The sequence below is a fragment of the Anopheles marshallii genome, chromosome 3 (assembly GCF_943734725.1).
Source record: "Anopheles marshallii chromosome 3, idAnoMarsDA_429_01, whole genome shotgun sequence".
Lineage (NCBI taxonomy): Eukaryota > Metazoa > Arthropoda > Insecta > Diptera > Culicidae > Anopheles > Anopheles marshallii.
This window is the reverse complement of record NC_071327.1, coordinates 39,584,348-39,656,436: the sequence shown is the minus strand read 5'-3', so window position 1 is coordinate 39,656,436 and position 72,089 is coordinate 39,584,348. Positions and strand designations below refer to the sequence as shown.

Sequence of the window (72,089 nt, the reverse complement as noted above, 5' to 3'; positions counted from 1 at the left end):
CGCGCTTGTGGCAGCGGTTCTGTACAATCTTTGCATTCGCACCCGAATGCCAAGAATTCCCACAAGTCTTTCCTGCTTGCGCACACACCTCAGTTCGGGGGCACTTTTCATCTCAATCGAACGACGACCGTAAAGCGACGGGGCTGCAACATACAAGTAGGTTTTCCGCGTTTATTTCAGTACGTAGGAAATCATCCAACATCTTCCAAAAAGGTAAGGGATGATGATGAGGTGGTGAGTTAGAACTTTCCCCTTCCTCGAGACTGACACATTATCCAGCGTATGAAACTCACTTCACAACTCAGGCCACTGTGCCTCTGTGCAGGAACGAAAACGGCAAAGACCTCAAAAACTAGCAAAATTCCTTCGTTACGCTCTCTTTTCTCCGTAAATCGTCTTTCGCCGTTTTTCTTTTTGACCTTCGTCGACTGTGCCCGGGGGTCTTTTGCCAGAGGTATCAAAAGGAAATGAAAAATTCCAAACAAGAGGACTGACGTTTTCTTATTTCCTTTTTTTTTTTGCTAATTTATGCTTGGGAAAATTTCACACCAACCGTTTCCCCCTTTCTTTTAAGGGGTCGTCCGACCGACGGTCGTTTTCTTTGGGTTGAGCATTTTTCCAAAGCAAACCAAATAAACTCGGGACGGGCATTTAATCAAACTGTACTATTGATAATCCCTTCTTCTCGGACGGTTCTTCTCCAGCCTGTGGGAAAGGCTGGAAATTATTCAATCCTAGTGAAAACCATTGTTATTGGCAACCAACTTTCTCATCACCGGTGAGGAGACTTTTCCCAAAATGGGAATCATAGTTGGTCAGTGACTAAGCTGCTGTTAATAAATATTGCTACTCTTGCATCTTTTTTCCTAGCTTAATTTGAACGATGAGAACATTCTTTCCTCAAATGGGACAAATTATTACGTTGTATGGTGTACGACACAAGCCGCTTGCTGCCTCTCAAGCATACCATGAGAATTCACCTTCCGTTCGTGTTCTTTTCAAATTAATGTAAAATTATTATCAAAAGTTGCACCAAATTCCCTTTTCCGGTGGCGTTCATTCACCTCTGCTGTGTCTACGACGCTCCTCTTTGGATGTGGACACTTTTTTTTTTTTGGTGCTCATCGATTGACAAAAGCTAGACCCCTTGGTCCGGAAAGAGGACGATTATGACCGTTCTGCTCAGCGGACCGAAACCGTTGATCCCACCGTTAAGAGCTGCCGGAAAAGTGTGTGCAGAAAACATACGCGCACGTCACCGGCACTGCAGATGGTACGGTGCGCGCTGCGTGTGATGGTGGCTGGTGGGAAAATACTACACCGTACTTCCTTGCCCTGTGTGTGCATCCGCGTGTTCGCCCCTGTTGGGGTGCCTCTGATGACACTCTACACTTATAATGGGTCCGTAATCGGTGCAATATTGGAACACGAGAGCGACAAACAGCAGAACCGGACGGTGACCATAAAACCGTGTTGATCGCTATGCTTCCCGGAGCATACGGCACCTATTTCCGCCATCATGTAATTTGTGTTCTTCATTTTGTTGTTCTCAAAAAATCTCAACTATCGACCACAACACGACACATTACATATGCAGTGATGCCTAGAGATACGAGTTTAAGTCGTTCAACCAATGTTACGTGCTCGTATCTCAAAGCAATATTTTTCAATAAAATTAAATGTAATTAAATGTAATCATTCATCCGTCCCAACCTCCCAAAACGCAAAGTTCAGTACATTTTGCCAGGTGTTTTTGAAAAAGAAAAATAGAATTATTTTGAGCTTCTACCATTTCTTTGAGCCTGCCATTTCTGGCTTTCTTTGCGTACGGAGGTTTGGTCCGGATGGGATTTTGTACCGGGTGAAGATCGGTGCCGCTAGCAATAGACCACTGGGCCGGGCCCCATTCGAAAATTTATACTGATGATACAAGTATGCGAAAGTGAGTTTGACAAGATGCGTTGAGAATAGCCTCCTACACTTGTAGAATAACTTGTAGAATAACCTCCTCCAACTCTGATTCCTGCTGGAAACTAATTTGTCTCCTCGGTTGTCAGTTCCTAGACAAGTTCACTCATATTTGCCTCATTCACCAGCGGACTTCAACAATCTCCCCTACCACTAACACTTCGTGATTCTATCTCAAATCTTCCTAGTGTCTTGAAGCAAAATATTACTCTTTTGATGACTCGTATCTCAAAACATTCGTATTTTAGAGCATTTACAGGTCGCAGTACAGGACTGTTTGGTTGTGGCATTCAATTGTTGAATAAAAACAGCTCCATTTAGTTCATGCAGTTTACAATAATAAAACTAAAGCTGTATAATATTTCATGACTAAGCTCTTGTTTTACAAAATAAAAAGGAGTGTAGTTTTATATTACAAAAAAATATAATAAAAACCTTGAAGCTAAGAAGCTGCAATGAGTTTAATTCAAAAACTTTACTTTCACACTCCGACAGAAGCGGAATTCGCAAGCAGCGCTAGAACACGTTCCGCTCATTGGTGCTGTATAACAACATTAAATCATGCACGTGTCTGTGTGTCGTAGGAGAATATCCGGCTTAGCTTCGGTGGGGAACAAAAGAAGAAATGAGGGAGGAGCGCACGAGCGGGTGCGCGAGCGTACGTCTCAGATTAGATGCAGCCCGGAAGACATCCACACAGCATCCGGGAGACCGGTAATAAGCCGAAGCCAATGCAGTTATTGGTTCTTGCTCGCTTTGCAAAACCCACCTTGGCTACGGTGGAACAATACGTGAAAACTAATACTTCTCGTGCTCGGGGCATATTGCACTGGTAATGCCCGGGAACGTGGTTCATGGAAGTATTTTCTTATAAGCCGGCGCTACGCGACCCGACCATACCGTGTGCCGATGAACTGCCATCACACGACTTCCCTCCCAAAACCAACCGCGACTGGGAACGCATAATTTTCACACATTTTATGAACGGAACCACGACCACCACCGCCGCCACCACCAACAAGCGTCGTTATTCGATTTCCATATTCGTCTCGCGCTCGTTAGAAATCTAATCTCGACTCGTTTAGGAACCGCGCCCGTGTAGGAAGCGTGGAAAATAGGGACGCCCTGTTTTTTTTTTTTTGCTTTTCCAAACAGTTTCCCTCCTACCGCCTGTTAGCAGCAGCTCTGGATTGATGCAGTACTTTTTATGTCAACTAAAAAAAGGAAATTAAAACACTTCCGCACGACCGCACGATGGTACCTTCAAGTGGCAAGCCCTTCAAATCTTTTCCCCTTCAAAACCAAATGTGGAACAATTTCGGGCGCCTGAACGCTACGGAAAGGGATCTGTGCTAACACACAAACAGTTTCATAAATTACGAACGAATTAATATCCGTCATTTAAACGATCTATAAGATAGGAAACATTTCTAACGTAGTGAGAAGAAATCCATTCCAGCTGGGTGGAAAATTTAGCTGCCTGTGAAAAGCAGCAAAAAATGCACAAGGAAATGCTCTGAATCGACCAACCAGCAACAGCAAAAAACATATGTGTGGTATACGGATAGCGGTAGAGTTCCGCTTTTCCATCCATCCAGCAGGACAGAGAGAGAGAGAGAGAGAGAGAGAGAGCGAGAGAGAAAGCGCAATCGAGCAGGCGAGCGAGGGATGCAGTTTTCCATCATCAAACAAAATAAATAAGCGTGGGAACTGCGTATGGAAAAAAGGGGGTAAAATGGGAACCGGGAAACCGGCGGAAGATATCGGGTTCGAGTCGATCGTGCGTTATTTTCATGGCCAGCTAATTATTGTAATTGAATAAATGTGTGCGAGATGAGTGAAAATGGGAAAGCAATAAAGAAAAACCACGCAGTCCATGTGGGTGTGCGCGGTGGTGAGTGGATGTGGCGCTTGAGGTCGTCCGTACAATAGAAATAAATCATTATAATTTTTTTAAAATTTTTTGAAACATAAATGAAGTACTTAAAGGCAAAAGAAAAGAATATACTAAAAACATTTTCGTAGAATATTACAGAAATTCACTTTTTTTTTTGTTTAAAATCTTCCAATCTTCCATCGAAATTTATTTTCCATATTTCCTGTGTCTCGTACGCACTTGTCTCATAGCTTCGCTACTCAATATGTGTCTCGGCTTCTCACTGGCAAATGAAGCAAATAGAAATTTAATGCATCTCTTCCCACGCGACCCCTTCTCAATCAATCAATCACTGGGTCTCGCCCGCCGTTTAGCTCAGCGTCGCCGTTGTTAGCAAATGCAGCAACATCTTCCAACCCTTATACCACGTCCGACATCGGACTGTTCAATATTTCGTTCATTCACCTCGAGCCAACTGGAGCTGTATCAATTGGTTTTGTCCAGTAGCGATAGGGAGGCAACGATGTTGGTGCCAATGCAACGCAAAAAGTGCATCGATACACAACCGATTCACGGTGACGTGGTGATGGTGATATTCATTCACATCGCAGGCGAATCTCGCTCGACCGCGTTCAGAGATGATCCTATTCTTTGTGGTATGAATTACTACTGACATGAAGTTAAGGCGACAGAAACGAAGCGATACTGCTTGGATATGGCGTTTTTTATAGAGACTTTGACCCGGACACCGGGCTACAAGTGATAGCTCCGCTGGTTGGCTATCCGGTGTAAATTACATTACGATAGACGTTTCTGACACCAACAGTGAAGGCATTTTTAATTGCTATTACACTAATAAAACCTGACACGACCTTTCCCATTTTTCCTGTAGGAGAATTGCACATTCTTCGTTACCTCACTTAAAAATTCACTTCTTATCTGAGCTAAAACAACTCTATCGAGAAGATTTGAAGTCGAGGAACGTTAGGGCTATACAATCGCCCAAGCGGGTGGAGAGCTTAAAATGGTTTATGTCTAATAGTTCTGGAGCTTCAATATTCGATCAGGCCACATAGAAATGTCAGATTTTCGTGCCACCAGATTTTATTAATGAGTTCCCAAATAAATTTGGTCTTCGATAATGGTTTTCAAATTGGGATACCCTAGTGATTGAGGGGTAGCGGCGTCGGTTTTCATGCAACAAAACTGATACTAAACCCAATGCCCAGCTTCTCTGCTATGGGTTTCAATAAATAAGAAGACCCAGAAGAAGGCCTATAAATGACATCCAGCCTGAACTAGTAGTGTCAAAATCGGAAGGACAAGTATTCCCCCTAAAATGTAACAAACCAGCAGAGTAAAAGATATATATTTACCAAAAAAAAAATATCGAATTCGCTATTGGATTGATCAGAATTCCATGCTGGTAAATAGGAAATTTGCACCAACCCACAGCAGGTGGATGCTCAACTGATTTTGGGTCGAACTAACTGTAAAATAGCAAATAATCTCCATCATTCGCATTCCGTTCTCACAACACGATAAAATAAGAGGTTTTAGGAAATTTTTTATTACAAATTATTGACTGGGATCCAATTCCAGCCTCTCATTAACAATAACAAAAAATAGTTCTGGCAAACCTTGAACGCAGAGCTTGCAATACTTAAAAAATATGTTGAACATAATTAATCCACTGGACCTGATTCTTTTTTCATGCGTTATACATCTTCATTTTCCCTATTTCCTGTGGTCCACATTACGTTCGACAATACGCTCAGTAGCGCATCATACCACGCTCAGCCCACACACGGCCAGGTGAATGCGATGAGTCACTACACCGTCAACCCGTGGAGTAGTTGTCTTGAATTCGAATTGACTAGATTCCCTACAACGCGCACGATGAATCATCCCTACCCGTTTCGACCGATTCGACGCTCCGTATCCCACCGTTGTGCACTGATGAACTATCAACATTCCAGCATTCCGATGGGCAGTGGGTATCACTTATTAGAGTTAAACCATTTTGAAGTGTTGCGCCACCGAACCACAGGCTTAACGCACCCACCACGAAACAAATTTGTAATTCTGCGCCACTTTATCTATCACGGCACACGATGTTGGTCGTGGTTCATAGGTTCACGCAGGGGTACGAGATGCTAGACCAGCAAATCACCCTCAGCTCCAACCACTTATGCTTCCGATCACTGTTAATTGTGTTAATTAAGTACTGTTGCAGTGTAATGGCACGCCGGAATAGCCCGTTCCCCAATCCCCGGAACGTAGTGGATTTTCTTTTCGCTCTTAAATACCACCAATCAGTCAGTGATAGCACGCTGTGGCATTCGCGTGGAACCCGATAATTAATTCAATTTTGCCAAGGACAGTTTCATAAGTCAACTGTGAGCGCGTCGGCAAATGGAGGTGATGTTCGCACCCTTTTCTCAGCATCTCCCCATTATGTTCTCTATTCGATTAGTAACTAACTGTGGCCAACGCTGTTGCTGCTATAGGGTGTAAACCATTTCAATTATTAAAAGTGATTTAATAAAGCTTGTTTGGGATTTGCAGTCAAAAATAGCAACCGATAACAGTCCATTTAGCCGCTCAATTTACGCTTTAATTTAGTATCGCTTGATAAGGATATGAAATAGAAATAGATTAAAAAATGTCTATTTAGAATTGAAAATGTCGATAGATTATAGTTGATGTCACATTAATGTTAACCCCATTTTGAGTCTTTGTAGTTATTATATATTTAAAAGTTACGTTAAATATAGCGTAACTATAATATGGTTTCAATAAGTTAACGTATCAACCCTTTAAATCACACGGTACTCTGAGGCAAACTCAGAATTTCCAAAGTTGTTTGGAAAATGCACAAAGATAGACAACCTCTACGGACCATATAAGCAATAAAACCACCCGACACAACCAACGATCGAGTGGCACAATAACTGAAACCTAAATGAACCGTTTTCCACCTCTTTCAAGGCCTTTGACCGATGTACATGATCGAACCATAACTATGCGGTTCGTGCACACGTACAAATCAGGGCGGAACAGTTATTTTTCCTTCGAAACTAGTCCGCAGTTATTTCAGTGTAGAGCGGTGCTTTTTTGCCCTCAGTTTAGATCATTTTGTGAACAACCGTGTGGATGGGATGTATAACCACAAAAGCTGCAAACAAACCCGAAAGCAGTATGGACATTAGAAATGGCAGCGAGAAGATGTGTTTCACCAGCCATTCGGTGTCAGCTGCTCCTGTTCAGTGTGTCTCTAGGCAAGCCTGTTGTACTCCTTTTTACAATTCATTCTACTATCCTTCGCGGACCGTGTGGTTCCTTCAATGCGTGAGCAGATGTTACAGGCACGCGAGAGATGCTTTTTCATCTGTCTGCTTGTTAACATCGTTTCCTTTGGGTTCTTCGTACTATTACTGTGTGTTCTTCAACCTTCATAAGATTCAAGAGTTTCCTTAACTTTTTCTAAAGCTTACAAATTGAACATCAGTAAATCGTTAAACTTTCAATCACCCTTTAGTAACACAAATTAAACATTTCTAACCGATTATCGTACTCACTCCAACTCAAAATTGTGTAATTGCATTAGCGCATTCCAGAACTCCGATTTCAAGATAATAAAAACCAGAGCACGAATGTGAAGCGAGATTCATGAATAGCTCATTCCGGTCCCATCCGGCAGGATGTTTGCACCATTCATTACAATATCCGCCGCCCGGTTTTTCGAAGAAGATCACTTTCTCTGAGCAATATCAATGGCAAAAATCCCTCGCACGGTAGGAAAATCTTCCAACCGTAACTGTTGTCAACACACACCCTTGAATGTATGGAAATGGCATCCGTTTTAGCTTGGATTTCTCGTACAATTCCAGACGGTCTCCTCAACAGGTGTTACCATAGCGTGATGAAGGCTTTGCTCTTATGCATCTCTACACGTGCTTTTTGGATTTTGCCTTGGATTTTGTTTACTTTTGTTTTCAGAAGGTGCTTCATGAGCACCTCTTGCGGTATTCCCGGGAACGTTTAGACAATTGTGCAATGCGATCTGTCATTATAAAGCGTAAACACACGCCAAAGAAGCTGAATTAAAGAAATTATACAAACAAATCGACATCAATGTATAGTTAGTCAAAACAAGGCAGGAAACGGTAAAAAACTAGTCTACCAAGTTACCACAAATACCTTTACAATTTCTAGTCTTGCTTTCCACAATTTACATGTTCCCCGTTTGCCAAATGTTTAACTCGATTGTTAACTGCAAGCGTGATTCACTGTTTGGCTGAAATTCGCTGAGAATTGCGCAGTGTAAAAAGCTTTGAACACTAACCACCATCCATCGACAACCAAACGCGCGGGAAAGGGTTTTGTGTGCAAAAATGAAGTCATACACAAATCCAAGAAAGCAACAAAAAGCGAAATATCATCGAACCAAGTGATGGAAAGTCCGTTTCTTGCGTGGCAACTTGTTTTGCAGTGCAAGCAAAGAAACAACAACACTACAAGAGCCAACAACGGCCAGAAGGCGGCTCGACCGACGTTGGGAAGAAAGAGAGACCGAGCTTGATTGAGCCTGGCGTTCCGTGACTTGAGCTAACTGCTTGTCGAAAGATATAAACAGGCATGGTCAAACTGGTTTTTTGCCCACTACCTTGTCGGAGACAACCAGCATTCCTGTGTGTTGCGCGTTGGATCAACACATTTTATACCGCGGTGTGGTATGCAGTGAAGAGATGCAGAGGGACGTCTCGAGAGTTGATAAAGTGGGCAGACCCAGGTGAGGTGTTGTACACCCGTTCAAGCTGGCGATCCATTCAAGTGCGATTCGATGATCATCCGACAAAGTCGATATTGGGGTGTATTGCTCACAAATAAAGCGGTTTGCAGATTTTCCAACCTTCACAACCACTATCATATACCAGAGATTGACCAATACCACTAGCTTCTGACACACCAAATTGTTCTGTGTCCACACTTTCGAGCAACATTGTTGCAACAGGAATGCATATTGCAGGAAATTGTAAATGCATTGACCAAGCCCAAAATACGCGTCAACTGTCTGTTACCCACTTAGCGCCTCATCGAGAATAGGGAACTCTCGAAGCTCGCCTCACTACCGAACTAGCGATCAACGGATCACTAACTTGCACCGACAACGGAACTTCCAGTTCACGCAACGCATTCCTTTAGACTAAAGAATACCTCCCGCTATTCCGATACATGGAAGCTTCAAAAAATGTGCCTCAATTTGGTACCACCCTACCCGGTCTGCTATTACGTTTAATACGTTTATTATTCCACACGGGTCAGTCGGAATGGAACAACAAAATATATAGTTTACTCCTGCAGGTTCCGACACATAAAAAGAAGGCAATTGCCTTAGTACGCGCATTGCGCATTCGAGCAACAGTGTATATCACAAGTTGGCCAAAGGAGATGCCCCCTCATATTCTGTAACTTGTTCAACCATCAAATTGGCACCTCGTGTCCACCTCATCTAAAACCGGGCTTATCAGTGCAAACAAGCGCAAAATAGATAATGCAAACGTGTAGACGATGGAGTGATGCTGCTGCTGATGGTACGATCTCTGTTGTGGCAACCATGTTATCATTCATGTCCACCGTGCGCGAACCGATATAAGGTCACGTTATAAACAACGCAATCAAGTCCAACCGGAGCCGCAAACGTGCCGGAGATGAATTTCTGTTTGCACCATGGGGAAGACCACCCATTTTCGTAAACAATCACTTGTTCTTGTTTGCACAATACGTTGGTAAGATTTTAATGACACTTACAAACTCGCGAAGACGAGTGAACTGAGCGGCCATTTTACCAGCAGATAATTCAATTACAGGTAGGAAAATTACCGTACCGTACCCTTTTTTTCTGTACCCGGCTGTCGGGAACCTCGGGTAAACTGATAAGATTCGTACAGGTTGTTCACAGCATCATCCGGCACATCCCTAAGGGATTCATTCACCTGTGCTACACACGCATCTCACAGGGATTATGGAAGATAAATACGGTGCGAAAAACAATTTGCCTTCCACTACTAAGCAACCGCAAACACGTCTGCCGGATAAACAGCATCGAAATGGAATCGCACACAAAGCGGACGTGTCCTCGGCCGATGCTCGCTGCCATTATAGGTCCTTGTAATGAAGTGTAAGACCTGTGATAGATTATCGCATTTCGGGAGTTTATTTCCATCCCGGACATGCACGTCCAAGGTTACAAAACCGCAAAAATCTAATCTACCCGTAAATGGACAGTAGGGGTTTGTGGGTTCAACAGCTCCTACTTGTGAGACAAATCGTCTTACGAAGGATATAAATACGTTGGGCGAATGGAAAAAAACTACTAAAAAAAAAACTATTTAAAAAGGGATTCGTTGAACAAGACTCACAGGTAAATTGGTAGCAGAGCAACTACAACTTTGTGGTGTACTTTTAGTCGTCTTTCTGTCAAATTTCGAAATACTTGTTACAAAATCGTCTAGATCTTTGGAAGCAATCCAAGAATTGAGCCATTTTTCTATCTATTCATACATCCGACCATGTCTCATCTGGAGAATACAGAAGCAAGGTTAGAATTCCCCTCTTATCGTTATCATATAGGTTTTTACCGTGTTGACATAAAAAAAGTGAGCTTTATCATACTTTTTCTAGTAATGGGGCAGAAGAGACCATAAGTTAGAAAGCTTAAGCATTTAGCCTGTGTATATCAAATAATCCAGGTACTGGGCTTTATCATTATGTACAGATTCGTAAAGGACAGAGCATTTTAACATAAAGAATAACTCAAGGGAAATGCGAAATTACAATTTGAGAAAAATCGATTAAAGTTTAGAAATTTTACTTTTAATTCAACATTCATTTGAAACAATATATATATCTGATTATTAAAATATTCCTTTTTTAGTTGGTTTCGTCATAAAAATTGTTTACATTTTTCGCACACGGGAAATACGGCCATGTCTGATTCCGACCAGCTAGCAAATTTTATGTTTGACATTTTTCGAGCCTGCGTTAGCTGCTTTCATCAGGAAAACAATCTAATCCTTCTCTCCTAGGTTTAACTCGGCTTGCCATTTGTATGGGGAACTGTAAGCTGATAAGCCTGGAAACGTCAAAACGCATATAAAAAACTGGAAAACTAATTAATCTAACTACAGGCAGTCCCCGAAATACGCAATTACTCTTATACGCGGATTCGGAGATACGCGGTTTTTTTTAAAAAATTTGCCAGCTGAGTTAGTTTATAGCACAAAATTTAAGCAAAAAGGTGAAAAATTGGTCAAAAATAGCTTCTTTTGTCATATAAAACATTTGATTTTAATTTATTTTAATGTATTCTATATAAAAAGTAGGATGGTTTGATGAATTAATTAAGTGCAAAGAGGAAAGTCAACTATCTAACTTTGAAGTATAAACGATTTTACTCCCGGATTCGACGTATGGGGAAATTCGAGATACGCGGATTTTTCCGGATTATAGCGGTCCGCTATAATAGCGTATTTCGGGAACTGCCTGTAATTTGTTTAAATACCTTTCAACCGCGTTGGCTTCGTCCGATTTCAACAGCTCATAGTAGTTGATATCGATTTGGTCCCACCAACCTTCGTTTGTTTTTAGCCTTGCTGCATGAAGACTGCGGGTAACGTCGAAATTGTCGTGTATAAAGTGACGGAACCACCTCTTCTAGAGATCTCATCTCATTTCATCTCTTCATACATTTACCAGTTGTTGATAAGCATGACATACCATATTGCTCACTTTAAAATCTCAATGTAAGACTTCCCGTAAGTGACGATTATTAGCTACGAAATCACTAATATATTGAGATGCCCATAAGTATATGTAGCAATAATCAGATAGCAGATGCCTTAACGCAGTTCGTTTCAAATGTGATCTTCCTTAGTTTATAATGTTTTGGATAAATCCAAATCGGGCGCCAATTCCTGTTGAATCAATCGATTGAAAAACGGTTACGTTACTTAATTGCGAATACAATACTTGAATCATACTGCTACAAGAGTTAGTACAAAAACAAAATAACCATCCGATCGTACCTTCTGGATTGCAAAAATGGAATTTTTATCCCAGGCTAAGATTGCATTGAGGTACCATCCTAAAACCAGTGAAATAGTTTACACAGAACACGTTTAAAAGGCAAAAAGGCCTCGATCGAAAGGCGGGCTCAATCTCATCACACACATAGCGCTACGCGCTCTTGGACAAGCGTTGTAGCACAAGAGCAATACGTCAGCATCCATGGCCCTGGAAAGGCGTTGGAAAGGCAACGATGTGTACGTAAAGGAAGAAAACATCGCTGGAACCGGTTTGGGTAGCGAACAATGCATCTCGCCGTCCGAAGAAAACCTGCTCCAGCGATGGTAGAAAGAAGGTGATTCTACCACACGGTTTCATGGCCGACGATCACGAGTTCTCAGGAATGGGGATGTGATATTCTTCCTTCGAAGCACTGTGTTTAGCTAGCATATTGATGATGTGGTTCCAAAGATCGTCCGGTGTGTAGGTTCGAATGCAAATGAATGAGTCGGTCGTACTTGTTTAACTAAGCGCCTGGGAGCTAGCGGCTCAATTCCAGGTTAGGATCAATTCCAGGTTTCATACCAGGAAACGGCTAATTGGCCGGAAGTGGTAAGTGTTTGGAGTACGTCTGCACGAAAGCATGGAACTAAAAACTCTCGGGCCGAATTAGGCGAAATGTTCCACATTCTCCCAACATTCCGTGCCATTTTTCGTGCGTGTGCGTGTGTGTTGATCGACATCTTCCGACAATTCCGTAACAAGCCACAGATCTTACGGCGGGGCATCGAACCTTTTTGCAACAGGTTTTTTTCGTTACCTACGTTGACGTGTGCTGCGTGTGTGTTCCACCACTCATAAACTTTTTCTCATTCTCCTTGAAACTGACATAATTTTCTTCTTCTACTCGAACCGATGATGATGAGCTTTTTTACCTTTGCATTTGCAAGAGCTTCCCGGTTGCTACAGCGACCTTAAACAGGGAGATACTTCGGTAATTAGTGCCACAGCAGCACCAACACCAAGCTGTTATTCGCAATGATGGTATTCCACGTATCACGAATTTGGTGCACAAACGAATGCCTCACCAGTGAGATGATTTCTTTTCTTTCGCACAAAAGGCACGCACTTTCGTTTCCACTGTTATTGCAACTGTATGACGATGAGATCGGTTTTACCACAGAAGCATCGGTGTACATAATTGATGGTAGCTTCTCAATTCTTTTCAGTATAGCAGACAGATGCCAACTCAAAATTTTACACTTTCATTGATCGCACGACTACAAACTACGAAGGGACAGTTGTGAGGCTCACTGGGAAGAAAATTCATCGCTTGGCTGAATGCTAGCTTAACAATGCACCATCCCGATACAAAACTAAAGTGGCTACAATCGATATTTGGCGGATAATACACATGCGTCAGCAAGAATCCACGACAGCGGTCACAATCACACCGCACCAAAACACACGTTGGAGGCGATGACAAGCGCAGACCTCCGCGGCAGAGAAAGACACGGCTCCGTACGCGTTGCTCCGAACTACCTCAAACAAAAACTATTCCATTGAACAGACGGCCACTTCGAGCGACGCTATCCGTAACGGTCGAACTTGAACCGTTCTGCTGCACCACACCAACACTACCATGCCAAGCGTCCAACGCAACGAACAACACACACCGAAACGCGTTCGATATCAACCCGCTTACGCACACTGTCAGTTATCCTCGCGAAAAAAAGAGAGCGATGCTATCACATTTCTCTCGATCCTATTATTAAAAAATGAAAGAAACCATATGATGAATCGTTTGATTTTATCGATTAAGTAAAAATTATCCAGACGACATACAAGAAAACATGCATACCATTATAAGGCGCCGAAATTCATCACATAAGCGCTGTAAGTACCATTTTCAAACATCGCGGAAGAGAGACAAACAATACTCTGAACGTTGCTCGAAATCATTCACAGTGAGACAAGAATAAGAAAAGCGACTCACTCGACTAAGCACACTGCATGCGTAATTGAATTTATTAGTTCAAATTGTATATTTTTTTTTATAAGAATAATTTTAAAAAAAATTTTGATCAATCAGTCTAAATGTTTTCTTTTGAAGCGTCGTAATGTAATGTTGTTTGCAGTTATCCAGTATCCTTTAGTAGTTTAGTTTATACTTTAGTATTACCATATTTTTAGTATAATCATGTATTATCAAATTTGAATAAGAAATAACGTGAAAAGGTTATCTTAGTTAGCCGAGCACAGTAATACAATGTTTAAAAATGAATCCAACAAGTAGGTGTAGCAAATGAAAGAAAAAAAGTTGCGGAATATATTAACAGAAAACTTATTTTTTCTTGTTTGATTATCAAGCTTTACCACAGTGAATGAGCTTCCAACTGTGAGTTTCGAGCAGTTTTCTCACTGCGGTTGTTAACGCACACTTTCAAAACTGCACACTGAACTTTCATCGATCACAAATGTATGAACAAAGAAATTCAATAATAAAATTAAATTGTTATTCAGGTAATCCAGAAGATCATGTGTTAAATTTGACGTGGAAAGTTATATTAAAAAAATAAAATACATATATTAGATCGTAGTTACATCGCTCTCTTTCTCTCGTTTTGCTCACTAACGGTGTGCGTAAGCGGGTTGATATCGAACGCGTTTCGGTGTGCGTTGTTCCTTCGACGCTTGGCATGGTAGTGTTGGTGTGGTGCAGCAGAACGGTTCAAGTTCGATCGTTGCAGACAGCGTCGCTCGAAGTGGCCGTCTGTTCAATGAAATAGTTTTTGTTTGAGGTAGTTCGGAGTAACGCGTACGGAGCCGTGTCTTTCTCTGCCGCGGAGGTCTGCGCTTGTCATCTTTTGCAACGAGCGTCTAGTGAAATTGACCGTGAATTGTTGCGGATGAGTGTGTTTTATTCTTCAAAGAACGATTTAAACCATTTGTTTGTTTACAATGCATTACTGTTTTCAGAATGGTTACGTTACTTTTAGACAAAGCAAGGATAGACTCTTTTTGGTCTTATTGATTTGCATGATGATGAAGTTCATATTTTTATTACAATGACTTTTTTTCATGTACATGGTAAATACTGGAGTCATAATCGGACTCTATGGTGTCGGAATAGTATTTCCTGAATCAAAATTAAAGGTACTTACTGGGAGAGATTCGGTGGCATGGTGGTAGAGGCGCCGGTCTTCACACAAACGGACCGGAATAAAATCTCATCCGGACCGATCCCCATTAGCAAGCACTGACTATCCGGCTACGTGGTAAAATAAGTTTAGTAAGCCAACAATGGCGGCAGGCGGCATGACCTAGTAGATCGTTGCGTCAAGAAGAGGGAGCACCCTGCATGTACGTTTTCAACAACTTTGAATCTGTATGATCTTCCGAACCTCCAATAGCACAGTCATATTTAAAAAATAAATAAATAAATGTTTAATAAAACATTTTTGCGGTCCAGTTATTTGGGGATCTGACCGAAGAACAAAGCAAGGGAATAGCTGTTATTGAAAGAAATTGTGGTAATCGTGCATTCCATATATCACAGATGAGTTAAACTTAGCTACTCCCTAAAACTACTATACTACTAAGTTACTCACTACTAGGTACTAAATTCCTAGCTCAGACCATCCTTTGACGTGCCGTCAGTATTGGAGAAATATTAGTACCGTTCTTTCACAAGCAATAACAATCCTGGTACGGTGCGGATGGAATTTAGATCCATTACCCCGTAATAGTATTATTCTCAATGCTTCTTTTGAGAAGAGTCATTTATATGAATCTTTAGCGAGGAGTCATTCAAATCCGGAATCGTTTTTGAGATACGAGATACGAATAGTACGCGTAGTATTCATTGATCAAAGTCAAAGAAATCCAGAATTGGCAGTCCCAGATACGATATGGAGATATGCGCATGAAAGTAAAAAAACCTCATTATCATAAGCAAATAGAATTAGCATTAACTTTTTGTTGGTGTAATGAGTAAAGTAAATACAATAAAGGAACTTTACAATTACTCGAGATTTAATCAATAATTCATTTTCTCTACAATTTAGGCTTTCTCAACAAAGTTGTGACTCATTCTAAATTCCATCGAAGTTGTAATGAAACTGCATTGCAATCACGTATAATATTAGATAAAAAGAAAAAACGTGCGTGGTAAGTTTGTGTTTGCTTTTTTCATACACATGGTATGACTCACAATCTCTTAAGATAAGATACAACAGATAATAACGCTTAAGTTGGACGAAAAAATAACCTTTATGGAATGATACACAAAATCAATAAACCAACAGTCTCGGGTTTTTTTGTGGTTCTGTTACCCATAAAGTAGATAAAAGAAATTTTTTATTTATATAATAAAGCATTATTTGATGACAGTAGGAATAGTATGTTTCAGTCCTATTATTTTTGTCATACTTGATGTAGTGAAACTTACTGCTACATGGATGATATTTCGTAGCAGACAGTCGTCCAGTAGGAGTCTATCCAAGGACTCGTTGTAGCAAGGATTATCATTCCAACTTCTTGCTAAAATTCAGACTAGCAAACCACAAATGCCAAGCACAAACAAGTGTGGGTCGAATCTCATCTGGACTGGACAGGGTGGTAGGCCTCACTATGACGAAGTGTAACTAACCGACTACAAGATAAAAGTAAGCCTAGTAATTCTTTGTGGTCTATTTTAGTAATGGATATAAGTCCTTCTTTATTATCGCTACAAAAACCTTAAGAGGTCTAGAGAGGCCCTACCATGTGTGGCTTTCTTTGCCTGTATTTTATAAAAAATAGCTGGTAATGCATGTTTTCAAGACATAATTATTCCTAACACGGAAATCTTAAGCTTGGTCTTTTCGTCATGGGCTAGTAGGGAGTTGTCCCAAATAACATGCATGCCGTAAAAGTTAATGTTGTTTTATATTAAGGCAAGAATTAAGGCCGTAATAGCAAGAATCCAAACTAATATTTGAAACGGTGGTGCAAACAAACGGAAGAAATAAGAAATCTATACTATTAAAAGTGAAGTGACCCGAGCGAGGGTGAGTGTTCGCTTAGTTCGTTACGCACTTTTGAGCACCGTTCCACATTCACCGATGGTTGCTAAATTCGATAGTGCACCGGCCTCGGATGCGTTTGCTTTGAGTTACAATTATACATTTTCTTCCAGTCCGTTGCACACCGTATCATCTAACAGGAAAGGAGGTGTACTGTGCACGAAAAGTGTAGGACATAAACATTTAATGTTTGTCGCTGTGTGGGAGCAAACGTTGCCAAAAGCCTCCCACATGCATTGGGAAGCAGCGTCATGGCAGTAACATTACAATAGAACAGGGTGCGACAATGTCGAACCGGTGATGTTGGCAAAGAGATCGTCTTGCCATTCACCTCATGTGCTGTAACATTTGTCCGCCTTACACGAGTTTACCCTTTTTATTGCTCAATGTAAACATGCTCCACCGCCAATGAAACAAATATTCTACGTGTGACTTGGATAGTGTTGTGAATGAAAACTATCACTAGAATGAAGTCCGTAGCATTCGTAGAACTGCAAACTAAATTAATTGTAATCTCCCGGCGTTTTTGGAAACTTTTAAAGTCGGGTGTGTTTCACCATTTAGTGCTGCAGCCAATTGCAACAACCGCTCACGTACTTTTCAATCGAAACCCATTCCTTTTTCGATGGCACGAATGATGACGATGGCTATGATGGAAGATGTAAACGGAATGGTGCAGCAAAAGCCACCCATGCCACATTGCCACTGTAATGGTCGCCAAGCAAAACGAGGTCAACTAGATTACACAATTTGCACGACACTGCAACTCCAAACTTCAAATTGATGTGGAATAGCGTAGGAAACCCCGATTACTGCAATCGCATCCAGCCATAAAAGGCATCCATTGCCTGCTGACATCCACGCGGAGGTAATGTTATCGCTCAAACACCTGACTTACTTTGGTTTTATTTATTTTTTTTGAGGTATGGCGAATTCATCACTTATACAGAATTTTAAAAGAAGCCCAGTAGCAAATGGCTGTAGAACGATAATGGCGAGAATGTGCTTATCGTTCCATGGCTTGAGAGATCTATCGTCAGCATACTTCAAGCTGCTCATCGATAAAAGAAGCATTTCTGCAGTTACATAACATTTGCGGCCAACAGAAGCCCTCGCGAGAATGGTTTGTTTCCGAACGATTACTGAGGGATTATCTTCCCCGACGACTCCACGGTGAATTCGTAACATTTCACGCTCTTTCTGATGTATATGGATGTTTTAAGCGGTAATCTGGGGTGTATCATTTCATAGTTACACAAATTCATATACAAAAGTATACGATACTTACCGCTGGCTTCCTCGTGAAGTGATGCTTCCCCAGCGACGCTATCTATCTTGATGCGGTGCGGCTGTCTGCAACGTGGAATCGATTCAGCGATAATGGTTAAAACACGAGCACTGGCACAGAACACGGTGCATCACCGCTCGAACGCCAGCAGGTGCGAGATTTCGAAATCGTGCGATACGAACCAATCGTTGTGACTGATTACGACCACTTTTCGAGGTTGTGTTACGTGCTGCTATGAACGGGAATAGTCAACAGCGGCACAACTATTACAATGCACTTATGCAGACGATTTTTCCCATGCCCGTTTATCACGCGCTTCTCACGAGCCTTTCGCCTTGCTCCATTCGGAGCACCTGTTGTGGGGCAAGATTACTGCATGGAGTAGGAAAGTGTAGCATATCTTGCCGGAGTTGACTTATTGTGTGGTGCCAATTAAAAATTCGAGTTTCACTTTTGCACTCCTAGCCAATCAATTCCGACACTTTTCTTGCCTTTACCATTCCTTTTACAGTTTCACGGAACGAACTGAAACAAAAGAAAATTTTCCAACACTCCAAACACCCGATTTCGATTCATCGGATGTACGATTTTCTCTCACATTCAACCCGCCGGAGATCATTGAGCTGGGAGTTTTGTTGTTTTTCACGTAGTTGGAAGTTTCCCGCAAACACACACACACACACATCCATGCACGGACATTACACACTTTTGCACTGACACACTTGTACACCATGCGGGCTTTTCCGGTGGTGGAAATTCACGACTCAAACAGCTCGACGAATCTTCTGCGATGCCTACTGCTCGTTAAGATTCACCGCCTCACAACGATTATCGGCGAATTGATGTCGAAAAACGCCGATGGGACCATAGAACACGGTTATCCCTCAACTATTCGCCCCATCTGTTTGTGTGTGTATGCAGAAAATTTTCATTTCGGGCTTGACGTGACGGAAAACCACCCACCTTACCGCATCGAAATGAGTGAGAATTTAATCGATACAGTGCTTGCGGGGGATGGTTCTATGCTGCTGGCCATCACAATTCACCAAACATTTGCTTATCCGCTCCCGGCTGAGGCTCAGCAAAGTGTACGCTACTCCGTGTCACTGGCTTACTTCAACCGAAATGCGTTCGTGGTGCTTTTGTGCGAAAGAACTGGTGAGCAGAACGCGAAACATGAGCGATACAACGCGTACACACACTTTGCCCTCCCCCAAATTGTGAAGCTATTTTCCTTACGTTTCCATGCCAGCGAACACAAGCAGGCATGGAAATGGGAGCCGACGTACTTTCCACCACGGCACGTACGATTTCGCGAGCCAACGCCGTGAGGAGTGGGTTTAAACTGAAAGAAAATCGCATCCCCACGATATGTGCGTGCGCGCTGACTCCATGGAGCGCTCCGCGAGAGATCCGAGCGTGGCACAGTGGTTGTCGGTTGTTTAAGTCGCTGGACAAATTTGGAAAAAAAATTCTGCTAGCACATACTTGCATTGGCAGGAATTATGCTTAGCACTTTTTTAGTGTCGATTGAAAATGTTGACATCATAATGTCATTAGGAAGACTTAATAACGAACTGAGTGTCTATGCTAGTGGAGAGTGTGATTGTTTATCCAAAAAAGTGATTCCCAAATTATCAAACCTGCGTGAATATGCCGTCAGTTCCATTAATCTTTTCGCAGTGTTTAAAATCACACCTTTTTATCGCCCAGAAATTAATACCAGTATTCGTCACATGTGTTTGTTTATTATACTAATTCTCGTTTTCAAAGCAATCTAACTTTATCATCAAACACCAATTTTACTTCAGCTTGTATTTCGCAGATAATTTGTCAGATTTGACTTATAGTGAGGTTCTAGCATAGTTCACCCAGTAGTGAAGCAGTAGTTAATGCATTTTCATAATTCCTTCTTATGCTATATCGTGTGTGTGGCACGAAATTCTTTCAGATCCTATCATATGTCGCACATGCGCTTACACTTCTATGGCTGCACGAAAGAACTGTTTTTATTTACATCCTTTTCCGATAGATGAACAGCACCACTACTCATGGGCCACGGCCGCATACCCTCGCCCGTGTGCTACAAACGAGGGTTGGAGGGTTTTTTTTTTATGTGGTTTCTGTTTTGCCGTAAACCGCCGATTTCTTCGCACTGGCGCTAACTGGCAGGGTTGTTAACCTTGCCGCGATTGAATTGCGTAACATTTTCTGTTTTCCTTTGCTGTTTTTTGCTTACTTATTAGCAGCGTTATGTGCTTGCTAATTAACAATTATCAAGCGGAAGCAGAATTTACTGAACCACTTCGAACTTCATGCGTATCTCGGTATCCTTCAGCACATACATCAATTCTTCGTCCTTTTGCGAGCGCAGTTCGTCGATCGTAACCTCCTTAAATCCGGCGTCCTTCGCTGGATCGTCTGGCACAATGGCACTGTTTACTAGTGGCAGCTGGGGTATTTGCGTACTAAAGCTGTGTCCAATGCGTTCCGAATTGCTAGGCGTAACACCGATGCGTGCCCAAGAGTCGGCCCCGAACGGTATGGTAAGGGGAGACGAATGATCGAAAGTGGCCGCGCGAAAGGGATTTGAAGGACTTCCGAAACCTAAATGGTTCATCGTGTCTCTGGCAAGCTTCGAAAGGGAAGAGTTTTTCGAGGAATAGTATACCAAAGCGGCACCGAGCGTGTGTGCGATGGAGCGCAAACATCGGCAGACATGTTTGCGCACTTCCGAGTCCAAATTTTGGTAAACGTCGTACTTACCACCGACGATAACGATTGGAAATGGAAACAGCTCTAGTGTGCCTAGATCGGGATGCTCTTTACCGATCCGTTGGGAGGTCAGTGACTTCATTTCCTCAATCTGGCCAGCAGCGGCGTGTTTACCAGTCGCTTGCCGCAAACCATTCAGCACACTTTCGAGATCGGTCCACAGCCGGTCCGGTTGGGAAAGATCCAGCATAATGATGCTAGAGAACGTCTGCAGCCCATGTGAACGGATGGGCATTTCAATTAGCTGGCTGGAGTTAGCTAAACTACCCAGTTCCCAAACGTTGCATATATTCTTTTGGGCTCCCTGTCCCGACGCAGTTTTGCGGCCGAACGAATATTCTAACGCCAGTGTTGGGCGCGGTACATCATCCCGATCGAGGAATCTATTGATGAGCGTCGATTTCCCCTGAAAGAAAATCATGTTTCATTCATTAGACTTGCTAATTAGGCCAGCTAGAAGACCAATGGCTTACAACTCCTTTGCTTCCGAGCACGAAAACCGTACGCTCAGTTGGTGCTGTAGCGAGCCGGGATTCATTTTTCAGTTGCTCTGTCACCAACTTGACGGCAATGTCCTGTATTGTTTCCGTAGTATCAACCTCCATCGAGTTTAGTTCACTCATGTTTTATCTCTTTTGATAAAAATACGACGGCTTCACACGACGAACAAAAAAGGCGAAAAAACGCTCTGATAAAATATTACAGCCAACCGACCACAAACCGTGATGTCAGTTGGCAATGGAACTGGAGTGACATTTTACGTTGCTAAGAACAACGAATTGTTTGGTAAGCAGGAATGGCTCGCCATAGTAACGCAAAAGTAGGTAGGTGCATACCATTCCCTATCGCATTCTTGTTGGCTTGTTGCAACGAGTATTTGCACATTTGCCAACTTCATTTTTGGGCCATATTTACTGCCCATAAATATTATCCACATCCGTGTTTATGCGAGATAAATGAAGATGTGCAATAAAATAAAGTAAGAGTAAACTAAATATCATTGTAACAAAGATGCATTCTGATAAGACCGTCCCAGAAAACCCAAACGATAAAAAAGAAAAAATAAATAAGTTAAACAAAACATTTCTACGAATGACGATAATAAAACATTAAAATTCAAGATTTAAATTCTTCTATTTTGGATCTTTAGAAGCAATAAGATCAATGCAAATTACGGAACAGCACAAGATTTTGTTGATGTACACGTGTATTTATTTCCAAAATATGGTTTTATACTAAATTGTAAAACTGCTTAAAAAGTGGCTAGCTTCAGTTGTTTGTCTTAACGAGCATGTACACCCCTTTTTATCTATCTTCCACACACCACAGCTTCTAATTCCTTCCTTTACGCTATCTCTGTATATCGATTACCATTAGTTTCTCTTTTTTGTGTGGGTGTATTCATCTAATGTTATCTACAACAAACACTTCTTCCAGTACTTTCAACGAAAATTAATAAGAAAAAACAAATAAACGGTTGTTTGCAGCGTTTCGTGTCGCCCTTCCACCCTTGACCTCGTGTGTAACATTTTGTGTGTTTGATGTTGGTATGTCTTTCAATTGCATTGATGATTGCATAGTTAGCAGCAGTTCTGTGTGATCGCACTTGATCACGCTTATTCTCTAAAAATCAACTAAACTCTGCTCTCTCCGGGTGATGTGCTTTAGTAGTGTTTAATGCATTCTTAATCGATCCGTAGGCTAAACTAAACTTCCGTATGTTGTTGTTTTTTTTTTTGTTTGTCTTAATTTTTGTTTCTTTTACCTATTATAGACTATTGATGGAAAACGTATTTCGACCACATTGCACTTCACATTACATCACTATTTCCAACAAATATCAGCATTAATAGTACTTTTTAACGGAAAACTTACACAGCTCCAGCTATAAAATATCGGTTAACAAATAAAATCCTGTACGGAACAAAATATCGATGGGAGAACCTTCGATGAAAAGAAAAGTGTACAGATAGATCGTCTGCTGCAGTAACGGTTATGAAACCTTTTTATAACGCACTAGAGTTCGTAGACATTCAGTTCCCTTTGATAAATGTATTGATGTTTTCTGCACGATATGTGTTGCAACAGGGATTACATTCTTAGCTGTGACATCCACACTTATCATTATTTGGCCTCTGATTTGTCCGATTTGACACCGGACGAGGTGGTTTTCTTCTGTAAACTACGATATTCCTCAAAAAGATGCTTCATATCAGCCAAGGCGCGACAAATTTCTTGCGCGAATCTTTCTGAGCTCTAAAATTTAAAAGAAAGCAAGAGTGATCATTAGTTTTATGTGTGTGTGAAATCGAATCATGTGCGCTGCGTTCATTACCGTTGTTCCACATGATTTTTTAGACGATATGTGGAAGAAGATGAGGTCCTCACCGGCCACGATATACGACACACCATACCCATCGTCGGCAACGGGGCCAAACCCGCCACCAGCGCTGATGCAATTTGGATGCTTCTTCAGGTCCATTTTGGACGTTTGCCCGTGTGGCGTTTGACTAGTGGATAATCTCCAAGGCTCACTCAACACTTCCTGCAGGAAGGGCGAGTCGATCTCCAGATACTTGGAAACGACATACAGACAGAAAAGGTGTCGATCGATTCCTTTGCCACACATTGCGTCCTGGTAGCCCAGCTGGTGTCTTTCACAGGCCGCATTCAACAGACGAACACGTTCCTGAACCTATTTCGGGAGGATAAATTGTGGGAACAATCAATATCATGCCAAATATCTGTAGCGGGTTGCTTTTGAAATTACTTACCGCAACATCCTTATCAAGCATTGCTTTGACCCACGCGGCCGATTCAATCGTGCACGGACGAACGGTTTCCGTACGACCTTCGCGGAATAGCCGAGTCATAGATGCTTCGTACGTCAGGGAGAACTTTCCAGCATCACGATAGTACGCCAGCTGGAGCGCCATTTGGATGAAGGCGTCCGGGGAAAGGCGGCAAGTCTTCATCAGTCCCTTACCGTACGCATCATGTACCAGAATCCGCAAATCCACATCCTATCACGTCCGAAAAAAGTAAATTAATTACAATTCATGCACATGCTGGCGTAACAAACAATCTTACATTCAACAACTTTTGGGCAGAAATGTGCGCCTCATCAATAGCGTCCAGCGCTACTCTATCGTTCAGGTCCCACGTCAAACGTTTGGGAGTCGGTGGTTCGAACTCAGGAATGCCAGCAGTGTTACCATTTTCATCATATCTATTCCATCCAACGTTTGTGATCGATGTGCACGAAAATTGTAAAAGAAATAGATTAGTTAGGAGAATGTGGAGATAATAAGGATCATTTCGGGTGTTAGTTCGCTTTGTGCAAATTAGCATACAACGGTAACTACTGGTGTAGCAAACTACTGTTAGAAGCTCATCTAAAACCAAATTAATATGCATTGCAATATTCAAAAAGAAAGCAATCACTAGCTCAGCTATGTGTATTTTAGTAAAAAATAATTGTTTCAAGTGCATGGAGTGTAACTTTGTTTAGAATTATTTCGTAACCGATAAATAATCATCAAGGGCATTCTACTATTGTCTCGCTGATAAATATGTTTCATTCGACTTTTTATAGTCCTACGTAAAGTGGGTCAACATTATTGTGCTCGAACAAGTTCCATTCGTTTACTAATGCAACTAAAAACGTAAAAAAAGATTAATTTAATGAACATTTTGAAGCAGTTGTGCCCAGATGCAATTTGTTTGACTAAATACGAAAATTACAACTTGCTTTGTAGAATGCTTCTCCGCTCCATACAGCAATTTTGATGGAATGTTAGGGAGATTAGTTGGGTTAGAACACATGCTTCATTCATTCTACACGTAATATTGTAGAACGTTTAGGAGTAAGTTTTACAGTCGTCAATGTGTTTGAGGTTTGGACAGGAAGGTCCTTATATTAAAACCGTTACCGTTTAGTGGTTGCCTCTTCAGCGACAATATATTCCCAAACATGTGCCATAACAGGTGCATCAGCCCTGGTGAAAAACAGAAGTCAGTAGAATAGTAGTAATAGTCACACGTAAAGTTTGAAAGAAGTTATCATTGTAAATGATTTTGGTGTCTGAATGAATTATTTATCGATCGATGAAGAGAGAATGCAGTGTGTACAGAAACGTGGGATAGAAATGTTGTCATATTATGTACAATTTGGAGTATTTCAATGGATCCTTTGGGGAAAATAGTCTCCATGAAAGCGATAAAGCAGTCCAACGGTATATCTTTCCCAGTTGTTTGTTTGTCCATGAAAGAGAAAAAGCTTGATGCACCATCACCTGTCGGTTTAACAGCTCAATACACCACTGATTATCCATCCTAACATTCTTTTTGCAGAGTAGAGCATTACGGAACCAAATGAAGAAACTAAAGCATAATGTGAATCTATTTACAACGACCAAGTGAGTTTAATCCATTATTATCACTATCTTCAACCGAAAAAGTAGCTATCACCATTTTCATTCTGAGCAGTACACGTGCGAATGTTCCGCTGGGAACACATATCCGAATAGTGGTCTCTTTAAGCAAGACCGCTGTGTAATAACTATGTACATAAGCAAAACAGAAAGCAAACGTTTTAATAAAAAGGCGTTGAACACTTTACCGCTGCTCAGTTTCTCCCATGATCAACATTTCCCAAATGTGCGACATAACGGCTGCATCCGCCCTGTGTAAGTGTACGATGACGAAACGACGTACGACCGGGATTCATATGAAGGGGAATATTGATGAGGTAACGGACCGAATCGTATAACATATAGATGTTCAAAATGGTTTGAAAAAATTCGGCACGAATTACATTGGTGTATTGAGATTATGATGACCCCAAAAAAGCATTTGGTTGGTGAATGGTATATTCGATGCGGACGTTGTACGGCGGTTTGGTAAATCATTGTTGATGTAGTTTTTTTTACAAAAATGAAATTTGAAAGAAGAATTAAAAAAATGCATGAAACAATTTGCTGCATATTTGGATGTTGTACGGCCGCTGCAAAATGAAAATGGAAAAACCATCACGATATTCTGCTCTATTTTGCACTGTTGTCGAAGGACACCTCGAGGATCATAGAACGAATCCAACGATGAAATAACAATGACTCATCTTATTGATTCGTTGGCATCAATTACAATCGATATCCAATAGTTGTTTTTTTTTTGTAAGGTCGGCCAGGCCGTATTGCTCGATATCCAATAGTGATTATCTGTTAAATTAAATGATTCTGACAAGAGAAGATCAGTCAACAGTCCAACTTACCAAGTATGTTCCGCATTAAATCCAATCTATATGTACAATAGAAAAACGTTAACCGTGCGTTATTGAAAAATATGGAATAGTTTTTTTTTTACTTTTCAGAATATGCTTACCCTTCCGTTACTACCAACACACACGGTAAAGCTCTTGTCGAACCAACGATCGTGTCCATTGCCGTGCAACAAATACCGTCCGAACTGATCCAACTTTTCCGGATGAGCTAAATCAAATTCGAAAGGTTTTTCATCAAGCGACAGCACGAACGCAGCACTTTCGACGGTATGCAGTGACGTGCGGTTCACTCCCTTTGCAAACACCGTTTGCCTAATCTGGGCCCATTTTGTGCGATCTCCGGCCGTCAGCGAAGCCAACAACTCTTCGCCCGGTTGTGGTTTTTCCGCACCCTGCTGCAAGATGTGTTCGATCTGAATTTGCAACTCACACGGGCGCAAAATTCGACCATTATGATAGATGATAACTTTGTAATAACAGCTGCGGTACAGTACGACGATGTGGTTCGAGTCTTGATAGTGAATGATCTTATCACTCTCTATTCCGGGTGCACGTACGGTGTTGAAGATACGCTCGTACTGCCATGAACACAGAGGCACCAAACCTTGCACTAGAATCTGCAAACATATTCGAACCCAATGTGTTAAGCTAAGGAATAATTTCCTGCAAATTCTTCGCATTCTTACCGGCTCTAGTTCCTGACGTTCAACCGTACGGCGGAACTGTAGCAACAAGTTTACCACACTGGCGGCACGTGCACTCTGTACCTTGGTCGGGTGCATGAAAATGGCATCGATACCGTAAAAGTTGCTGTTTACCATCAGTGCTCCACGGCCTCGCAGATAGACGTACTCTTCCCACCAATCGGATACGTAGTTAGTGGACCACCAGCTCTTAAGGAACAGATATCGTTGCAATTTTGTCGAGATGCCAAGCTGGAATTCTTTTGCAAGCCGTTCCATGCGGTTGTAGTTGGAATCATCCAACAGTGGGCGAACGGAGCGAAGGTAACGGGACATTGTATCTTGCACGCTTGGCAACGGTAGCCTCGGGAGCGATCCTTGAAAGCTGTACAATCCTGGCTTGTTCCAGGTGGCAAGAACTTTCACAAACAATCCCCACAGTCTTGTCTGGCGGTGAAACACATAGAATGAAATGAAACACATTAGCAATGGCATAATGAACTTTACCTACGCTACAATCAGTTGGTGCCGGTTTGGTACAATACCTGTAAGGAAACTCTGCTACCAGGAGCTCGTTTTTCATACATCCACCCTTTGTACATCAGCAACAGTTTTAATGAATAGCGCATTGTGTAGCAAATCGATAGCCATACTACCAACCCGGCTAATGAGCATGCCGTCAACTGCCATTGGAGTGAATTGCTAGAATGATAGAAAAATAATGATAATAATGTCATCTGATGCGTCTGCCCTGTTTTGCCGTAAAATTAGCTTACCCAGGTAAAATTGATAACCATTTGGCCACCAGATCGAATGGAACGTGTCGTTGTGTAAAATGAAGTCCTATCGCGATCGCTATCACCAACCACAAGCTTTGTAGATGAGCCGGATAAACACCGTTGCGTACTCCAGTCTGCGAAATGATGGGAATGAGTAATGAAGAATAGAACTCTATTCGCATTTCGATCGCTATTCGATCACATACCCGGAATCGAGCCAATCGTTTCTTCCACGAACGGACACCTGACTGCCAGACAAGATCCAAGACTTCACGATCGTAATTGATGTCCCATCCTTCATGGGTGATTGAGAATGAGAATGCAACAGCTGAATGTGCTTCAGCCATTGCACCGGCCTATACGTTACCGGTACAAATACAGCAATATTCGCTCACACTTCACAACTTTGAGCAACTTTCGTCTATAACTCAACCTTCCAGTGCAGTCAGGATACGATTCGTGATAGTTGCTCCCACACTGTTCAATCACAACCGTTCACAACCCGTTGCACAGTTCAACGATCGCGGTGATATAGTAAAGCTGATAAAAATATTCGAAACTCACTGTAACAGACCATAAGATAAAGAGCACAATAAATAACAATGCGAAAGGAATAATGCATCACATATCAAAATAGGTCACCACCGGACACACCGATTAGGGTTCGGACCACTCACAACAGGTTCGTCGCTTCCTAAAAATACACAAAACGCTGTCTATGCTGATAACTTTCAGCTCGAGAACTGACAAACGTTATCAGTGGGTTAAGAAAGCATGTCGCGGTGGCGGTACTGACAACCGGTTCCAGATAAATGGCATGATGGAAAACGTGCAGTCACGCTGCTGTTGACCATATTTTCTGATTGCGGCAAAGATTGAAGGTTAATATTGTTTCACACTCATTGTAGTAACAGGTGTAGGGCCCGTGTGGGAGTGCAACAACTATTATAATTGTCTAGGACAGCATTCAGTGGAGCGGGTTTCCCTCCACACCACTAGAGTGACTTGTTGCTTAGATAATGCTTAGCTTGCTCATGAGAGTAAAGTGATTTGTGCTGTTCTACATATGATACATGTATATTATGTCTTAAATCAAAAATATTAACAACGTACTGAACTGTATCCCTCGATAGATTTCGTTTGTGTCACGGGTAGTTAATTTTAAGCTCTTGTGTTTATCTCCACAAAAACTTGAAACGATGTTTCTTATGTTTTGAAACAATCGTGACCTTTTAGATTTATCAACTCTCACTGATCCTCTGGCGACGCATAACACCACAGATAACGAACACACTCAAAGATTTCTACACGCGGTTGCAGCCGCATCAATGACGGTAGTACAGATTTTCACGTGATTATATTTTAAACTTGAATCTGAAGTACAGTCGTGAGCAGCACGTTTGTTATCGTTGTTGTGTAAGCATTTGGAAGGTGCTTTACACTTACAAAAAAAAACACTCTTTTAATAAGGAAACAGAAAAATAAAACAAACATTCAACAAAAACAGTTCTTCCTGCAATACATTTACTGCGTTTACAACAATGACCTTAAAAAAAAACACTATATAACAACAATGGATGTGACTTTTATCTACATTATATTACGTCGACGATTCAACCGTACGCCATCTGGTGAGCATCGAAATCTGGCCGTACTGCGTCTCTCAGGTTGGTAAAACTTTCGATTCGATTGCAAAATCATCACTTCCATTGACCTTGAGAGCTTAAAGGCTACCCCTCTCGAAATGCCTTCCATTGGTGAACTTAGGCGAACATAGGCGAACGAATGTACAAACGTACGAACCATCCAATGCCAACGGTGGTTGCGGTTACGAAATGACGATATGGGTTTAAAGAAACCGGTGCCACAGACTTAACGGCGATATTTATTTGCGTTTGACATTGAAAAGCCCACCATTCGGAATCCGAGTTTCTGCTAAAATTTACACCATGTGCAACGTATTTTGGACGGTGGAAAAGCTTCAATTGGTGGCCGGCGTGTCTGGAGAAAACTGTTCACTCCAACACGATGCCCGATCGGGGCTGATATGGTGGTTGTTTCCACGTGTAGCAGCAACCAAACATAACGCTCACCCATCGTCGGCAACAATTCATTGTGTCGGAGCGGGGTGATTTTCTCGAACTGCAGAGAACTACTATGCCATATGCACGCCACCTACCTGGGCTAGGCTAAGCAAAGTTTACAGTAAACTTTCCACTTTCCATTCGCCTGAAACCTAACCACTCGGTTCGCCCAGGTCTGACACACGGAAGAGGTCGTTGTGGCAAGTGCGAAGGTGAGCGCCATTTATTTCCATTTCTTTATTAGAGCATACCTATTCGATGAATCTAAATCCACTGCTCACAATGGCCTTAACGCGTAGCGGCATGCAAACGGGTCAAGCATCAAGTTCTAATGAGGAAGTAATGCATTCCTTCATTTGCGCGATGTTCACACCATACCGAGCACTGTTCCTGCTACATTTAAGCGATCGCCGTTAGTGGCCGGCCTGCACAAACACTGTTGTTAAGTGTGGCGACGTGAGGGCGCGTATAGCCCTTAAGGTCGTCTAGTTTCGTTACAGGTAGACACCACCGTAAACTCCACCTTTCACCAGAAATCGCTAACAAATCAGTACGGTTTCAAAGTATTTCCAATTTCGGTAGGTATCGATCGCGATCGTAAAGATCGCCTTGGTGATGTATACTCGATTTTAAAAGCTATGCTGATGAAACGACCCTTCTCTTAACGGCTGTGTGGTGATGGTGATGGCTCTGTACCTTTACTATATTTCGAAACGTAAAGTTGCTTAAGCCAAAGATCGAATACCAAAAGGGCTGGTCTGTAACCATCCCGATCGATCGAAGGTACGGCCGAAGTTTTCTGTAGCTGATCACAGCGGACACAAACACAAAGAGACAAGATCGTTTAAGTCCAGCTGATGTTGGTCTCAGAGACTCAGAGGTTAATTTCCCCACCATGTAAGATGCAGTCACAGCACTCGGAAGCCCTTTGCTCTGACGTGGTATGCACGCTTTACGTAAAAATCTGCTGAAAAGCTTCACACAGCACTTCGGATACCGTATAACCTCTTTTAAAGATGGTTCGGTTATTAGAATAATAAGATCTTTAAACTATTTCTAACCACATTAGCCAACACTACAAGTACGTGAAGTCACAGAATGAATCGAATAAATGGGTAAGGGGTCCCACACTACCGTTATCAGCTGCAGCCTTATATGGAGGAAGCATCAAACACGTCTTTCCGCTTGTCACTACTTCACATGGAAGCTGCTAGTGCGTGATAATAATGATATGGACGACGCACGTCAGCAGAACAATCACGAACCGCGCGCAATGACTAGTGACCGTCGACTAACGCTCGGTGCCGTCGACGATGTTGTCGTGAACCGAGGTTCACCCAAACCGATGGAGGGCGTGGGGTAAAGGGAGATGCGTCCAGCACGCATGTTCTACGTCACGCACCTTTGTGTTTTGGCGTGTTGGTTGGCGTCTTCGCAGCAGTGGTAGTGTGGCGTGGCTTTTGCTGGCGGGATGTGACTTTTTCTTGACATTGTGTGCGGACGACTGCTGATCCCTCTGTGCCTCATTTTTGCCTTACGCCTTTTGTTTCGTTTCGGTAAAGCTTAAGAAACAGTAATACTGGAAAGATATGATCTTCAGTCGAACGGTGTATCTTCGAGGGGCAGTTTCTGTCAACAACGTACCCCGTAACGAAATGTTGTAGCATTCCTTGATATTTGCAAGCATTTCGACCTTTGCTTATTAGTCAGCGTATTTTGATTTAGTCGCGTCTAGTGATCCCTGTTAATCCTCGATTAATGAATGCTAAGCCGTGGACACCTGATGACACATGTGCCCATATTGAATGTGTGATTGATTTAAAAAAACATCCTCCTGTAACACGCGAAAAGCCTCAGAGGTATGGGTTCAATGTTCCATTTAGCACCCGTAAAGCTTCACCTTTGGACCGGAAAGTTGTCAACCGTACAACAAGATGTTTGATTCTCGCTCTCTCTCTCTCTCTCTGCTTCCCGGCCAAAAAAAAAACATGATTCTTGTAGTATTTTTGTGTCCAAGCATCAAACACATAAAAATCAACCAAAAGCATACTCAACACGCCCCGAAAACCGAATTCGCGATAGTGACGTAAATGTGAAGCGAACCAGTACAAAGTCCATCACTCTGGCAATAGCGTTGCGCCGTAGGTCGCCGATAGTGAAGCACGCGCAGCCTTAGCGAGTTCCGGCAAAACACAACGTCATGTATGTGTACGGTTCGCGACGATTGTCTCGAGAGCCGATTGGATTATGATGATTACATATAGACGCGGCTTCGGGATACTTCAACCAACCCAAATAGAACGCTTCTCGTAGCGCTGAGCACACGCCGGCTGATGCTGAATGTACGAAAATTTTCGCTACTTGAGTACGATTGTTGTGAAAAATAGCATAATGAGTATTCTGGCTTGAGAGTGCATATCGTTATTGCGATCGTATCGCTCGTTCGTCATAGAGAGTTTTACATCAAATGTGTGCCGATTTTTAGCAAATTCACTGCACGGATATCGCCAGCGTCGCAGTAATGCGAGGTGTGTCCGACACTGCGAAAGGAATAATCTTTTCATAAACCTATTAGCTTCAGATCCGGAACGAACCGGTTACTAAATCCTGCACTGGAACGAGGAAGTGATAAGTGTCAGTGATTATGCGCAAAAAATGGCAAACTTATCGGTGGAATGGTGGATATATCAGTATATAGACACGTAACCATCAACATATACAATAGAGTGGCGGACGGAGAAGCGTTAAGACATATATAAATGTGCTCAACTTGTGTGGAAGCATTTAATTAGGATTTTTATAACATATATAGTTGCCATTGACCTTAAACTTCTTCTCCATATTTAACAGTTTACTTATGACAGCTGATCACATTATCAACTGCATTTCAATTGTTGCTATTAATTAATTATAATGAGTGGCTTTATTCGATAAAACTAATGGGCAAAATACGTGAAATATTGAAACTCCCATTCATTTGGAAACTTTTTATGCAACAAACAACGCCAAGTTCGCCTCTAGTTTTAGAGAAATCGGTGATCTGTGAAGGAAAAAAGATATATTTTTAATCAGCATAAACGTTCGTTGTTAGTGTTGTTATGTCCTTGATGGGATGGGCCAACACAGCCATAGAACTACCACACCGTAGATATAGCTTGACCCTTTTCCCTTTTTTCGTTAGAACGGCCAGGCCTTATCGACTTATTTTTATTACGTAGCCGGATAGTTTGTCCTAGCTACCGGATCGGGTTTTCCGCGGTCCTGTCGTGTGAACCACCTACCTACCGGACCCCTGTGCTCTTCCTTCTAATCACATTCATTTCTGGAGTTAAACCAAGGGTCGGTAAAAAGCGGCCAGCGGTCCAAATCCGGCTGAACAATAGATTTTATCCGATCTGATAGAAAATTGTGCAAGTCCTCACACACAACACAAGATCTTTTCAACACGACACAATGTATATATGTGAAACATCATTATGGTCAAATGGGTCATATTTGCCCACATTTTTTCAATAAATGTTCTTTCCCCGACCAATTAATTATCGGTCGTTCCGAAAACTTACTAAAGTGGCTTAAACATAATCATGGACGCAGAAATTGAAACCTATTGTCCCTAATGTAACCATCGATACCTTTATATCGATACCATATGACAGGAATTGAGGATGACAGAGTATGGTAAAGGATATCAAAATCCGACTGTGCTTTTTTCACATTCTGCAGGTATTTCAACCATTTAGAGCAAAGTAACATATTAACAAAAAGCAAAAAAAAAAAAAGAAAAGTACAAAACATTAAAAAAGCACTGCCTACAGTTGGCAATTTAAATTTTGAAAAATCGTATGTGTCCCAGCAGAACTAACACTTATTGGATAATTTATAAATTCATTTCTACAATGTTTTATGGTATCACCTATTTCATGTGTCTGAGCTTGTGATGGGAAAAATGAAATTTTAGCCGGAATCAATTTTGACTAGCTCCGAAATTTTCTAGAATCGAATCCGAAGAATAGCCCCGGAACCAGTCCGAATCTACTAGGTTAGTTCCGGTCCTGTTGTGAATTGATTGGACCTAGGTTCGTAACAAATCATAAAATCGGATTTTGCACCTACATGTTGCACTTTTTTTAACGAACTGAGGACATTTTCGTCTTTCTTTCCCATGGGTGACGGCGGTTGGTGTGCCACGATATTGTTGTGTAAGTGAGAAGATTAGATTCTCAGAAAGATAACTAGAAGACTAGTCACTAGAAAATAGTTTATTGTGTAAAATATTTTAACAAATTACGTTTATAAAACATAACCACGGTCGTTAGCGTCTGTAGTTGCGATCGTTTCGAATAATACTTCGTTTAATATACATCTTATTTTCGACATTTTTTTTTAATGTCACACGATCACACACACGATCTTGACAATGATATGTCATTTTTTTACTTTTTCAATTTGCTTGTATAAATTTCATCTTCTGTTTTATGATTTTTTCAAAAATCTTTAAAAAAGTAGAAAAATTCACTGTAACACATTTACATCGAAGATTTTTTGTAACTCGAAAGCTGTAAATGACGTCAAGCTGTCATACTAATATACTTAATGGCGGCAATGAATATGTAAAAATCATATAATATAAGATTATTTTAATTTTGCCGTGAAAGAATGTTCACGGTAAAAGTAAAAAAAAGTGATTCCGTTCCGTTTCCGAAAAAATGGAGCATTCCTATCAATACTTCAGAATTCTTTCTACTATCTCAAACTATTCGTGAAAGGTATGCCGATCCCTGAGTTAAACCAATCTACGGATTGTGAGCCATCCTAGAGAACTTCAAATGGTTCGATGACATTCTTATTAGTGGTTACAATCATAGTGGTTAATATAATTCAGAGTATGAATGAATATTTGAATTGAGTGAAAGAATCAGCATCTCTATTTCAAATATTCATGAATCTTCTAAGATGTACGAATTGAACAAGATTTGTTTGTTATTCTAATCTAGTACTAACCCTAAAACATATAACTTCGTTCTTCAAACATAAAAAAACGCTTGATAATTCGGCTTAACTATTTTCATCGAAAATGATAAAATGTCTTTTGGATTATTTCTTCATGCGTGACTAATTCTTAATCCGACTTACGTTCGACCTTGCATAATATTTCAAATATTTATCGGTCGAACGCAATTTACCCTTGGACATTTTGTCTACACACCATTATGGGAAATACATGAACTGCTCGCAAATAATCCTTCTCTAGGTCACGAGTACGGAAAACCTTCTCCAAAACATTACTAGCAGATAGCTGACTAACTGATAAGTAAGGAATACGCTGTAGCACGGCGTCAAATAAGTTAAAAATATGTAAGAAAAAAAGGATAAGCAAAGTTCGGTTTCATTTATCGTGGCAAATCCCACGGTAAGCCTGTCCAGCGATGTTAACTCCCCTAAAAGAAGTTCCAACTGATCATTGACAATCGATCCCAACTGATACGCCAGAGAGCGAAGCTTGCACAGTGACTGTTCCGTTCGTTGTTGTTGTTTATTGTTTTTATAGAGACTTTGAGCTGGGCAGCTTCATTCGCTGCTTTCCGTTCGGTTCGAGATACAGCTTAAGCTTGGACGATAAGTTGTGCTTGTGAGTTTCATTAGTTGGCACGGTAATGGCAAGCGAGCCGGCTTTGCTACATTGACATGATCATTTTTGATTCACACTACTGTGTGTTCTAAACGAACGGTGAAATGAACGTACGACCTTTGGAATTGCGGGATGTGTGAAGCAGTATATCTGTTCTCGCGTCGATTGAGCAAAATAAATTACAACAGTCAACACAGCATCGAGAGCGTCTCGATAGCTTGCACATTTGCAAACAACTACTGGAGCATTAAAACGAACACAATTGTACTGGCGGTGGATACACAAGGCAATAATCCTAAAACCAGTTTCCTACATCTCTCGCCCACATAGGAAAAAAAATCGCCATCACGCACAGAATGATTATAGAATGGCGTTGGTCAGGTGACTTCTTTTTGTTACAGACAAACAATGTACAGTAACTTGAACATTTCATGCTGGCTAGTTGCAGCTTCGTAACTGGACAATTAAAAGACGACACAATCTTCTATTCCCCAAAGCATTCGATGTGGTACAAAACCACTAGCTCCTGCTCCAAAGATGGTGGGCATTCCATCAGCTGCGACCGATCGGTTGTAACGACTGCGGCGTTATTTTGGATCTGTGTGCGAGAGTGTCTGTTGGAAGCAAGTGAGTTCATTCATCAAACGCGTACACACACGAATGCGGTTTGTCGCTGTAAAGGACTTTGACCGCTGAGAAACGCGGCTTGTTGTCGCAGGTTTAGTTTTTCGTTTGCGTTGTATGATTGCATAATTTGATTTCATTTTTCGGTTCTCTTCTTTTCAAATAAGGTGCGATTTACCTTTTGTGTAAGTGAGAGAGCGCCCTGAGTTTGGAGATCGTTCGCTTTGGATAAAAACAAAACGAAAAGAGCTTCAAGGTCAGCCAAGGGAAAGCTGTTTTGTTACCCAGAAAAGAATGTTTACGTTTGGAAGCTAAAGTTATAGTTTTTATTCGACGAAGTTGGATTTTTTCATATGGTTGTATCTATGAGTAATTTGCAACTTAACAATATAATATAAAAAATACTATTCAAAATAAGTGATCAAGAGTAAGAAAATTTGAAGATTTTTTGCTTCATCATAGAGATACTAATGCAAAAAATACATTACTAATTATGTAAGACGAGTAGTTAAGTTCGTTTTCAGACGATGTTCAGGCACTGATCCAACATCCAACAAATAATTTCTCCATGTTAACCTTTTATGTTGCAAGTCGTTAAGTGTAGAAGATTTCTATTTCTTTGCCGTACTTCGATACTCGAAGCTCACGATAAAGCCAATGATTTGATTAGCACATTACTACGGAGAACACATCCTGTTTGTAATGTCAATTCCCGTCATGTGAAACTGCTTTATGCTTCGAAATAGCAGCACTTGAACATCATTAGGAATGTATATTATTATTGTTTACCCGTAACAGACTAGTTGGCTTTAATGGGAATTATCAATTAGTTGAACTAGCAATCAATGTATCGTTGAAGAATCGTTGATAATGTAAAAAAAAACATTTTAGCTAAAATTAACAACCGAACACATGTACAGTACTCCGTACATGTTTACCATGTTTACTGCCACGCAACGTCACAGATGTATGTGTGCGTTTAGGAGAATACGCATACATGCACGTTGTGCGAGGGTGCACGAAATACAAAAGTAGGTCAGTGGAAAAACGAAACCAAACAAACGGGAATGCCGACTGGCAAGGACGAACGGGAACATCATGTTTATATGTTTTTACACTCGCACATGATGTTTTTTTTTTTGCGATTTGAGAATTTTGTTTAATACCTTCTTGATCAACTGATTATAATCATAGGAATTTCATATTCTCCCCGAAGTTTATCATGTGCTCCAGGCAAAGAGACCTTGCGACAGAAAGGTGTCCAAAACCATTCAACAGAAAAGATTATGGACAACTTGCGCCTGGCATAAAAAATGCACATCCTCGATCTGTTGCATCGGAATCTTCGTCACAAGTAGTGGCGACGTTCAAAGTTCTTTCTATTTTTAATCACACTTACTTCGGCACCACCCAACCGCGCTATTGCTCGGTACTTCTTGATACGCGACACGGAATATGCCTTTGCACGTTTTCAACCTATTTCCACTGACCGTGATGATAGGATGGTTGTAAAAATATGTTCACAGCATAAAAACACTTTTCCTAATACGCGTGATGCTTTTAATTCAATTACCACTATACACTGATTACGCAAAACGAACACGACATAAAACAGAGAAAACGGGACTCCAACTACGAGGAACCGACCGCATTCAAGTTTTGATATTTTGCTCTGCGATACGGCAGGCCAGTCCATACAATCGGCTGACACTGACAGCTGTGTCAATTGACATAAGAAGACGATATTTATCGCCCTTGCGCCTTTGTGTATAATAATTTAGGATTTGATGCATTTTCAGAACAGCCTATCGATATTTAATGTAAACGTGTGATTTCTCGAACGTGGAAATATTCGAGATTTAAACGAATAAATATGTTTTATGAAAAAATAAAAATAATCGCCGAACTGCCACGCAGTAGTACAGTGTATTATCGCAAGAGGGCAGCAGTAGTCGTGATGGATGACGTGCGTCAAACTAGTTTCCGGTTAATTTCTCCCTGTCTCTCTCTTTTCGGGTTGTCGCTAACGTCAACAACACGCACGTTACCGAGGCGGAGTGAATTTTATTCGTTTTTCACCGCAATTTTGCTTACAAGTAATAGAATTTTTGATCCACAGAACGTTTGTGAGTTGTACTAACGGGGTTGTCTGTTATTTTCGATTACAGAATGCCGCAGGAAATCAAGGAAGTGAAAGACTTCCTCATCAAGGCCCGCAGGAAGGATGCGCGTGCGGTCAAGATAAAGAAGAACGAGACCAACACCAAGTTCAAGATCCGCTGCTCCCGGTACCTGTACACGCTAGTGGTTAAGGACATGGAGAAGGCAGAGAAGCTAAAGCAGTCGCTGCCCCCCGGCCTGCAGGTGAAGGAAGTGAAGTGATTTGGTGGTGATGCTTTGAAGCTGCTGCCGCTGCGTCTGTTGTGAAATGGACGGGGCGGATTCCGGTTTGACGTTTGACCGGTAATTGTTCCGCACAGCCTCTCGTAAAGTAATGTGGTGTTTCGTTCGTGTACTCTGTGTTTGCGGCTGCACAGGATGTGTTGCGAGAAGAAGCTGAACAACAGTTTCACATGCATGGTGGCGGTGAATAAAGAGTATGTGAGACGAATCGATAAAACGAATGTTGTTTACTGCTGTTTGCTGCGGGGCAAAGTGTTGATCAAACGGTTGTATAATCTTGCAAATCAAACGTAAACTATTTCACAACATCCCTCTTCGTGATTATTAATTTAGTATATCAACCAATTTAGGACGGCAGTCAGTTGATTGGAAGTTTCGCGTATTGAAAAATTTATCCTCGGAGCATACGGAATCCGGCAATATTATTGAAACTTTTAACCACAAGACCCTCTGTTGCCACCGCGGCAAACGACTCTTGTCACCCGAAATTTAAATTAACGAAAGACGATTTATTCGGAGTATTCTAACAAACTTTCTTTATTAAGCGAAGCTAAAAATCACGTCGATGGTCTCGGGTTCATTGGTATAGTGCCGTTTGCCGACAAGTCCTTTCCATCAAGGCAACTCGGTCAGCTGTCGTAAAATTGATCGTGGATTTATCAATACCGTCCTTCCAGCTTTTTTCATTATATTACAGTAATTATTTGGATTTTTTTCATAAACGACATGCTAAAAATTTAAACTTATTTGAAATCTATGTCTGTGATATGTTCTCAGTGCGATATGCTAGCTAATGATCTTCCTACTAGCGATGAATTTTGGAGCATACACACGATTCCGATTCGGATGCCATCGGAACCGGGGAAGAGGAATCATCTGTTTCTATTGGAATCGTCGAAAAATCCGAAAGTCCGAAATCGTTTAAACTCTCTGGAAACCTTTGTTGGCAGCAGTGGGTATAGACTTCAACATTTTGCATCTGTGTCGTTTTGCGATGGTCACACACTTCGACTTGGTCTGTTGGACTTGCCATGCATGCAAATTCTTTCGTAGACGCTTAGTTGTATTAATATATCTCTTACACGGAAGAACGCACAGATTATTGGGCGAATTTCTTATTTTTAACTCTTCCTTATTATAATGCACCTTCTAAGAAGTATAATATAGCCTTGTAGTAAATATCGTCAAAATTGAACTGTCGTACAGTGGATTGAACTCGCCAGGTTCTGGTGGGCTGGCCATGTCATGACAATGACTCCGAACGACTCAGCCCGTATAGTCTTTTTAGGTCGTCCTTAGGTGAAAAAGAGGCTAGAGGGCAGATGACAGAGGAGGCGTGGTGGACCCAAAGTGTGATAGCGTGATGGCATTGATGCATTCGTCAGAAAGGTCGTATAATGGCTTGGCTGATGACGGCGCTCGATCGTGAGCGGTTTAGAGGACACCTGAAGCAGGCAAGCAGTTTTAGCGCTGGATAAGTCAATTCATATCGTTGACGTCATGGCCACTAGAGTATTCGACCCGGAGGGAGATATTTAGAATTGTAGGCACGCTTACCAAATGGGCAAATCGAAAGACCCAGACAAATGAATTAAAAAAAGTTAGAAGGAATATCTTCTGATACCGATATCCGACAGCCTGTTTCGGGCAGTCCCAGGCGGTTCCGAAGGTTTCGGACGACTTCAACCTTTTCGATCGCACCTACCTTCCAGAACTGGTTTGAAGTTTTAGGTACTTTCTTTTTTTTGTCAAATTTACCCAACTCTAATTATCAGTGTTCCGTTTGCCATTTTATAAAACACCTATACGAAGTGGCGATTTTACTTTACGAACGATTCCGGCATTTACTCACGTAAGTCGTTACCGCCGTTTACTCACGATCAAAAGCCGGACGCATTTGAGTGACGAAAATGGTTACCCAATGGTTAGGCTGACTAAACGAAGTTGATGAAAAAAACGAGACATATAGGAAAACACGGCACAAGGGGCATTTTTTAAGAAGACAAAAATCAAATAACATTATCCTTTAGTTTTCAAAATGTAACAATGCAATTGCACGAATACATTGTTACTCGATGTTGAAGGTTTATATTCTACGCTAATGTCGAGTTTAGCTGAACTAGAAACTTTCGTAGTAAAGAGTAAATGTTTAAAATTTTCTCATAGAACTTTTCGCATTCATTATTGAAATCATTGCTTTCATTGCACACATATCCACCATGAGACGCGACGTATCTTTTGCCCACATAATTTTCATTGTCGAAAATATTCTTTCAACTGGAGCAGTACTGCCAGGAAGACATATAATAAAATAACGATATTAATGAAATCAAGGTACTCTAGCGATTTGTTTTCCAATTCCATAAACAAGCGCACCCAACGATCCGTAATTGAAGCTAATTCCTTTTTCCAATCCTTAATCTCCTTAACAATAATTTCTTTAATTAGTGTCCATTGGTCAAATAAAGCTTTTTCCACAAACTTACTATTTATGAGTAACTCATCGCTAATGTTCTGTAGCTGAAACCACTCTGGTATAGATTTTAGTGATGCCCATCTGAACCTCTGTGCTTCTTCTAAACTTTTTATTAATTTTTTCAATTTACTCTAATGCCATGTTGTAGAAATTTCCGACAATTTTCGTAAAGTTTTATTCTTCAATCTCCCCGGAATCAACGAAATTTTAGAGAAAGTGCGAACTTCACTTGTTAAAAACATTTCGTTCGAGTTTTTTTTCGAGAAATTACACAAAATCTTCTAATTGAGCAGCAATTTCAATAGCTGAAATTTTGTCACGCTCAACAAGGCTGATGTATGTTTGGAAAGTTGCCAGTTGACCCCTAGTCAAAAGTAGCCACAATTTAAGGGTAGAGTTTTCAAACAAATCGCGATAAATAACAGATCATTTATCTAGAAAGAGAAAATTCGAACCTAATCCGTCTAACATACTCAAAATCTTTTCAAATCGAAGGACCAAGAGATACAAAACCAGAGAAAGAAGCTCGAGCAGTTTGGCGTAATGTTCCCCGATAATTTCACAAAACCCTTTCAGCACTTCTCGGTCTCAATCCAGACCTGCTCGAGAAAAGAAAAGAGATCTCTAATCTCTCTTAAAACAAAATTCACGCATACATCCCTAAGTACAGTGACTGCCAGTCCCGTCAGCAAGATGGTAGGGAGAGGCAGACCTAGGGGCAAGAGGGCCAGAAACGCACCGCCTAACACGTATTCGTATACGCTTCGGACGATTTTACAAACCGATCTGACCGGCCGGAAAATAGCTAAGCTTTACTCAATGACTGCGAAGAAGACATAACCATACCCAAGGACAATACCACCAGAAAAACGACAATCAAAAATAGTATCAATACGAAGACTACTAACAAAGTGCCTCCAATAGCGGTAGAAACAATGCCGTTGGCATGCCAATACAAAGAATGAACCATCCTACTTTCTAAAGCAACATGTAGCAACGGTAGTAGTCGATACGTTTCTTAAACCATTTTAAACTAAGCCAATCCCAAATTGGAAAGTATATAGAGTTGATATAGTAACTGGGCCAAAGGGGGGAGTTCTTATACTAGTCGAGCAAAATCTTAAACACCAATTATCAAAACATTAAATTTTCGTGTTTAGAAACCATAGGAGTAAAAATATTTTCCGAACAAGGAATATTTAACCTGATTGCTGATTATAATCCCGGAATAAATACAGACTTGGTAAAATTTAAACAGGATATCCAGAGAACCAAAGCAAGTAAGGACAGCTATTTTATTTGTGGCGATTTTAACGCTCGTCACAAGTCATGCAACTATCTCTCAGCAAATTCTGCAGGAAAACTTCTTTTTGACGAATCATAAAAAGGACAATTTTCTATCCATTATCCTAGTTAAACAACATACCAACGGTCCCCGCTAAGAACCCTAAGAACCCATTCCTCGATTTAACACTTTCAAATAATCTGCGAACGTTCTCCCATCTACAAACAATCACTGCTCGCACATCCGATCACTTACCTATATTATTCAATTTAACAAACACTATTACAAATTTTGGCCCTGATAAAAGCATACCGAGTTACAGTAAAGCTGAGTGGATCACATTTAATATAATTATAAACGACTCCATCGATTTAACCACCACACACTTACATGACATAAAAACACCAACACAAATCGATGATATGTTCCTTTTTTTTTCGTTGGAACGATTACGGCCAGGCCTTAATCGGATAGTTAATCCTTGCTATGGGGGTTTGGTCCGGATGGGATTTTGGTTCGGTCTGTTCGTGTGAAGACCGGCGCCGCTACCATCATACCACTGGGACGTCCCTGAAGGCGCATGCAGTTTAGAAAATTATAAATGTAAGAAGGAGAAGAGGCCGAAGGCAGGAGAGTAAGAGAGAAAGAACGGAGAGGAGTTAATAGGTTAGGTAAGAACAAAAATTGAAATTGTTATCAGTAGCGATTTGAACTTCAATAAAGAAACAAATCTCTCTCCTTACATTTGGGGGCTCGTCCGGGATATGTCCCGCTCGTGACTTTAAAGAAGGGAGCCGATTAAGTGTGAATATCGCTGAGTGTGATATTACAGTGTGATATTATAATGCTGTGTGCGATATTATAATATCTACGTACAAGACTATTATAGCTGAGTGCATTGAAATAATAGTTGAGTGCAAAACTATACGCTGAGTGCGTGCGGTTAAGTGTGAATATCGCTGAGTGTGATATTACAGTGTCATATTATAATGCTGTGTGCGATATTATAATATCTACGTACAATACTATTATAGCTGAGTGCATTGAAATAATAGTTGAGTGCAAAACTATACGCTGAGTGCGTGCATGTGCAAAATACTATGGCGGAAGAACGTATTCTTTCCATGATTGAGGAGTTCACCCGTGCCGGTTTAGCGAAACGGTGCGTGGCGGAGGGATTCCCAGCAACGGGTACGAAAGAGGACATGGCACGTCTTCTGGTGGAAAGTGAAGTTAAGCTGTCCGAGTTTGATCAGTCTACGACGGCCCCTTTTCTGGATGCTCTGCAGGAGGATTCGGAACGGAGAGAGGAACCGCTTCCCAAATTCGATGCAGCAATCTCCTGTCCCTACTCTTTTAGAGACGTGGAGGAAGGGATTGAAGCATATAGCGCAGACGGCTCAACAGATCTAATCACGTGGTTTGCGGATTTTGACGAGACAGCTAGCTTAGCGCGCTGGTCCGATGGGCACAAATTCATTATGTGCCGGAAGAAATTGACTGGTGTGGCCAAGAGTTTTCTCGCAACCTTGCGCGGAGTGACTTATGCTGCGCTGAAGAGAGCCTTGCTGGATGAATTCGCGACTGTGGTGAGAGCTAGCGATGTGTTTCGACAATTGGCTTCACGGAAAAAGAGAAAGGAGGAGTCGGCTCTTGAATTTATCTACTCGATGCAAAAACTTGCACTGTCCATCGATATCGAGGAAGACAGCCTATGTGAGTTCATCGTAGACGGTTTTTCAACCAACGAAACAACAAGAGCAATTCTATATGAAACCACTACAATAGCTCAACTTAAACGAAAAATCGCGTTGAGAGAGCGGGCGGATGCAAAAGCTGAAACCGATAAGAAAAAACGTATCGGATTTGTACAGACATCGAAGCAGCAGATAGAGGTCCCGAATACGCGGAAAACGAAATGCTACCTTTGTGGTCAAACAGGACATGTGGCTACTAGTTGTGCAGAAAAAACAAATGGATTAAAATGCTTCGGTTGTGGTGCGCGCGGACACAGGGCCAGTGAATGCGAAAAGAAACGCCCAGCCGTTTCAGGTGCAAACTTGGTGACGAACAGCAATGATACAACGGTAACTATTGAAATTGACGATTGTGTTCTGCTTGCTTTGTTTGACAGTGGCAGTGCATATAATATAATTTCCAATAAAGCATTCCAGCGTATCGGTGCTCCACGACTAGAGAACACAGCTATGATGTTCAACGGATTTGGGGGCACGCTAACAAAAGCAATGGGCCGATTTTCAGTGGATGTGTGTGTGAACGCCCAACCATACACTAGCGTAGCGTTTTTCGTAGTGCCAGACGGAACCATGGCTTATGACGTTTTGCTAGGAAGAGAATCGCTGCAATTTTTTGACGTCGAAGTGACAAAAGATGGTGTAAAGACAATTCCGCGAGTCGCTGAGAAGGAAAGTGTGCCAGAAAGCAGTGTGTTGTTAGCAGAAGAGTTCCCGTCTGCCACCGATCTGGAAAACATGGTGCCGAGTTTGTTTGAAAATCAAGTAAAGCGGATGATCGAGAAGTGTAAGGTATCCGAAGAGAAACAACAAAAAGAATCACCTATAGCAATGACGATTACTACCAACGAGGGGGCAGTACCTTTTCGACAATCTCCGAGGCGTTTGTCTCCAACTGAGAGCGGTGTAGTGGAGCAACAAATCGAAAAGTGGTTGGAACAAGGTGTTATACAGAAATCAACGTCCGAATTTGCGAGCAGAGTGGTGATCGTAAAGAAAAAGAACGGCAGTTATCGCTTGTGCGTCGATTATCGGAAGCTCAATACAATGGTTTTGAAAGATGGTTTTCCGATCCCAGTTATAGAGGAAGTATTGGAAAAGTTGCAAACAGCTAAATTCTTTACGGTAATGGATTTGAAAAATGGATTTTTCCATGTACCAATAGATGAGAATAGTAGGAAATATACTGCGTTTGCTACAAAAACCGGGTTATATGAGTTTAAGAAAGCACCATTTGGTTTTTGCAATTCGCCAGCAGTTTTTATACGGTTTATTAATCACGTGTTTCAATCTCTAATTAACGAAAACGTGTTAGATCTTTACATGGACGATATTGTGATCCATGGCGTTACTCCGGAAGAATGTTTAGCGAAAATGGAATTAGTTTGTGATAGAATTTCGGAATATAGTTTAAAAGTAAACTGGGAAAAATGTGAATTTTTGCAACAGTCGATTGTATTTTTAGGTCATCGTGTTGAAAAAGGTACGATTTCACCCAGTGAAGAAAAAATAAGAGTAGTGAAGAATTTTAGCGTACCGAAAAACATAAAAGCGATACAAGCATTTTTAGGTTTAACGGGGTTCTTTCGAAAATTCATAAAAAACTATGCTATTATTGCTAGGCCACTAACGGACCTGTTAAAGAAAGATGTGTGTTTTCAAATGGGACCAACGGAATTAGATGCTTTCCAGAAGTTAAAACAAATGCTTGTAAGGGAACCGATTCTTAGATTATACGATCGTGACGCAGAAACACAAGTGCATACGGATGCATCTAAATATGGTTTTGGCGCAGTGTTGTTTCAGAAATTTGAAGAGAAATTTTACCCAGTTATGTTCTGGAGTAAAAAAAACTACTCAAGGAGAAAGTAATCAGCATAGTTACATTTTGGAAGCTAAAGCTATTTTTCTTGCTGTGAAAAAATGGCGTCACTATCTGTTGGGAATTAGGTTTAAAATAATTACTGATTGCATAGCATTCAAACAAACAATCAAAAAGGATGATATACCAAGAGAAGTTACACAATGGGTAATATTTCTGCAGGATTTTGATTATGACGTCGAACACAGATCAGGTGAAAAATTGCGTCATGTAGATTGTTTGAGTAGATATCCCGAGCAAAACGTGATGTTAGTTTCCGAGGTTACAGCTCGCATAAAAAACCAACAGTCGAAGGACGAAACACTTAAAGCCATTATTGAGGTATTAAAAGAAAAACCATACGGTTCATACAAGATGAAAAGTGGAATACTTTACAATACGGTTGAAGGAAATGATTTGTTGGTTATTCCTAAGAATATGGAAAAACAGATTATACTAGATGCGCATAATGTGGGTCATTTCGCTAGTGTAAAAACAATGCATAGTATAAGCCAGCAATATTTTATACCGCACTTAGAGCACAAGGTCAAACAATTAATCAATAGTTGCGTGAAATGCATTATGCATAATAAAAAGCTAGGTAAAAAAGAGGGACTCTTAAATCCCATTGACAAAGGATGTGTTCCTTTGCAAACCATTCATTTGGATCATATTGGACCGATGGATGCTACGACTAAACAATATAAGTACATATTGACAGTTGTTGATGGCTTTTCCAAATTCGTTTGGCTTTATGCTACAAAATCTACAGGTGTGGAAGAAGTTATATTGAAACTAAAAAGTTGGCCTGACATTTTTGGAGATCCTTAGAGGATTGTAACTGATCGTGGTACCGCATTTACTTCGAATTGTTTTGCAGATTATGTAAAAACTAGGCAAATAGAGCATGTTGTAAACACTACCGGTGTTCCTAGAGGAAACGGGCAAGCCGAAAGGGTTAACAGAGCAGTATTGTCCACATTGGCGAAACTAAGTTCCGAAGAACCATCTCGTTGGTATAAATCGATAGGATTAGTTCAACGCGCGCTAAATTCTCATTGGCATGCTACTATCAAGCAAACTCCATTTAATGTCATGTTTGGTGTTACAATGCGTAATTGCGACATAGGTCATTTACAAAAAATAATTGAAGTAGAAATGTACGAAACCTTTGAAAATGAAAGATCGGAAATGAGACAAGAAGCAAAAAATGCGATTGAGAAAGCTCAAATAGCGCATAAAAGAAACTTCGATAAGACACGAAAACCAACTATCGGAAATAAGGTGGGCGACCTGGTAGCTATTAAACGGACCCAGTTTGTTACTGGTCGAAAATTAGCAAACGAATATTTAGGACCATATGAGATATTGAGCGTTAAGCGAAACGATCGCTATAAGGTACAAAAAGCGGCAAACTGCGAAGGCCCGAATATTACTACTACTAGCGTGGACTACATGAAATTATGGTCGTATGCGTTGAAAAATGATGATTTGGAATTAACTGATGAAGAATTGCAATGAACTAACAACCTTCCCTTGAGGGCAAGGGAGAGTCAGGAAAGACCGAGTGTAAGAAGGAGAAGAGGCCGAAGGCAGGAGAGTAAGAGAGAAAGAACGGAGAGGAGTTAATAGGTTAGGTAAGAACAAAAATTGAAATTGTTATCAGTAGCGATTTGAACTTCAATAAAGAAACAAATCTCTCTCCTTACATAAATATAGCTAAAAATAGGGCCAATCCCAAAGTAATTCCTGGCAAATATAACATCGTAATGATGATACCCCAATGATATATTATCACTTATAAAACTAAGGAACAAATATAGGAAAAAGCGGCTAAGGCATGGGCTAAGCTCAAGTTATAAAGATACCTTCTGCATGAAACAATTAATCAATAAAATCAATAAACTAACTCAAGCATGAAATAGAAGCGAATTTATCATACGTGCGTAATACGGCCTGGTCGTACACGCTATCCAGTATCAACACCCAACATAATAACACCAACAGATTATACAACTTTATAAACACTACAATTGGTATAGCGATTATTAAAAACAAACAACATAATATCCCAACCTTTATCACCGGAAACCACAGATTACTTACTGAATCGAAGAAAAGCAACGCACTAAAAGAACAATTTCTAAAAGCTCATACTCTTACATACCGCAAAGTAAGTCCCCTAGTAAGGAAAGTTTTAGTTACCAACAAGAAATATTTTGCATCAATTCAAACTCATTCACATAGTCCATCACACCTCATTAAGCTCAAAGCTTTGATGCAAATTATAAAAAAATCTAAAGAACAAAATAATTAAAAAGGTTCCTAAGAAAGAAATCATCTATCTCAACATGATTTTGAACGGTTGCCTCAAAATTGGATATTTCCCAACTCAATGGAAATTTTCTAAAATTGTACCCATTCCAAACCCGGTAAGGATCATTCGAATCCGTAAAATTATAGACCCATCTCACTCTTGAGTTGCCTTTCGAAAAAAGTGCTGCAATACAAATACGTAATCATATAAAAGAAAACAACAGAATACCTGACTCACAATTCGGTTTCCAACCCGCTAAATCAACGACTCACCAGATACACAGACTCACAGACTCAAAAATTTCATTTTCGGAAAATAGATCTAAGAAAAAATCCTCCGGCCTAGTATTAGTATTAAAAGGCGTTTGATTCGATTTGGCACAAGGGACTATTGTTCAAACTAATCGAATACAAATTTCCAATATGCGTAATCAAAGTAATTCGTTCATTCTTAATAGAAAAAACTCGGTTTACTTAGGACATGCTGAATCTGTGTCATATAATCCCATAGCAGGAGTTCCACACGGTAGTACACTCACACCTAATCTTTTTAACATTTATGAATCGAACATCCCCACGGTTCCAAAGAGCACACATTTTCTCTATGCAGACGGTTTTGCGATTACAGTAGCCGCTAAAAATCCTAAATATATCATTAGCTCGCTTGTTTTCCCACATTAAGCTCTATCCAACCAATACGGAAGTTCCAACCCAGTATTCGCTAAATAGAAAAATGCATCACATCAATGCGGAAATCAATAAGCGAACCTAACTTAATGTAAATCTACAAAATAAGTTATATTCCAATTTTATACTACTATTACCACTACTACCACTACTACTACTACTACTACTACTACTACTACTACTACTACTACTACTACTACTACTAGTACTACTTTCAGCACGAACTGTGTATATGATTCTTATTCATATTCTAAATATATCTACCTCGTTTACAGCACGTTAAATTTTTGCTGCTGCAAATCGTTTCGGTAAAAAAAACAGAGAAATATGTAATATAATTAATTATGACGGTTTCATCAAATATTTATGTTTTTTTACTCAAATTTTTTTTTTCCTAATGGTGTCATGACAAAATATGGGACAATTTGGGAATTTTTACGAATAGGACAGGACATCAACTTTTGGTTAAAAAACCGGACTGTGCCCTGAAACACGGTATGTCTAGTCAGTAGCCAAATGGCCGTATCATCCAAATCCGGTTGATGTGCTCAAGTATGAATCAACAGCGGCCCCACGGTAAAAAATCCGATGTAGACAGTTTCTGTAACATGTGAGCGAACAAAAAATCTTAATGAGCTTTTGAATTCCAGGAACTTGTAATGTTCGGGACGAAGGCAAAACATTGAAACTTTGGCATAATATTGAAGGTTCAGAGACTAATTTTTGAGATCAATGCCATCAGACAATCAATCGTTAATGTAACTAAAAAGTTGTTCACTAGTTCAGGATTGAGAATTTAAAAAACCTTTTTTACGGAATAAAAAAAAAGATTTTTTTGCAGAACACCCACTTTTTCGGTCACAATCCCTGTCATGGCAAATGCTCAAACGATACAGTTCGATTGGGAAATACGAACACAAATAGTGACATTTAACAATCCAATAAATAATTTTTGTTTCAGTTCTACCGAAACACATCAAAAGGTAAGGCTGAGCACACCGTTTTTTAATTCAAGGAAGAACGGCCGGGCCGTATATGTTATAAACTATCCTTATTATCGAACATTTTCCAAGCTAACAACTTACAGCTATGTGGATGAGGGACATTTCCTTCCCTTCCTTCCCTTATCCCGGGGTAGCTCGGCAATGAGTGTATATTGCATACAGTGTACCTGTCCTGTATGTATGTCCAGTCCTGTCCTACCTGTCCTGTCCACATGTCCTGTATGTATGCCATGACGATGCATTCGTGAAAGTCCTTTAAAGCTTTCTATATGGACAGAGGGAGCGTGCTAGATCCTAACTGAGTTGGAGTGATTGTTATTTGTTATATATTTTTTTTAAATTTAATGGGTCTTTTGTGACCCCTTTGAAACATTTTTAAGATTAGTTTTACAATGTCCATACAAACAGAAAACAAATTAACAGGAATTTGACCGCACAACACGAATTCAGTTTAAAAACACATAACGCGACATATCAGGTTCGTAACGATCACAAACAGCATTAAATTCTCGGCACATAATTAAAAACGGATCAGGGGAGCCGAAACGACTATGACTTTTTTCTACGTCAAGTAACATCCTAGCACGGAGCCTTCTAGCTCGTACGTATAGATTTAGTCTGGAGAGCAGCGTCGGCGGGTCAATTCGATAATCAAGCAGCCCAGCAACAAATAATCTCTGCGCATTACAATTCCGCTGTTTTAACGACTCCAGGCCAAGTAATGCGCAGCGTCCATCATAATCCACTTGGACGTTCCAGGAACGAAGTGCAAACCGCAGACTTAGCAGAGACCGGATCGTTGATATCGCGCGCAAGTTTTTTGAGCAGGCCAATTAGCTGGTTATCCTTAGTAGCTGTATGTTCAAGCTGATCATTAAAGCTCAACTTATCATCAAGTAGCACTCCAAGGTCTCTGACACAATTTTTGCGCTCAAGAGCGGTGTCGCTAATGGTGTACTGGTAGAGTAATGGGTTGCATTTTCTGGCTAACGTTATGACCGCACACTTATCGACGCAGAGCTTAAGGTCGTTCGTGAAGCACCAAGACTGGAACATACTCAATGCCTCCTGGAGAAGCAACTGGTCTGCAAGGTTGTGGATAGAAAGAAACAGCTTTCGTCAGCATACAATAGTAATAGTTCCTGGGGGAAGCACCCATGATACGTCGTTGATGTAGATCACGAACAGTAGCGGGCCAAGATTGCTACCTTGTGGCACTCCGAAGGAAGCATTGATACGGCGCGAGGTGTGGATTCCCATCTTCACATGGTAAGTTCGGTCGCTTAGATAGGACCGCATCCAGGCCATCATTTGTTCAGGAAGGCCTAGAACTTGAAGCTTGGCAAGTAGCAACGAATGCTGGACTGGACGCTGTCAAAAGTAGCTTTTATGTCAGTATTGTGTTAATAGGTCTGTCAGAAAGGTCGGAATAATGTATCGCCACTCGAAGGCACTAGACCGTGAGTGTTCTAGTAGCCTCATACGGTTGACCTAGGCCTTGGAGTGGATGTAGCACCATCTCTAGTCACAACAAACTGTCGCAGGGACAAGAGACAACAAACAAGGGATGCAGGGATACTTGTGGTGGAAAAGCTGCCATCAGAGGCACCCCGTTTGGCCAAGAGATCTGCCTTTTCCTTTCCAGTGATATCGAAATGAGCAATGAGTGGAGTGCGAAGAAACCCGTGAGGGTAAATTGGCCTCTCAGAAAAGCTACCATCAGAGGCACCAGAGTCAAATAAGCGATATTCGTAACGCTTTGTTAAACAGAGAGCTTAGTATATCCAAGAGTTTTCGGACAAAGTAATCAGAGCTTTTTATAACTTCAACAGATTTCAGTGCTTCGATAGCGCTGAAACTGTCGTTGAATATAAAATACTTATCCGGAGGACTCGAATTTATTAGTAATAGAGCGTAAAAAATAACCGCCAGTTCTGCTACATAGGTTGAGCATGGCTGGCTAAGTTTGTGTAAGATTTCGGTGCATGCGTTAAATACACCAAAACCCGTGCCCACCTTTGCCAAGGGTTTAACCGGTAAAATACTAGTCATTACTGTGTTAGCCATACTTATCCACAAATATGCTGGGATATAACTGACAACAAATATAATTGTCCTCTAGCGAAGATTATTGTTCTTCGCTCACCCGGGTTAGCTCGGCAATGACCCGATACCGATACCCTCGATACCTCGATACCCTCAACGAGGTATCGATAAGTAAAAAAGAATTGTAGGACTCCGGTAAACTGACGCTTATAAAAATTCAAAATCATGATATACTTTTATGATTTTGCATTTAGCGCCTGCTTCTTGTAGCGTTTTGAAATTATCAATCATCAGAGCATGACATACTGTGGAATGAAGTAAAAGGCGAAGCGATAGCTGCAAAAATCTTAGTTTCAGCGGCATCACTCCGGACATCGCTTCTAAGGACATTGTATGAGGGGATTTCATACTGTGCAATTCAACGACAACGATATCGAATACGTTCCAGTTTTAAGATATGCATCTTGGATGCCCAATGAAAGCCGATGCATCCGTATTCCAAGACGGATAAGATCGTTGTCTTATAGAGCACACCGTTCTAAATAAAAACCATCCGTGGAAAAAAAAATACAATAAGGGTGCATGAGGGTTTAATTAAACATACAGCAGAACGTCGCTTATCCGGGCAACTGCGGACCGGACGCATCGCTTCCCATGGATGACAGGCCCCTCAGCTTTGTAAGTGTAATAAATAAAGATGAAAATGACAGGTCAACGCTATTAGCATTCATATGATTTTAATATAATAAGTAAATGTTTATTAACAATATGAATCATCTTGACGGACAATATGGAGTTTAACCTGACAATCTCGTTATAGAAAACTCTCAAGTTCCTCTCGGGCCAACTGGTTAAACGGTTCAACAAGTGAAAATCACTCGACTAACTTTTAGTGTAATTTTTCTGCTCACGAATAAGCCACCCACCGATTAATTAGGGCTCGGATAAAAGATGTTCAACTGTTAATTGCGCGTATTCGAAATAAATAGAATTTACGATCCCTATTTTAAAGAGGGACCTAAAATTTAAATGATTAAAAAACAAATATATCGCTGTTTGAGTACATCTGGAATAAAGAGAATTTTTGCTAAGTTGTGTAAATAATTCTCATATACTCATCGATTCGTCATAAACAAGTTTTTCGGCCAGAGCCTTTCTTTTATCAGGGCTGGCAGCCAAACCCCAATGTCATGCCAGTTCCGTTCCTCGTATTGTTGATTTAAAGATAATTAAATCCATGAAAATAATTACTTCTCTTTACGACCGTGAAGGATCTTCAATTGAATATAATTGTGGCTTGCTATAGCATATTGCCTACAGCAACAAGCATTTGTAGAGTTTCGGAACTACCTAAAAAAATCGGATGATTCGGATAAAAATGCTCGGATGGTCGAGAAGGAGCAATTACTACCATGCAATTGGGGCCACCATTGAACGTTTGAAATAATTCTCAAAACACACCTTTTTAGCAGAGCGCCTTCTGGCTGTTCAGCAGGCACAAAAACAGCTCAGGAGACACCGAGCGACCGGCGATGCCAGATACGTAACCTAATAGCTTCAGTCGAAATATTTCGCCAAACGGGATACGTCGTTGAATCGTGTATTGCCAATTCAATTATGACCAGTCCTTAGCTGGGTACGGTGCGAGGGTCTCGATTTCTTCTTGGTGAGGAAAATCAAACTGTTGAGATATTTCACCTCATATTACTGCATGATTTTAAGCGGACCGTTCGTGCATCGGTTCGTGAGCGGGAGAGTCAATACCTTCATTTAAAAGGCGTAAACTGAACAGATCCATCAAATTTTTGGGTCGGGTGCTTACACGTATACAACCAAGGAGAAGACACCGTTGAAAATAATTTGGTCGGAAATGATGATTTCACAGTGGTTGGAGGGCACCAATCAGGGTGTTAATATTTCAAGATTGATTTTATGATGGACGGGTCTACAAGTTTGGTACAAGTCTGTACGCAATCAGGCATGGCACTGTAATTTTGCATCCTTTATCAGCAAAAAGACGTGTTGGTTTAATGCGGTAACGAACGAGCTGCATAGCCTACATTACAGTGATGTTTTAGAACAGGAGTTTTCAAACTACGGTCCGCGGGCCGCATGCGGCCCTCGAGTTCCTCCAGTGCGGTCCGCGACGCTATCGCTGTTGTTACTATTTTAAGAAATTATCTAATTAATAAAAGTTGTAATATTTATTAACTGTACAAATATTAATGTTTGTAATGTAAATGTAAAGAAAATTCTTCTTTAGCGCAACACAAGTGTAATTGTAATCCGCATACAAGAGCAGTGTGAGTTCATCGTTCTACAGTTCATTGAAGAATGAAGAAATAAGTGTCTGAAGTACATCTTTTCCCGAGTTTCACTCGACACGCGACAGTCGAGTTAAGCGAATTCGAGATCACCAAAATTTTGACAGTTCGTGTAATTTTGTAGGTGGAATTCAATTTTTTATTTAACTTCCAAATTTAAAATTTAAAATTTTCCCAATAACTCGTTACATTTTAATATAACAAAAAAATAATGTCGGTGCAAATTTGCTCGAATTGTTGAAAAAAGCGTTCGCAATTTGTAATGTGCTACGTAACGTTAAAAAAGATGTCTATCGATAAATACTAAATTTAAACGATATTATAAAAATAATTCGACTTACGTGAAAATTTGAGTAAAGGCGAATTTCTCTGGCACGCATTATTCGCGTAACTGGAGAAAAGACTGTATACGGACGTAACAAGTAGTAATAATATTCACATTTAGTATACTTATTAATTGTAAGTCGATAAGCCAGTTCAACTCAGTCTATTTTATTACTTCCCTGTATGAAACCGTTTACACAACTACATTGCAGTGCGTGGTACATTGTAATCTGCATGTTTTGCTCTACACTACATCAATTTCATTTCTATTACATGTTTGGTCAGAAATGGTCTTTAACATTGTATAGTTTTATAGCTTTTAATTTTATTATACATTCGTGCATTCGTTGCGTAAGTGGTACAACATTTTTTCCATATCCATAAGCTCAATTTCGTTATCAACAACGACATGGTGAAGTATACGACGAATCTCTTCAGCAGTCAATACTTAAACTTTAGCATTTATCGCTTAAAAAGTGTTTTACGGAGTTTTGGTGGCACGGTTTTTTTTTATCAGAATTAATTAAAGTTATCGTAAGCATATTTTATAGCTTCTAACCATAAGGTAGCTGACAATATTCACAAAGAACACCATTAGAATTAAAACATGACTAAGTATTTAGTTTATGTGAGTTATTTCCCTACAGAAATTATTAACCTTAAAAGCTAAATTCGGTAACGCAGAATTGTTTTAACAGTTGTTAAGAACTGTTGTACGGATTTGGTTTTAATTTACAATCCAATACATAGGTTTGTGCTCGCCCAAATTGAAATGCTTAATATTTACACCAAACCATAACGAAATTAATTTTGGTTCGATCGTTCTCGTTCGTTGATTTTAAAGTTTTAAGTGGTTTTTCACTACCTATCCACCTAAAAAAATTTTACTAAGTAAGTATTGCCATACAATGCAAAATTCGCCAAGTATGTTCAACAAGAATTATCTATAAAGGTGTATTTATTTTATGTATGTATCACAGTCATAGTTTCGCTTTGCAAAATATGAAACATTTTTAATTGGCAACATTAAACAGGTAACAATTTAGTACTTTTCAACATTTGTAACTGCAGTAGCAAAAGTTCCTTTATGGAATGATAGCAAAATAGCTTCATCGTACATTCGACAATGTGTACGTTACATGTAAGCTCGGGATTTATCTGGATGTATAGAGTCAACCCCCTCGTACGAGTCAATCCTCTTTTAATAACTTAACTAGAAATTTGAAACTTTTTGAAGATACTACAAACATAGATAGCAAAATCTCGTGTTAAAAGCGACGAAGCCGACGAAGCTGGAAGAAGCTTGGCCTGTCATGGAATAAACAACAGCTGTTCAAATCAATGCCACTTGAGAGTTTACACCTGAATTTTAAATGAAATTGTGAAGTTGGCAATTAGTTTCGAGATAAAAAACAAATAACCCAAGAACTTCTATCGGAGCTTCTCGTGAATGAGCCATCTATCAAAGAACTTTCAGCATGGATCGGTATATATTTACTAAAGCCATATAAACTATGACGTAAATAGGAAGAAGAAGCGAAGACGAGGAAAAGAACATCCTGCATAAAGAATTTGACGAACAATGAATAAAACACTGGGATGAACAAAACTCGTTGTTGGAGGGTTGACTATACTGAATTCAATTCAAAGGTAAGCATTACATTTAAACCACATCTAGACATCTATTGTGCTTCAAACGGCCATTCTACGAAGAACGTGGTATGAGCAATTAACACATAGAACATGAAACTACGGAAATAACATTTAACATCTACACGCATACACACAGTGTACTTGCACAACATATCACCTCCGGTGGTGAGTTAAAGTTGTCATTTATTGTTCGCTATGGCCAATCGTATTTGTTCACTGGTCGGTGGAAACACATATGTCGGTTCGATTTCACTGAAATCAATGTATATTCGTCTGTGCGGTTGCAAATGCTTTGATATCTGTTTGAACGATGGCCGCTCATTAGGGTCCTCGCGCCAGCACTGTAGCATCAGCTCATACACCTCGGCAGTGCAGTTTTCCGGTCGTTCCAGTCGCTTGCCTCCCTGCAGATAGGCAAACAGCTCATGGTTGCTAATTGAAGGATACGGGTAACCACCTTACAAAAAAGGGGGAAAAAGATTTAGATCATTAAACGTTTTTGGAACCGTTTGCGAATTAGCGGTTATTCGTAGAATTCGGCACATCCTTGTAAATCGAAATCAGATTCTATTTTGAATGTTTTCGAATAAGCCTGAGGTTAATATTTGTGCCCAAGTAAATGCTGATTCAGCAGAACATTATAGATTAACACACTCCACTTTTGAAGTTGGATTCATATAATTGATTTGATTATGATATGATAGGATTATGTTTCTAGTGTAAAGATCAAAGAGATGATTAATTTCGTGCTGTAGTATTGAATGTGAATGCAAAATTTCATAAATTGATTTTTTAAAAAAAAACATAACCTGATGTGATTGTTCGTTAGTTTAATTCATTTCTATGCCTCGCCTGATAATATTCAATACATGACAATTAGCCGAAAAGTTGAACGACACTTAATTTGAGGGTGAATATAATTCGATTGGAGAATTATTTAATTACAGACAGTTTTTCCAATGTCCACTCAATACGATGCACATAATGTACCTTTACGTTTAAAAGCTGTCCCATGGTTGAATTCATATTATTGATTATTTTGCCTAAACCTTGGGAACAAGTAGCAGCATAATCAAAATCAACAAACTCATTTGCGAATGAAAAGAAAACTCGTGATTGACGGCTTCACAATAATGCTGCTGGAGTGTCCAACTGTTTTACCATCTTTAAAGTGGATTAAGTAAATTGATGGAGGCTTAGGCTGTCGAGTTTTTTGTTTGTTATCACAAAAAGAAAAAAAAGTACCATTCTTTATGTTATTCTTTTCTTCAAAGCTAGCCATTTTAAATGTTTGTCTTTGTACTCCCAATCCAAAGCCACAGTATGAATTTCTTTTACGGTTGAAACTGAAACAACTTAAATTGTTGCATTTTTGTATACTTTCGTGTAAAGATTCACAACTAAGAAACATTTTGTTTTAATTGGAATGATAAAAAAAATGTTTTGAATTTTAATACCTCTTCTCTGATAATACTGCAAAATTAGGATAGTAGTACACAGGATTATATAATATTTGTACCAACTTGTCTGCTGCCTCCTAATCGATTCTGTAAGATTTATCCTACCTTTTGCCATTACAGGAACGTATATGTGAAGCGTTGAATAAAACAATTTTCCAAGTAAATGCATCGCTACCTGCAAAAATTGTTTTATTTCGCTTGTAAAAAGCTTTCCGCGTTGAAGGAGATGGAGATTGTAGCCAGAGAATAAGTTTTAACAAGACAAAATGTGGTAATTAATTACGACAACTCCACGATAGATTCATTATGACCTAACCTTAGCAAAATGTCAGCTTGCGTTTTAAATGAACATTTGACGAAACCTACGTTTCTGTTGGATAAGACACAATGGTGTTTCGCGAAAAGAAACAAGATTAAATTTTGTTTATTACTTCCGGTAAGCCTATTATAAAATACCGGATGGAAAATTAGCAAAAGCATGTTTTTTCACTTCACAGGCTAAATTTGGCAAAATGAACTTTACTACGAATTAATAATTTATGGTTTGAATTCACAACATGGGTTTTTCGCCATGACTATCGGATCTATTAATCGGATAAGTAAAGTTTCCAATAATAATATTCTATAGAAATAGGGTTCAAACTGATACAGTAGAAAGCATTTGATCAAAAGAATAATTATTCAATAATGATCATGCTATTGATTCTACGTACACGATGAATGATTCTACGTACTTCATGGTAAGTTCTAGTACTATTCGGAAATTCATCGTTGTACGACTTGAACGAATGAAAATTGGCAAAACAATAGTTTTCATTCAATAGCTTGAATATTCTTTTAATTGTCTACGTTCCGAAACATTGAGTATTTATGTGATCAATTTGTAACTTTCAATAAGTCGGTTCTAGTGAGAATATAACGTATGCATAGAGACAAAGGACAATTTAAAAAAAACGATGAAAAATATGTATTAAATAAATTTGACTTTACTTGAATAGCAATTTGACCTGGACGTGGACGTAGAATTTTGAGGTTTTTCTGTACAAATGGCAAATGCCGCTCCGAGTTGGCCTCTAAGCTGTTGGATTTATTTCTCTGTTTGAGCTTTGCCCTCAAGAATCTATAGCTTCCGAGTTCCGTTGGTGGTTTTCGTTCTCTTTCTCTCGTTTCTTGGTATATCTGCCTGCTAGGTGGTCATGCCTCCCATTTCTGACTTACTAGATTTATTTTAACACGTAGCAGGATACTCAGCCCTTGCTACGGGGGATTGGTCCGGATGGGATTATGATCCAGTCCGTTCGTGTAAAGACCGGCGCTGTCACCATCATGCCACCGGGCCGCCCCATGGTTTTCAAACAAATATTCTAATTAACAATCGAAATCATTTTTTAACATTCGCTCCTATTGCGAAATTGCCTGCTGGTTAGGTGCGACTCTGGTGTTGTTAAACACTTTTACAAAACAAAGTTCAGGTACTTCTTCAGTATTTGACCGACGGCTTCAATTTCCAGGGCGAACGCAGGGATAATTTTGCCTTCGGTCTTCATCACTTTATCACGGTGACGTATGCTATCGCAGCGTTCAGAGCAGTGATAGTACTTGGAATGACTTTCTGGTCTTTCTCAAGACAGGTGGAATAAAAGATTGGCCTTATCGTTACGAATATGAAGAGAATTTAGTTTCTAAAACTTCACTAAACTGTAAACGGTTTGTAAACTATAAGGATAGTTACAAAACATTTTGAATCCTCTAGGTAGAAGGGAACTCGCATGAAATATGGGCGAAGTTTGTCCATTTATTTTAATGCATATGTTAGTTCCTGTAGTCTTCAAGGTTTGCGATTATGGTCTAAAATGCATGAAGCTCTGAAATTGCATTCCGTAATTTTAATTATTTCATTCGACAAAATCCATAAAATTTGGTTCTAAATTTCTTCCTTTTTATTATAATTTTACAATTTCGAGTGTACTCGACACTCAGTGACCTGATGTTTCAGGGAGAATATTTTATATATGCTTGAAATTATATCCCGAAATGGTTTTTATGTTTGTGGAATTGAGCTAAAGCATACCATTCTTACTGCATGTTGTATTAATAATTAATTAATCAATCGAACGCTTGTTTTTTTTTTTGCGTTTTAACACTTCATAGGTCTAATTGGCTTGATTTTGTTGTGTTCAAGCAAAAATGGAATCGAAACAGTTAGCTTGATGCTCACGATGCCAAATCGTTCCGTTTTGAAGGATTCAACATAACAGTTATGTACGGAAAAAATGAATGTTACTCTTTAGATATCTAGACTGCAGATGGTTAATTAAAAATAGTACCACATTGAGGACATCCCTAACCGTACTACAAAGATTTTTGCCATTTGAATTCAGATTTTGTACTCTTGCATGTGATGGGTTAGCAGAGATACGTATACTGACACAAAAAATGATTAAAAATAGTTTGTTAGAAAAATGTTGAACATTCGAATTAAAAAAAGGGACATGATTTTAATTCTTTCTGATTTCATACATCACGTTGGATTGTTTAAAAAAATGTTATAAGGTGTGCGTGGAATAATAGAAGTGAATAACTTGACCAGCGAAATCGTTTTTCTAGCATCTTAATAGACTTTTCATGTTCCACCCGATTGTACGAAACATTGAATTTATTCTACATGCTAATCAAATCCGCGGGCACACGGGTGCCACGATACCACCGCCAATACTATACCTAGTGTGCCGATTTCCCAGAGCACGATTCCAAAGGCCCAAACGTCACTCTTGTTCGAATACAGATTATCCCGCATCGCCTCGATAGACAGCCAACGCAACGGAACCTGATGGGAAAAGGCATGATAAAACCAGAGAAAACAAAAAAGCGATTACCACATTCGTCAACGAAGCGATAGGCAGCAGGGTGAGAGTGAAAATCGGTAGAAAATAAATTGTTTGCCACTATCAAGTACCGACAGATGGATGACACTTGGATTGTTTTCAACCGAGCAGATCAAAGTTCGGTACGTACTTTTTTGTTCCGGGTGTTGACGTAGATCCCAGTGCGCGATAGACCGAAATCCGATATCTTGAGCGTTTTTCGTTCGTCGATTAGAATGTTGCGTGCGGCTAAATCGCTGCAAAACGACAAAGGTCACGAGTTATAAATCCAAACCGAACGGTAGTTGCTCCTTAGAAACGGTTTGGTTTCCTAGGGTAATCCATTTTGTTTCTTTACCATACAAGAACAAACACTTAGTTCCACTTACCGGTGGGTGATTTGAAGTTCCTCCAAACGCTCCATGCCGAAGGCAATTTGTTTCGCAAAGTTATGCAACTCCTTGTGATCGAGTACATACTCTAGCGAACAGCTACCGAGCGTGGTGCTATTATCCTCGTCAGCCATTGTGCCACTGAGCATGGTGTAGGTAGCTGCAAACGGAACCGAACGTAAAACATATTGTGGTTAATTTGAGTATATTGTCACAACAGGTAACTTATTTGTTTGTAGCTCTGGAATTCGACATTGATTGATAACTCAATTGTTCACTCGTGTTAGTAGACATTTTTAAAATTTTTCTTTGACATTCGCAGGGACGCAAAGTTCACCTGCAAAGCAGTGAAAATGCACAATAATGTATTTCCTATGAAACAAGCAAAGCTAGAGGAGGCTAAAACTATATAGTTATAATTTGCTTACTATGCAAACTAGGTCACTGGAAACTGACTTACTAGATCACACATCATGCAATATGACGGTTGAAACGACGGTATATGACGCGGATTACTAGAGAATTTTCGAATACCCTTGTGTTTGAAGACTCTCTTTTGTCCCACCGGTTCTCCATTAACCAGATCATCACTGTCAATCAATAATCCTTCATCGCATTCCTGCTAGATTCGCTCGATTGTACAGATGTCCTTATGTTTCTTTCGTTCTCGTCCATCTCTACTTATACCTAATCGCGGCACTGTAGTAGGACGTAGAGATCATCTGCTGATGCAATTCGTGCTTTCAACTCCTCATTTCTGTTTATCCCTCTATCGTTTTCACCTATTGTCCATTTCCAATTGATTATTCCTTTTTTTAAGTTGTATTTTCTCGGGCTAAGTTAAACTTAAGTATTAGGTTAAGGTTTGTTACATAAGCCAATATTGTCAAGCCGCTTCGACAAACGAAAAAACAAACAAACAAATGAAATGAAATTATTCCCAACCATAGTTGCAATCTTACTTTCTGTCACGGATGGTCGGGTTGCGGTGTCCGTTTGTGTTATGTAGGATGCGTCCGAGGTAGAACTGCTGTAAAGAAACGTAGTTAAATGATGTGCTAAACTATAGTAAGGTATGCGCACTAGCACAATCTAGCCAATGTAAAACTCGCATTTTGACGAAACTTCTATTTATTTGTTAATTCGATCAAAAATCATCGTTACAAAGGGATAGCTGACAGCCTATTGACATGAAGAAAATATTATAACTTTTAATAAACATTTGATTTATTTTTACGTTTGATTCCATCAAAGTTCAAGTTCAAGTTCAAGTTCAAAGTCAATCTAAATTAAACATGATGAAAACATGTGGTTAGTAAAACATCGGTAAATTTTGCTGTGCACATACCTCTAATTGTTAATTCTCGTCGTAATATCGAATTATCATCAATTTGTAGAATCAATTGTAAGGAGCTATTCCATTTTTAATATATCTATAATGACAGCCTTAAGCCGTACTAGTGGCAAAGTTGCAATGTTGCTACTTAAACTTCCCAACCTTTAACAGTTCATATCCAGTACTTACGACGTATGCAATAGATCCAGATACTTCACCATCGGACCAAACATGTTGTTAACCGGAGTTGTGGTTTGTAGTGAGTTGCCATTTTCCAACTGTGAGCTTATTTCCATCTGATGAACCTTTGCCAAGTGTTTAGCACGGATCTTACGAAGATATTCCAACTGCAAAGCATGGTTTCAAAACAATACGACAAATGGAGATGTTATACATATTCGCGACTGTGGAAATTGTACCGGGATACTGTACCAGATCGCCACAGCCAACATACTCCATTATCATCGTAAGCGGCTCTTTGATAGTGCAGCAACCGAGTAGAGCAACGATATTGGGATGCTTTCCCACCTTTTTCATCATTGTGATTTCATCGAGAAACTCGTCGAACTCATCGCTCGATGAACATTCTGACCGTGAATTGAAGATCAATAATAGACGACTTTGATTATACTTGGAAACGCAATTTTTCGTTGTGAATAGGTACATTCGTAAGTACAATGGATTGAATAGGAAATCGAACGGCTATCTTGCCGACTTTAAAAGTAATGACTTGGTAAAAGTGCCCAAAAAAGTACTCACTTTTTAGCTGCTTGATTGCAACTATTTTCGGTCCGTTGAAGCCCGGTAACTTAATAGCGCTAGCCATGAACACGCGCCCGAACGCTCCTTTTCCAATCTCCCGTCCGATTCGGAGACAGGAATGCGGGACTTCCAAATAATCAGCATCACCTCGTGCCCGGGCGTTCTGTGAAAATAAGCATTTTGTAGAATGTATTGTATATAAAAGATAAACTATGATCTCACAATGCGTCCCTAACCTACAAATATTTCTTATTCGTCGTTCAATAACTTTGAAAAAAACAATGGTTTCAATATGTATTTATGTGTAACTCAAGTAAATTCTACTTAACGCTCATAATCAGTACATTTAACGTCATGCCAGTTCTATACATGTTGCCGGGTGATAGGCTTAAGCGGCTAGTTTCATTTTATTCAGTACAAAAAAAACTTCAAATGACGATTGTAACAAAAGCTAAAAAAAATCGTTTGCTTATTATAAAAAAAATTACAATCAAGGAATAATATTATTATTACTAAAATATTATTATGATAATAAAAGATCATTAGAACAAAACGTCTAGCGAGGAAGTGAGCGAAAGCCAACGCACGAGGAAATGCTAGTCAGGCGGTGTGTTGTGAACGGAAATACAAATTTGGTTTGGTGTTAGCGCTGTGAGTAATACTCAAAAAGAGAGACCTCAAGAAAAGCCTCACAAATGGGCTTCACTAAAGATGAGGTGGTTCATGCCACTGGCTTACGCAGTAAGAAAAAGAAGATTATAATTTCACATCTTACTCAATTGTGGATTGTGCTCAGCTCTGCTCACCAACATGAGGTAGTTGATCACTACACTACTCATGCGATTTTTAGTGTATGATTTAACTATTTTCATTGCAAAAGTGTGTTTTAGAATTCGAACTCTTTTAATATTATAAAGTTGGGTCATTCATTTCTTCCGTCAAAACCACCCTGGCACCTGGTTAAATGGCATCCGAATAATCGGCGCTCCACTGTTTTTCTCGCCCATTGTATTGTATTATGCTGTTTATATGTTACTGTTACTGTTATTATACTGTTGTATTGGTCAACAAACATTTCAGTAATTTATATATTTTTTCCTGATAGGTACATTCGATGAACCAGATGGATACACTTTTTCGTGCGACAGACTTCAGTCGTATCAGTTCAATGGAAAGAAAATGTCTGCGAGTCATTGTTTTGAGTTTGTTCGTGCAATGGAGGCGCCCAGTCACTGCGTGGTTCCACAGCAGACTTCCTTTCCTTTGACTTTTTTATTTGCACGATTGAAAAAAGTGCTAAGGAGGAATCATTGAGATTCGATTGAGGCCAAAGAAAAAGCATGTCAAAGCAACTCCCAAGGACATCCCAAAACAGGCCTACGAGGGCGCCTTTAAGGCTTGGAACAGCCGTCTCCATTAATGTATCAAAGCAAGAGGTACCTATTTTGAAGGTTATGAAAGTTTTGGCAATCTCTTTTTTTTTAATTAAATCTCATTACTTTTGGGATTGACCCATTTATTGACTTGCGTTGTACACTTCTTGGCTATTTCCAACAAGAGTTTTTAGAGATTGTGTTGAGATTCAAAAATCACTGTTGCAGACAGCATGATCAAAATGTAACAAACTGCTTACCAAAATGTCCATATCTGTGTACAATCGATTTTCCTCCATCGCTACTTGGGGATGATGATCACCACTGCAAAATGTTTGAGACAGAGTTTGCATTAAACAAATAAATAATTGACTAACCACAATCATACTATGATTGGTTTGTTCGAATATAGTAATTGTTTACCTGGATCGCACATAAACGCCTCTCCAATTATTGGCTTTCCATCGAAATTTGGTACGCCGTTTGTAATAAATAAATATACAGCTAGCGATTGCTACCGCAACGGATACTGCGAGTAAAACGAACAATATTGGCAGCTTGGGAAAATCAATGGAACATAATGGAACTATTTGAAAATTTTCCGCTACGATTTAAAGAGAAACTGTACAACACTTACCAATATAGACCTGGAAGGATGGCTCTGAACTGAGAAAACAGAGTATTAATTATATGATCAGAACATGAATGTGACACTAACTTACTCTTGTACGTGGGCATTGATCGTTCGCAATTATTGTTAGCGTCAACGAAGGTGGACATTAGCAGAAAACTGTTGCCATGGTTTGGAGAGAATTCATCCATAAAGAACGTGTAGGTATTGCTGGTCGTAGGATCCACGGTGACAGAGCAAAGCAGTGTCCCAGATTCTTCCACTTGAATTCTATAAATGTGATTGTAATTGATTTATTGTTAATGTAAGTTAACGATAGAACAACATAGAGCGACACGCTTAACGATAGCATATGCTCGACTTTGAAAATGCTTACCCTAGTGACAGTCCAACTATATCGGTTGTCGATGTCTGATGCCAGCTAATGACTTTTAATGGGCGCCATGTTACTACAATTTCTGACTCTTTGAAGCGTGCATCCAGCAAGAAATCGGGTAAATTATTTAAGCGATCACATTCGCAACCGGTATCATTGGTACATGTTGCTGGATGCAAAAAGGAGTGTAAAAGAAAAGCTTTTTTTTATTACGCAACTATTAATTAGTAATTAAAACCAACAAGCGACAAGGTAATGTGTGCAGAAATGTAAATAATTGCTGGATAGAAAATGTTGAATGCAACTGTTGAAATGTTGTACCATTATTTTGGAATGCATCGCATTTTGTAATTACATTTGAATAAACAGGTTCGTAAATATGGGATATATTATGAAGCCATCTGAAATTTGTACACGTTTGATAATACAGTCAATTCCCGAGGTACACTGACAATATATTCCAGAGAATTTCGCGTTACTCGAGTTTCCATTCAAACATCGTTATGTCGTATTAAGAGATCGAATACAGATTTCCAATTTACCAAGCTCATTTAATATTTATATGTCTACATTCATTTTGAAATTTACAATAAAATGTTATTAAAAGTGATTTAAAAAAAATCTGTGAAATTTATAATATCCGCGTATGTCGAGACCCGCGTAACAGTATATGCAAATATTCTAATTTATAAAAAGTTTGATTTAAATAATGTAATGTGTTCAATAAATGGTCCTTCCCATTAATTGACTTTTGAACTATTATTATAAGTGTAGTTTATAAGATATACGGAATGGCCCTTCTACCAATAATGAAAAAATGATCCTATTAAACTACCCAGGAGAAAATACTAAACATGCTTGGGATTAATCCAATGGACGAAAACTAAAATAAAAAATAAGAAAACTGAACTAAAATACTACATTGCGAAATTGAATGCACGGCTTTTGCCTACAACCATGACAAACATTTGTCTAAAAAAACATGTCGTACAAAGTACTAGGCGTCTCCACCAGAAAAAAGGTACGCAAGTAAAACGTCACTTGTATGTCAACTCAAAACTACAATTGTCTTGAAAACATATTTGATAGTACACGTAGTTAATATGTGATTTTGTTATACACAAAGTATTTTCGTTTATTTTTTTCCAAACACCTGCTTACCTTTAGAACCCACGGTTGTATTGTGCTGCTGAAACATCGAGAACATGAAGTGGCTTAATTATTACAGAAAATATATCAAATTATATCAAATGAAACCTACCCGCTGTTTGGAATCGGGGAGTGTAACTGGATGTTGTACATATGCACGCAAACAATCGAAAACGGAAAGATGTTTAACAAACAAATGTAAGAGTTACGCTTGTGACGAAATGTTATGTTTGCTAAAATATTACCACGCAGCACGTTCGCAGCCCGTTCGCATTCCCTTGTATCAATTACTTTCAGCTGGATTAAGAAGATAAACTTGCTACCGGCAAAATCATTGATATCGAAGACGTATGTACTGGAGTCTATAGGAAGGGTCAGTTCCTTCATGCTGGAATGTTGACCACCCCATGCAAGATCATTATTCGTTCCACGCCGAACACTGCAATTGTATGGGATGGTTAATGCAAAATAGCTGGAAAAGATTTGATACGATTGATCATACTCAATGTGAATCGCTTTAAGTGTAACATTCTCAGGCAAATCCGTTAATTCGAATGTATCTAGCATCCAGCTAACGATGAGCTGATTACTGCTTCTGTTAATAACAGCAGATGTGTTAACGAGCCCGGGCAAATGTTCTGCGTAGTGGCAGGAGCATAAATCCTCCACACAATCTGGCAATTCAATTAGATGCGTTGTTTTATAAGAAAAATCCATTGTCTGTACCGCTACCGAATAGGTGCAATATAGTTTGATCGGACAAATATGCTTACGATGCCCGTCATCGTCGGTCGGTATTGTAATTTCGGTAATTGTCTATAACAAAGAATAAATCATTAACCAAATTTACTCAAAGGTGTTCTAAACATGCGGTAAAAGTACTGCACTATTCATGCTTACCGCGCTCACTACGATTGGCGCACATTTAATGTGCTTATTGTTTTGAAACGGGCTTTCCTTCAGGGGACATTTAGCGGAATCGATATGCGTTACGGTAACGTCATATTCGGTAGTGTCTGCAAAGGTGGAGTTCCACCAAACATGCAGCTTTACCTGCTGATTGCTGCGAATCGGTGTGACCATTAGTCCTGGGAAGTTAGAGTAAGTCATTGTAACAATGCGTAACCAAGCAACAAAAAACGGATAATAATGTAACAAAATATCCTACTAAAATGAGTGTACCTACCGTAAAGTTCTGCTGAGGCACAAATCTGAAACCAGAGAATGTTTTTAGAACCCAACTAAAACTACACAGTGTTTAGTGATACTACCTTTCCTACATTCAGCACTGTGCAGGCCATGAGGAAAAGATTGAAGCTTTTGCTAAAAACCTCCATTAAAATATCATTTTAATGTGATAAGGCTGCAGGTAGCGTTGGTACAGTGAGGATTCATGCGGACTAGATGTGTCCTATCATCCGTGCAATTGTCCGTTGTGTGGCTGCTGACTTCTGCGAAACACTCCACTCATAAACAGGTTTCACATTACGACAGTTTTCATATGGACTCGCTAAATTGGATCAAATATAAAATTATGACTACATACTGTATGCGCCACTACCCAGTTACACAAATTATCTAGTTTGTTGAAATGATATGCATAGTTCGAAAATAGCACCAGAATATCAACAAAATTTTTCTACAACGCGGGCAACGTTGTGCACTGTTAAGAGTAAAGCGTATAATGTAAATCAAAAAGCATGTAATTCTTTGTCATGTGAGCAAATAATGTAATACGTCATCTGTATGTTTCCGCGTAAAAAATGTTAATAAATAATGTTAATTACTTTAAATGAATATAAATATTGTAATTGCAGCTTGTGTGGCAAAGCGCGCTACAAAGCCATTATAAATTGTTCAAATTAATTTTTCACAAAGGCCGCATCAAACTGCTGTGAAACGTGTGTAGGCGTGTATATCATGCTGTGCATTTTAAACTATAACACATGTAGCTTGCATCATATGTGCTGCCAAGTATGTTGTGACACACACACACACACATTTACGGACTAATTTAATTGCACGGCTTTATGGACTCCAGTGTGACATTTACGTCTGCAATCGATACAGCAAGAAACGTATCCCATTCTTTGTGCAAATACTTAATTAAGCTTAATGAAATCGATAATCGTTCTGGGTGTAGAGTTTATGTAAGCGCATTGCCAATACCTTCTTGAGGTCAACTTAGTCTCCGTTAGACGTTCGATATTAAACTAACAAGCTCGTTAAAACAATACGGGGAGAATTCGCATTACATTGTTCCCTTTCGACGTCATTTACATGGTTCAGCACACAGTCATCGGTATTTAATGAAAATAGTTTATTGTATTGTGTGAATAGTTTAAATTGCATGATTTAATAATGCTTTCCAATTAGTGTGGTTTATTTGAACGCAAGATTTTTAATGCTAATTTCTAACATGGTTTTATGGAGAATTTAAAAAAAAGCAATAACCAGTCAAATCAATCGGGATCAGAATAAAAACTACAAAAAATAAACTATGGTAACAATACTGTACGACAATAAACTGTTTTCAATTGTTTCCGATTCCAATATGAAAACACTTCCAATCCCAATTTCCAATCATTATTCATTTAACTATTCCTGTGGCTTATTGCATTTCGCGCAAGGGGTGATATATATAAATATATTTCTCCGTACCGTGCCGATATAATCAATCATTCCAAGTAAAACTGGAAGCAATGTTTAGTAAAAATAGGTAAACTATTTGATGCATAAATTCACTCAATAAATGCAATCGCTGCTAGCATCTAGCATACCCTGTAGAACATGCCTAGTCAGAATTGGTGTAGTTTGATAGAGTTAATTTCATTGTCTATCTGCAGTTTCTCAACGAAGGGAACTCATTCTGTTATTATTCTTTTAATTTGTTAATGACGCTTTAGCATATCTCCGCCTTTTGGTCATCAACTAATAATGTAAGAATCTTCCTAGCTATATGTAACGCGAATGATTGTGTTGGCTTTCAAATCTTCGATTTCGCTGATTTTGCACTTTTATTAAGGTTCTTTTATGTCTTTAAACGTTACACGATATTTACGATATAAATACGTGACTAGTCAATGATCTCTCCATGAGTGCTTCTTGTTCAGAAGTTGGCTTTCTTCTCCTTTATCGGCACAACAACCTCAAGAGACGTAGGCCTGCCATTCCTGGCTTTCTTTATTTGTCCATAGCTGGATAGTCAATGTACTAGATCCGTCCTGCTTATGGATCCGTGATCATTCAGTCGGATCCGTCCTTCGTACGGAAGATTGGCCCGGATGGGATTTTGGGCCGGTCCTGTCGTGTGAAGACCGGCGCCGCTACCAATATACCCAAGAGAAGTTGACTCAAACTCAACATATCAATTTTGTAATTTTTGATTTGATCACGGGATTTATACGTGGTTTAACACAGGATATAAATGGACCGTGTTGTCTTCAAAAGCTGTATTGTAGCTCTGTTTGGTCATCACTCAAGTTAGCGAGTATCGTTTAGGGACCCACTAGTCGGATATGAAAAAATAAAGTTAGAAGAAAAACGTTTCTTGGCTCGACCTTTCAATCTTATACAGTTCAAGTTAAAGGACCGGCATAACATGACACCCCGGAAATGTACAATGTTGATATCGAATTCCATCTAACAACAATTCCAAAATCCTTCGTTCTCGTTTTATTCTCTCCCTTTCCCCATCCCATCTACACTTTATGGGTCCCTTTCCTACCGTCCCTTTCCTATTTTTTCTGCGTAATTTGAATGTTTTTGACTCCTGTTTTTTGGATTTTCATGTTTCTTCATCTAATTTTCGCCGTCTCATTGTAGAATTTTACAGACATGTGGCACGGCCATTTTCTGTTCGTCGTTTCTAACCGTGTTTTTTCACTCTCTGCTAGAGTTAAGGGGAAATATCCACTCAGACGCTCGAAAAAGGGTCGTTTTAAAAGAAAAGGAAACATTCTATTTTGAATAGGAAGTAAAAAAAACGTTTTAAAACATTTAAAAATTTACGTTACAACAGGAGTTGCTTGCTTTCAGCGCTGTGAAAAATTCTGAGTTTGTGGTATCCACCAGCGTTTCGTCGAAAACCATTGTATTCTAAAGTTTTTTAACATCTTGAAAGAAGACCCTTGAATCAAACCAAAAATTCCTTATTTTATTTTTACTTAATAAAATCGGCCATACTGCATATAACTATTGAGCAACTATAACTATATTAAGGAACAATAAGAATTTGTGTGCTATCCTTGAGATGTAATTTCATTATTTGTCGGAATATTAATTTGGACTTTGTAAAGACATTCCTCAATATCACCTGACAATTCACGTAATAAAACGTGTAGTTGGTTGTGTAGATAAATACTGACGCACCAATCTCGGACATCCGTATTTGGCAGAGGTATTTTGGTTCATTCTGGCCACTGGTTCATTCTCATTAACGTGTTACACTATTCATCTGTTTTTGTTTTCAAACTCTCAAACCATACGATACAGTAATCTGAATTCCCAAACTATGTAACTGATAAGGTATTCTACGTTGTGGCAACGGTAACATGTGCACACATTTCCTTGCCAACTATGCGAAGGGATCATACTATTAACTAGGAAGAGTAGTGTTGTTTCATTTTAGTTATTTGTTTGATAGTATCCGTAACCCGCATGAAATTTCATCGTATCCCAAGTTTAAGGCTGCGGTTGGCACGTGTTTAAGAAATTGGAAAATGGTTCAACAAAGGATCAAAGTATCAATACCCATCGGGTTATTGATAGTGCGGCAACTATTTCTCGAGCATCCTGTAATGTGCAGTTGTATCGAAATTTTCGAACGCCTATCACCCACCTAAAGTATTCTTTTTGGTATGCGCCAGTATGGCGCAGTTGTTATTATTGTTGGTTAACCAACTACCGGGCGGAGAAACTTGCCGCAAAATAACCTTCAGGCAAAAAAAAATGGGTGCGACAGATTCCTTGGGCGTTCAACAAATTGACGCAAGATATCGCCACAATCTTATCAACGCTTCACGACGCCAATTCCGATTGTAAGCATTATCAGTAAACAACTTCAGTGTTGCTCATTTTGGTAGGGCAAGCAGGCAAGCGTCACACGTTCAAGAAAAGGCTCTTTCAATGTGGAGCAACCCGGCACGAATACCATGGTTTCGTCCCCCTTTTTTCGTATACTATTGATTAAAGGCAACCATGCACACTAATGCACCTACATGCACCTACAGCGAGCCTCAGAGCTTTAAGGTTGCTTACGGTCGGCTCGTACGTCGTTAATAGTCGGCAGATGGTGGAATTGAACTATCGCTACCAGGTGCGTACACGGGTGCCCATTTGATCTTCAGCGTATGGGGCGAACGTTAGAACAGATTTGTACTTCAACTGTACTGGCGTAAGAAATGTAACCACGCTTGCACTAATGCACAGTCACGCTAACAAATCGCCGATCTAATTAGCGAATGGCTTACACTTTTCATTAGTATGCTT

General features: G+C 39.9%; 4 protein-coding genes across 4 annotated transcripts; 1 reads left to right on the top strand and 3 right to left on the bottom strand.

The window, feature by feature from the left end:
- Positions 1-20,561: 20,561 nt before the first annotated feature.
- On the bottom strand, positions 20,562-21,666 carry LOC128714525 (cytoplasmic dynein 2 light intermediate chain 1). Its single transcript, XM_053809399.1, has 2 exons — positions 21,517-21,666; positions 20,562-21,449 (listed from the first exon to the last, which is right to left on the bottom strand). Exons 1-2 carry the CDS (start codon positions 21,664-21,666, stop codon positions 20,562-20,564), a joined length of 1,038 nt encoding a protein of 345 aa, XP_053665374.1.
- A 1,501-nt stretch (positions 21,667-23,167) lies between these two features.
- On the bottom strand, positions 23,168-28,133 carry LOC128711176 (carnitine O-palmitoyltransferase 1, liver isoform). The gene is made up of 11 exons (XM_053806040.1): positions 27,993-28,133; positions 27,784-27,920; positions 27,553-27,709; positions 27,011-27,454; positions 26,426-26,941; positions 26,316-26,341; positions 24,976-25,041; positions 24,134-24,272; positions 23,818-24,066; positions 23,379-23,738; positions 23,168-23,299 (listed from the first exon to the last, which is right to left on the bottom strand). The coding sequence occupies exons 1-11, from the start codon at positions 28,131-28,133 to the stop codon at positions 23,168-23,170; spliced, it is 2,367 nt and encodes a 788-aa protein (XP_053662015.1).
- A 10,159-nt stretch (positions 28,134-38,292) lies between these two features.
- Positions 38,293-38,515, top strand: LOC128711356 (60S ribosomal protein L38). Its single transcript, XM_053806225.1, has one exon. It carries the CDS (start codon positions 38,293-38,295, stop codon positions 38,503-38,505), a length of 213 nt encoding a protein of 70 aa, XP_053662200.1. The 3' UTR covers positions 38,506-38,515.
- A 17,920-nt stretch (positions 38,516-56,435) lies between these two features.
- Positions 56,436-67,936, bottom strand: LOC128713627 (platelet-derived growth factor receptor alpha). Its single transcript, XM_053808488.1, has 20 exons — positions 67,871-67,936; positions 67,786-67,810; positions 67,500-67,687; positions 67,102-67,415; positions 66,845-67,038; positions 66,712-66,737; positions 66,612-66,639; positions 65,451-65,619; positions 65,166-65,344; positions 65,081-65,109; positions 64,867-65,000; positions 64,704-64,767; positions 63,068-63,233; positions 62,741-62,895; positions 62,498-62,655; positions 61,935-62,002; positions 60,970-61,132; positions 60,732-60,837; positions 60,438-60,543; positions 56,436-56,713 (listed from the first exon to the last, which is right to left on the bottom strand). Exons 1-20 carry the CDS (start codon positions 67,934-67,936, stop codon positions 56,436-56,438), a joined length of 2,616 nt encoding a protein of 871 aa, XP_053664463.1.
- Between the last annotated feature and the right edge of the window lie 4,153 nt (positions 67,937-72,089).

What these genes read in the sequence shown, in the direction of transcription:
- LOC128714525 (XM_053809399.1), bottom strand. Translation starts at nt 21,666, where the DNA reads ATGAGTGAACTAAACTCGATGGAGGTTGATACTACGGAAACAATACAG. An exon ending in TGCTCGGAAGCAAAGGAGTT is followed by an intron (nt 21,450 to 21,516) that starts GTAAGCCATTGG and finishes ATTTTCTTTCAG; the next exon opens with GGGAAATCGACGCTCATCAA.
- LOC128711176 (XM_053806040.1), bottom strand. Translation starts at nt 28,133, where the DNA reads ATGGCTGAAGCACATTCAGCTGTTGCATTCTCATTCTCAATCACCCAT. An exon ending in AACGATTGGCTCGATTCCGG is followed by an intron (nt 27,921 to 27,992) that starts GTATGTGATCGA and finishes ATCATTTCGCAG; the next exon opens with ACTGGAGTACGCAACGGTGT. An exon ending in TGCTTGATAAGGATGTTGCG is followed by an intron (nt 23,739 to 23,817) that starts GTAAGTAATTTC and finishes CTCCCGAAATAG; the next exon opens with GTTCAGGAACGTGTTCGTCT.
- LOC128711356 (XM_053806225.1), top strand. Translation starts at nt 38,293, where the DNA reads ATGCCGCAGGAAATCAAGGAAGTGAAAGACTTCCTCATCAAGGCCCGC.
- LOC128713627 (XM_053808488.1), bottom strand. Translation starts at nt 67,936, where the DNA reads ATGGAGGTTTTTAGCAAAAGCTTCAATCTTTTCCTCATGGCCTGCACA. An exon ending in GAACTTCAAATCACCCACCG is followed by an intron (nt 60,838 to 60,969) that starts GTAAGTGGAACT and finishes GTCGTTTTGCAG; the next exon opens with CGATTTAGCCGCACGCAACA. An exon ending in TCAACACCCGGAACAAAAAA is followed by an intron (nt 60,544 to 60,731) that starts GTACGTACCGAA and finishes TTTTCCCATCAG; the next exon opens with GTTCCGTTGCGTTGGCTGTC.